This window comes from Rhinatrema bivittatum, chromosome 8 (assembly GCF_901001135.1).
Source record: "Rhinatrema bivittatum chromosome 8, aRhiBiv1.1, whole genome shotgun sequence".
In the NCBI taxonomy this organism is placed as follows: Eukaryota; Metazoa; Chordata; class Amphibia; order Gymnophiona; family Rhinatrematidae; genus Rhinatrema; species Rhinatrema bivittatum.
Genome location: NC_042622.1, coordinates 229,572,396 through 229,644,484, shown reverse-complemented (window position 1 = coordinate 229,644,484; position 72,089 = coordinate 229,572,396). Strand labels below are relative to the sequence as shown.

At 45.8% G+C, this 72,089-nt stretch overlaps 1 protein-coding gene across 1 annotated transcript; it reads left to right on the top strand.

Annotated features, from left to right (window-relative positions):
* The first annotated feature begins 12,308 nt into the window (after positions 1-12,308).
* LOC115097837 (nuclear receptor ROR-beta-like) lies at positions 12,309-68,122 on the top strand. The gene is made up of 10 exons (XM_029613942.1): positions 12,309-12,581; positions 54,164-54,249; positions 55,092-55,233; positions 55,789-56,196; positions 56,884-57,005; positions 59,042-59,174; positions 61,398-61,505; positions 64,597-64,707; positions 64,851-64,963; positions 65,965-68,122. Exons 1-10 carry the CDS (start codon positions 12,575-12,577, stop codon positions 66,124-66,126), a joined length of 1,392 nt encoding a protein of 463 aa, XP_029469802.1. The 5' UTR covers positions 12,309-12,574; the 3' UTR covers positions 66,127-68,122.
* The last annotated feature ends 3,967 nt before the right edge of the window (positions 68,123-72,089 follow it).

Sequence of the window (72,089 nt, the reverse complement as noted above, 5' to 3'; positions counted from 1 at the left end):
ACTTTCTTTCAATTACTTTCAATTGATTCCAGCTCAGAGGTGGGCCGGATAGGATGACAGTGTGCTTCTCCCACTATCTCCTTTTTTTATCTTTGTTTTTTCATAACATAATAGCCCTATGAAGCTAAGGCCACCTGAAGCTGTTAAACATAATTATTTCCAAGTAGGTTATTGGGCCAGGGTGCTAGGAGACAGGGTGCCTGCATCACTCGCTCCTGCTTTTCCTCTCCTTTGACTTGACAGGTGAAGGCAGGACATGCTGCTTTCCATCAGCTGCTGTCTTATAACACAAGTCATCAGGTTTCTTCCAACAAAGAGAGGAAATGTCTGCCTTTTTCCACAAAGATGAAATCCCTAATTCCACAGATGTTTCTTTTTTTGATGATATAGCATGATAGATTAAGCATACTGGAAGCTGAACTTTTCTCTTTTATTAACAGAACAGACTGTCATCAGTGCAAAAGCTCCACACATATTGTCCTCTGAGAAACAAGTTCAGTGTATTTGCCTGTTTAAAGGGTAATTTTCAAAGGGACTTCTATGAATAAAGCAATGCTTTACCGATATACACATGAAATTACATGCATATGCACTGTATGCGAGAACTTTTACATGTATTTATTTTTAATTTTTATATACCGACATTCTTGTATAATATACAAATCATACCGGTTTACATTAAAACAGGAGATGCAGGAAAAAAGTTACCTTTGTCAAAAACATTTAACATTAATAACAATGAAAATTGTTAACAAGGGATAACAACTATGAAAAAAGAGAAAGGTAAACAAAAGTGGAAGAAACATAGAAGTTAAAAAGAAAAAAAACGAAAAAAGGTAACACCAAGGATTGCACGAAGGGGTGCACAAAGGGGAGTGCCCCTTTGTCGCGCCCCTTCGGCGTGCGACGCCAGGTGGAATGGCGCCGTTTACCGGCTCGACGCTGGGCTGGATGACATCACAAGGGGCGGGTCTCATGCTCACTGTTTTTCTTCATAGCGATCTCCATTCACATTTTAAAGCTGATTTTTTTTTCTTTTTTTTTTAGCTATATAGACTATATACAGTTTGTTTTCTCCCACTACCGGCATAGACACACATAAGATACATGTCCTGGACCGTGTATCTTGTTTGTGTATAGTGGGCATCAAGAAATCTTTTTTTCAAAACCTTTTTATTTTTTAAGCTAAATCTGCTTTATTTGGTTCCTCCTACTTAGTATCGCTACAATACTATTAGGAGTAATCACAGAAAGCAGGACTTTTCTTTTTTTTTTTTCAATGCACCCTTGAGCGTGGTATACCTTTATGCCAGCCCTGGGCTGGTGTAAAATTTGCCGCATTGCAATGGGCGCATTGGCCACGCGGGAACTTTTTTTGCATCGCGGGGATTAGCTAATAGTCTCATCTACATGGAATGTACATCTGATGAGCGCTATTTGGACGTGCATTTTGGATGCACTAATCCCCGAAATGCATCGGGGGTTATGGACGTGCATCCAAAACACGTGTCCAATCGTGTGTTCAGCCGTGTGCTAGCCACTATGCATGGTATTACATCGGCCCCCAATGGCAGCTAGCAACTTCTCTTTTGGCTCACTGTAAAAGCAGACAGACTGAGATCACCAACTAATGTCAGTATGGCTAAAGAAAGCATGTCAGATATAGATATAGCATCAGCTAATTATCAGCCAGTCTGTATTTGAACCTTGGACTTGCTAACACAGAAGGCTGAATTGGGATTCTACTGTCCAGTACTTAAATATATAGAATGAAGAGCCTGCAGTTTGCACACTGTAGTGTGCTATCAAAGAAGCAGTTTAGCTTAGCTATTTCTGAATTTGGCAGTGTTAAAATGTTCTCTGAGGGCATATCATGCTAATGTGCAGCCTAGATGCTTTCCAAAGAAGAAAGCTACGTTTCTTTAAAGTTACTTCCTCGTGATTTGGGGCCTGGTGCAGTTCCTTAACAGTGCTGAAGTCTCTGCCGAACTTATCGGAATGGCTACCTTCCATGTTAGCTCTTTTATAGGGTCATTGGGAGATGTTGGTTGACCAGGGGAGGGCTGAGTGCACAGTCCCCATTACAGGGCAATAGCTTTTTATTTTAATTAAAAAAACAAAACAAAAAAACTTTCTCCTTTCAAGCATTTACAGCACTATCTTATGTAGCGGTATTTCAGTATCATGGAGTATTTATCCAATTGTTTTGTTTTTGGTTTTGTTTTAGTTTTTTCATTCCTATAGTTTTTGAAAGCTCCTCCTGCATAGCTGCCCACATCATTAAGAATCTAAGTAAATGGGGCAGGGAATTGCTGTGATGGCCCTTATCAGAATCTCATATAGGTGTCACATTGATGCATGAATAGCATGAACATAGCATAGACAAGTGAAAATGGACTCAAGGAAGTAGAACTTTCAAAAACAGGGCTCAAGGTCATAAGCAAAAGTGAACCCCTGCAACACAAACCCTATAATGAAAGGCTGGAGACGCTCAAAATGTGCTCACTAGAGGAAGGAAGGACAGGAAAGGAGAGCTACAATAGAAACCTTCAAATATTTGGCAGGCTTCAATAAATCACAGAAAAGGGACCTTTTCTATGAAGTTGGTGGGAGAAAGGTTAAGAACAGTGTTTCTCAATCTTTCCACGGCCAAGGCGCACCTGCATTATAAAAAATGGGTGGCATAACCAGCCTTCATGAAGCAGGCAGTGTGGACATGTAAAGACTCAATTTGCCAAAAGTAGAGCTATGGAAGGACTAAAAGTTCTACTAATTTCTCTTCCAAATTTTAAAATAAAGCGATGAAGACACTCATGGGACACTCTCCTTTCTACCTACAAGTGCAGGAGAAGAGAGACGTCAGTGAGATGAAGGCAGCCAGCTCATTTAGTTACCTTGACTGCCACATGCAGCTGCCAGAGATCCTTCACTGCTGCTGCTCCCAACACTCAAAGTGAGTCAATTCCAGTGCTCATTGCATGCTCTCCCTGTCTCATTCAGCATAGGGTTACAGCAGAGACTGGAACAGGGGCATAGCTACAGAGGGATCTGTGACCCCCATTCAGGCACCTTCCCCTAGCATCAAGATCTTGTCACATTTGAGTCAGCCCTTAATGGTGCAGAAGCTAGAGAGCCTGGAAGCACGTCAATCGCTGTGAGTCCATGATCCCCTGCACCTTTAGAAAGGCTAACTTGAACAGGGAAACAACATTGCCCTTGGATTATTCCTGTAAAGCTATGAGGCATCAAAGTCTTTCTGTTTACGTTTGGTAGATAATTATCCCCCCTTCTCTTAGCACTTTAAAAGTTCAGGAATGCCTAGTGATTAGAAACCTGTTTACATAATTGCTGGATAGCAGCCTGAGAGATTAATACTTGCATAAAGTAGTTGGGATAAGCAGAGAGAGAGAGAGAGAGAAATAGCCAGGGCAAGGAGAACGTGAAAAAACAGACAATACAAAGTGTTGCCAGATATTAAAGGGTTTTGTAGCCACTGCCATGAAGGACCCACATTGGATGGAATATGGGATAGGGGTGGGTTAGGGGTCTAGCATAGTGTCCCCACGCTCCATAACCTTGGGCCTCCCCCCAGAAAAAAAAGTCAGTTCTGGCTATGCCCCTGGACTCAAAGGATTGACAGGTAGGGGAGATGAGGAGGTGCTGTCTGTATTGTGTGTACTGCAAAAAGCAGGTCCCATCTATCTGTGCTCTGCTTGCTGCCTGTTAATGACTACACTCTGGGACTCACGCTCTAGCTAGAGAGAAGAGGCATGCATGATTGCACAAGCTCTCAGAAAGGAGTTTCTACACATTTAAGAAACACCACTGGTATCTCTTGTTTCTGTGAGGTGCTGAGAGCAGAGCAAAAGTGCTGGCCTGGATCTGAGCATTAGGCATTGGTGACTTTTCTGTGGTACACTTGATCTGATCTGAAGGCACCCTGGTTAAGAGGAAACATGAGAACATAATTCTTTACTGAGAGAGGGTCATAGGTACCTGGAATAACCTCCCAACAGAGGTGATGGAAACCAGCACTGTCAGACCATGCTTAGGACAGATATAATGAACAGTGGAAGGAAGAAGGTTGCAAGGTTGCACTATTGCATACAAGCCACCCTTCACTCCCTCTGAGAGTAGAGGCAAGGGGAGTGGTGATAAGTGGAAAAAGAGCAGATAAAGGAAGCCTGACCTAGTGGCCTTGAAGGCCAGCAGGCAACTGGATTAGAACCAGCAGACTTCGACTCCCCAGAAACCGGCCACAGCAGTGCCAACAGACTGATGATGGCAGGGTACTGTCCAGCAAGGTGATAAGGAGAACACAAAGGGCAGGTGAAGGGAACACGACATAGTGACACAGGAGAGCAGAGATGGTATCAGCAGGCTGTATCTCCCCAGAAACTGACTGGATTGGTACTGACAGGTTGATGGTAGCCAGACACCATCCAGCAAGGTCATAAGGTCCATAGAGGCCAGAAGTGCAGGCTACAGCCTCACTAGTTTTACTAGCTTTTTGGATTATTACAAAGCTTGGTGGTAAGACATGGTGGGGGAAGAGGCTAGGTGTTGGATTGAGGATGGATTCTTGCATGCACATCAACTCAGGATGGTAGAGAACCAATCAGGAAAAAAACAAAAACTGACTTGGATAAGGAATGATGTCCTATAAGCGATCACACTCTGTGGTTGGCGGCTCAGATATATCCTTGATAAAATAAACAGGAGTAACTGGGCAGACCGAATGGGGCAGATGTTGTTTTTTTCTGCCATCATCTATATTACTGGTATCTTGTTCTCCCTCCCCCCCCCCCCCCCCCCCGAATAAAAAAAAAGTGTGACAATATAAGACATAAAACACATTAGGGCAGAAAGGAGACTTAAGAATAAGACCAAAAGGGGCAAAATCCAAACAAGCAGCTGGGGACCATAGCTGGTACCACAGATTTGAGGGCATCCCAATTGCACTGAAATTTAGAACAAGCAACTATCTGCCAGCTCCTCTGCCAGGACTTGAATGAATGCTGTGAACACCTTACATTTCATCCGCTACGTAGCACATCCCTTCCAAGGGCACCTCCACCTCTTTACTTAATTGTTCAGCGCCTCATCAGCTTCTTTCACACTGTGTTCTATGGGGCAAGTGAAAGATACAAGCAGTACTGCCTATTATATTCATTGCTCCTTCAGCACTGCCCAAGATGAACCCTGTAGTTAAAATGTGCTGGTCCCAAAGAGCTTACAATCTAGGTTTGGAACATGCATAAAGTGCCTGGGTCTTTGGATTTCTTTGGGCAATTTACATTATGGAGTTAGATGCATCTTCTGTAATCAGGACCTGAGACAGGCTGAACTTTGCATTCAAGAGAGATGGCAGTGGTTCAGCCAGTGTGGAAGTGGCTTGCCAGCTTGGAATGGCTGAGCTGTCTTCTGCCCTTGCCCCCAGGTAGCCTCTGACTGTAGGAGTTGCTTCTGGAAAGTAAATAGCACCCATTTCAAAATCTTTCCTGTTTTTTTACTTTTATTTTCTTTTTTTCAAATTTTCTTGTGAAGGTAGTTCTGGGTAAAAATCTGTTCTGACTGAGGGAAAGCAAACAGTGAGCTGGATAGCATTAGTGGAGCTTAGCATTTAACAAAATACACTGCAAGATACTGTAGAATGGATAGAAAACAGAATGGAATAGTGGTAATTTTCTGTTTTTAAAAAGAGGTCCTGGGTTGAGTCCAGCGGCAGTCTCCACCTTCCACTTTTTCCCAGTCGGGGAAAATAACCAAGTTAAAAAAAAGTTCCAGGGGGGGTAACCTGGCATGACTTGGAAGAAAATCACCACTGGAAGGGATTCATGTTGACATATTTAGTAACTTTCATTTGCGTGCATGCATAATTTTGATGATTTTCAGTTTTGATATTTTTTTTTTTGATGGTTTTCAGTGACCCAATCATTTTGCTTCACACCCAATGCCTTCTGGCTTGCTTTTGGTGCTCACTAATACCGCCATGCCTTCCATAAACTCAGGGCTGCCTCCAAGAATCAGGTTAGATAACCTCCTAATCTTCCTGTTGTCAGTGGAGTGCTAAGAGGATTCCAGCTGATCTGAGGACTGCCAGGTGCACTTCAATTAGTCCTTCCCTCCCCTTGCATGGTAACTCGTATGGAGGGAGCCAGTGGAAGGTGTTGAAAAAATAAGGTGAGGGGTAGTCCTGCCCATCCAAAATCTGCGCCTTATTTTGTGTGCTATGAATGCTACTTAACTCTTTGGATCCTGAAGCCAGGATTTCCAGATTGGCAAAAAAGAATATCATTAGCATCAAAAGCTGTAGTTTAGAACCCACAAGGAAAACAACTATAGACATAAACCATTCTTCCAAGAGTAACCTGTGCACTAACCAGCAAGGAAATAAAATTGTGTAGGACTCTTTAGCACTTAGGATTCTAGTTAATAAAGATTTATAGTTAGTTTTTAAGAAATTGTGCTTTACAGAGGGATTAGATTGAATGAGCTACAATGGATATTTCTTTGTAATGAGTCTTAGGGCTGAGGGATTTATGGGTATAGGGTTGGTTGTGGAATTTTGGAAGTGTGTCTTTATTTATGGACTATGATATGGTTTATGTGGATCTTTATTATTTAAAATATGTAGATACTTTGTTTTATTATGTTTCAACTATATTCAGCTTCCTGTATTGTACATTGCTTAGAGTGTGTATTTTCATGTAATAAGTGGTTTAAGAACTTAAGAAATTGCCATACTGGGTCAGACCAAGGGTTCATCAAGCCCAGCATCCTGTTTCTTACAGTGGCCAATCCAAGTCACAAGTACCTGGCAAGTACCCAAACACCAAGAAGATCCCATGCTACTGATGCCAGTAAGAGCAGAGGCTATTCCCTAAGTAAACTTGAATAATAGCAGTTAATGGACTTCTCCTCCAAGAACTTATCCAAACCTACACTAACTACAATAACCACATCCTCTAGCAACAAATTCCAGAGCTTAATTGTGCGTTGAGTGAAACATAATTTTCTCCGATTAGTTTTAAATGTGCTACTTGCTAACTTCATGGAGTGCCCCCTAGTCCTTCTACAATCCGAAAGAGTAAATAACCGATTCACATTTACAAATTCTAGACCTCTTATGCTTTTAAAGACCTCTGTCATATCCCCCATCAGCCATCTCTTCTCCAAGATGAATAGCCCTAACCTCTTTAGCCTTTCCTCATAAGGGAGCTGTTCCATCCCCTTTTTCATTATGGTCGCCCTTCTCTGTACCTTCTCCATCACAACGATATCTTTTTAGAGATGTGGCGACCACTGTTACCTCTCTCACCAAATCCTGCATTCCACTAAGAATTAAATCTAAAATAGCTCCCTCTCTCATTGGTTCCTGAACCAATTGCTCCATGAAGCAGTCATTTATTACATCCAGGAATTTTATGTCTCTAGCATGTCTTGATGTTACAGGAGGTAATTGAAATCTTCCATTATTACTGCACTGCTAAATTGGTTCAGTTCCCTGATTTCTCTTAGCATTTCATCATCTGTCTGACCATTTTGTCCAGGTGGACGGTAGTATACTCCTATCACTATACTCTTACCCAACACGCATGGGATTTCTACCCATATAGGGATGGATTTTAAGATGTACGAGCGAGCATACATTTGTGCACGCATGTTATAAAATCCGGGTTGGGCACGCGCAAGGGGGTGCACACTAGGGGGGCCCCGATGGCTTTCCCTGTTCCCTCCGAGGCAGAGGGAACTTTCCTTCTGCCCCCCCCCCCAACCTTCCCCTCCCTAACCTGCCCCCAACCCTACCTAAACCCCCCCCCATACCTTTATTTTATAAGTTGCGCGCACCAAATGGCCGCTGTGCCTGGAGGCTCTGGCCCCGCCCATTCCCCGCCCCCTTTTTCAAGCTCCGGGACATACACACGTCCCGGGGCTTTATGCGCGCCACCGGATCTTTTGAAAATAGGCCCGGCCTGCGTAGGGCTTTGAAAATCTGCCCCATAGATTCTACTGAGCATTTAGTCGCTTGGACTCTATACCCTCACAGATATAAAGTGCTACACCCTCATCAAGTTGATCTTCCTATCATTGCGATATAATTTGTACCCTGATATAGCACTGTCCCATTGGTTATCCTCCTTCCACCAGGTCTCTGTTATGCCAGTTATGTCAATCTCATCATTTGCTATACGCTCTAACTCTCCCATCTTACTTCTTAGACTTCTGGCATTGGCATACAGACATTTCAAAGTGCGTTTTTTGTTTGTATTAACAACCTGCTTTTTAGTTGATATGCAAATAAATACATACTTTTTTCCCATGGAATAATGCCCTTTTTGAATAACCTAGAAGTGTGACACCATGGAGACTTGGGCCAATCCTGACTTTAAGCAGGTTATCAGTAAAGTCCCTGCTTAGCTCAAAACACAATTTGTGAAGAGTACTAAGTATGCTGGGCAAGTTGAATAAATATGGAGTATTGCCATCATACAGTATTAGAGTGGAGTTTCCTATGTCATTTCCTAGATTGTTCCTCTTCCTACAAATTCTCTCATTGGTGCAGAGCAGGGAAATCGTAAAGTACCTGCTGGATGGGGCCTGCCTCCTGACAGCACATCAAATCCATGGAATTACAGGAAAAGTCACATTGTTAGTCCCCAAGTTATTCCTGTTTTGGGAGCCACCTAAATGTTATGATCAAATCATACAAAATCACTCCAGAACCTGAGGGATTTTTAAAAAATGTTTATTTATGATTATAATGCTATTAGTGTGGCAAAATTAAAAGCTCTAAGTATTTACTGTACTTCTACCTGACACCACAGCTCTGAATAAAATAGCAGAGACCTGGTAGGTCCTAAAGTAGTAGTATTTCTAGCAAAATGTTCTGGACATGGCATGCCTTAATATGATAGTTTATAGGGATGTGTTGGGAAAAAAATGTTTTGGTTTTTTTAAAATTTTGCTATTGAGGTTTTTTGTCATGAATTTCATTTCATTTAATGTTTATTTCATTTTTTTTTAATTTACAAAAACAAAATAAATATTAAAAACAAAAAATCCCAAAAACAAATTGAAAAAAGAAATGGGGCCTCCTGTCCTCATCACCCAAATCTCCCACCTAGAAAAATGCCAGGGTCAGGATCTTCCCCAGCCTCCACTTACTCGGTCTGGGGGGGGGGAGGGGATCTGCTGACGAGGCTTAAACCCACAACCTCGGCCTAGGCCCTACACAAAGGCTAGGTTTTGAGGCCTGGTCCTAACGCCAAGGCCTCAGCCTAGGCCCAGCCCAGGGAAGAAGATGGTGGCAAACGAAGTCTGGGCTCCAGCCTCCAGGCCAAGGCCCAAGTGTTCACAGCAGACTCTTAAAATAGCAGTTCAGTGCACAGATAGTGCTTGTCTACAACTACATGCACATTAAAATCTTCCACTGGGCTATCATATGAATTTTACTAAAATGATGCTTTTTAATTTTCTCTCCAGTGAGATGGCAACTGAAGGCATAGAATCATCATTTCACTTATGTAAATAATCAAACGCTAATCTTGCTCACAACTTATCATGAGGTTTGGCCTCTGCCTCCATCCGATACTCCATTGTATATAGTAATTTATCGTATATATTATTGTATATAGTAATTTATCATATATAATAATTTATCTTTCATTCTCCCCCTCTTTTTTTCCTTCTCCCAGTTAAGGCAACCTTGTTATAATGTAACTTTTATGCTCCTTCTAAATGTCTCTTGTTGAATTGTTGGTTATAGTTCTGCTTAGTTCGATGTAAACCGAGTTGATTTGATCTGTATCAAGAAAGTCGGTATATAAAAGCCATAAATAAATAAATAAATAAATAAATAAATAAATAAATAAATAAAGGCAGATTTCTGGCCAGCTGCAAAAGCAGGGTTATCACTCGATAGACCAACCTTAATCTGATACCAGGAGGGACAATGGTTGTGAAAATAGGATTGTGCAGATAACAGTAGGATAGGTGTGTAGCCATAAGAAAACAGCCACACAGCATGTTTAAGCTCTTTATTATAAGATTTATTTTTTTTTTAATTTAAGGTGTCCCAGGATTCTTTTCCATTTTTTTTTAAATTATTCTTTGCCTGCACCTCACTGCAACTGATGCATTCAGAAACTGAATGTTCCCAGAAGCCAGTAATGAGGTACAGTGAAGGTGTGTATTATGGCTCTTTGTTGATGAGCAAGCTAAAGGCTGTTCTTCCCATTTTCTGAGTAAGGTCATGCATGACTTGAATGCCAGAGAGATCCCAAATCTCAAACAGTAGATCCCTGACACGCTTTTGTCTCATGCTGTACTCAATTTGGGAGACTGAAGTTACCTCTTCCACCCCCCTCCGACCCTCGAGTAAAATTTGGATGCAAAATGTGGGTGGGAAGTGCACCCTGCCGCCACCACATTGTAATTTCCTGATAAAGCCCAGGTCAAAGCAAGAGGGAAAGACATAACTTTTGACAGCAAAAGTACATTGGCTAATAAAGACCTACTTCATATTAGTTAGAATATTTTTAAGGCTCGTTTCTAGCTACCTAACTCACTTTTCTACCTCTCTCGGTTTTTCACTTTCTTTCATCATTCTCTTTACTTCTACTTTTTAGGCACCTTCCCCAATAAATGGGAGGGTCTCTGTGAACACTCAATCCATCTATCTCTCCATTTGTCTGTACGCATGTATCACGGGCATGGATCGACTGGGCTGACATTTGGTAAGTGAGTGAGGTACTGAGATGCCACCCTGCCAAATGTCAGCCACCTCCTTCCAATGGGAAGGCCCTTTGATGGGCCATCTGTCAGGTCAATGAATCCAAAGTGGAAGACACTGAAACAAGTTATACGCTAGAAGCGTACACTTCTGCTTTTTGTTGATCTTCCTCCCTCTTTCTTTCTCTCCCTCTTCCATTTTGCTACTTTTAAAACACCTCCCCCACCTAAGAAACCTTCCCAGGCTTCTCGCTTGCCTTCTTTCTCACCTTTCCATTCCTATCATCCCTTGTCCTTTGCCGACTTGGTGAGCCCCTGTTAGTGGTTGGTGCAATGACTTCTCCAACCAGAGGTATGCGCTCATGAAGGCACTGCACTTTGGTCAAGAGGCCTGGAAAATGTGGTGATTTATGACTTCAGTGCTCCCTGTTTAGACATACTCAAACGGTGATGGCGAACTCCAATCCGCGAGTGCCACAAACAGGCCGGGTTTTCAGGATATCCACAATGAATATGCATGAGAAAGATTTACTGAAGCACCTGCGCAGCGGCGGACTCACGATGTCGGACCGGCCCGGGTATTCGCCGCCCAGGCCGGCCCAGGACACTTCACGTGGTCTGCCGAGCGCGGCTCTGTCACGGCCACACACGGCAGACCACATGACTGGAGCGATCGGCCCACCGGGGGATGCCCGATCCCCCGATAGGCCAATCCGCCCCTGCACCTGCCACTGTAAAACCTGACAGGTGGTATATTTAAATCGTGAAATCTTCAAGCATCACATTTTAAGTGCAAATAATTATTTTGAGTCTGGTCATTCCTGGCAGTTTAGATTATCTTTTTGTTCGAGTTTCCTCCTTTTCAGGCTGGAAGCTCTGGCTCTGTTCCTTCCCCGAGGACCTAATGAAAGCCATGTGGCCTTCTAAATAGGAACATCGATCCAGAAAACCAACGAAAACACAGAATCAGTTACAAAAATGCCATTACGATTCGGGGAGGTGGGTGGGGATGTGCCTCCTTTCCCCAACACAAAGAGCATTTGGCGCTGAAAGACACAAGCGCCTCATATAAATGAACAACATGACTTACTAATAACGTCCATTACACCCAGGGTCCTACACGTGAGCCTGGAAGCCCCTGCCCCTCACTGTCTCTTTCACTTCTGCCTCTCTTGCCTACATGATCCTAGCCTCGGAGCGTAACGCTTCATGATCTGTTCCTTTTTAAAGCTCTTTCCAGCGCCTTCTTTAATGTAATTAGACTTGAATCCAGTACTAAACGCCGGCAACAGGCTCCGCGCCGCGGCCGCTCGCTCTCATAGGTGAGCGAGGCGCGCGCCCGGCGGCCAGGAACCACGCCGCAGACACTTGACTTGCAGCTGGAGATGCAAACGAGAAGGCGTGGCTTCCGGAAACGGGGCGCGCTTCAGCGCCGAGAAAGGGGAATGGGCGTGACTTGCAGCCGCAAAAGGGAAAGGGGGCGTGCGCAAGGAGGCGGGTCCGACCGAGGCGGGGCGGGGCCGCGGGGGGGCGGGGTCTTGTCATGCGAATTTCCACATGCTCCATCGGCAGCGTGCAGTAGGGTAGCAGACCCGCTCGAGCCGGGGATAGAGAGGTAAGGCGAGGAGATCAAGTGCCTTTTCCTCCGTCCGTCCGTGCGGGTGCCTGCTGGAGTCACTTGGATAAGCCAGATCGGGCGAGAATTGTACGACAAAAAGGAAGTCAAGGCGAAGGATTCGTTCTGGACATCGGGGCCGATCAGAGTCGGAAGTGCTGATCTGGATCGTCTCCCTAGCAAGTTTTCATGAGACGTTCGGATCCTTTATAAGAAAAGGCCAACATGCGAGGTAATTGTATACACACACACACACACATATATATAGAGTGAGAGAGTATGTTTGGCTATTCATCTTGTGTTTTCCAAAATACTCTGGAAGAAAACGTCTGTCGTTTTTCTTTAGTTTCAACGCAGCAGCACAGTGAAGAGTTAACTGCTTTAACACCTGTTTTAAGCTTTTCGATGTTGGACTTGAAACTCCAAAGTGGATTGAGATATACAGAAGGCATGAAAACTAAATTAAAAAGGGAAGGGGGGAAAGGCAATGATCTTGATAAATGGCATATTTTCAGCTGCGCAAGATGTATCAAGTCACAGCATCTTATGCGCGTTGTGATCATCTGTTTATTTTACTTTGTAGTCCTTCCTTGTTGTCATTCAGCGCTTTCATCTTGTGCAACTTTCTGCACTGTTTATCTCCTACGTAAGACCTTGGCAGCATTTGGAAAGAGAGATACACCCATTCCCTTCCAGTACTGGCACAACTAATAGCTTAGAAACTGCAAAAGCATTCATGATTTCAAAAGAGGAAGGCTGCCGGAACATATTTTCAGCTGCTGAAGTTTGTCTGTTGCTAGGGAGGGGTTTAAATTTGGCTCTCCTTCCATGTAGCTGAAATGTTTCTGCATACGTGTAATTAGGACTTGTTTCATATACACACTGCTTATTATACCCTCAGTGAGTCCTGTTTAATTTTGCATGGCAATAGGCAGATTAGAGTTGACTTAAGATATTACAGTAACAAAAGCCTTTAATCCCCCTTACAGCATGAGGCCATTACCATACCGTGTGATGAACTTTAAAAATGCTCCACATAAGTTGTGTGCTAGGATCTATAAATAAAATCTCTTCCATTAAAAAAACGAGTGTGACAGATTGCAGCTGTAGCACTGGGGGGTTGTTTTTGGGTCAAAAATCTCATTGTGTTTTAGTGGTATGGAATAGATCTACTTAGGGTTCATTCATGAAAGGGAAGGGAAAGATGGAGGGAGACAGAAGTGTCTGAAAGTCAGCTGGTTTCGCTTTTTGCGTAGTATGGCTCTGAGTTTTCAGAGGAAGGTGTATAGTCTGTGATTATACATACAGGCCGTTAGTGTTTCACCTTAGTTCATGGTCATTGCTGTACATTTGGTGAGAGAAAGATGTCTGTAGGTCTGCCTAGATTGACAGCCGGGGAGCAGAGACTTAAGACTTATTATTATAAGTCTTCCTGCTTTGCTTTTTTTTTTCTGTTTCAAAATATTCTCTTTCGGAGTTTCTTGTGTGGTATGTTGGTGACTTTTGTTAGCAAGGTCTCCTGGTTGATATTGCAAAGATCTTTTGTACAATGCATTTAAAGAGAACACCATTCACCATCTCTTTATTTCACTTTATTGTGGTGACATTGTTTGGAAATCCGTTCATCAGCATTAATTTTGTTTCTTCTCTTCACCCCTTCACTGAAGATGTTTTCTGCAGACGGTGGTGCATGGGGCTTTACATGTTATAATCCTGTTGGTTTTACGGACCTCCTGCTCCCTGGTCTCCAAAGGCAGCGTGGCTGAGTATGCTGCGGGCTGGCGAGCCTTAAAGGTTGTCCTAGTGACCTAGATCTGTCATTGGGAATGGGGAAGGAGGAGGAAGAGAGGAGGGAAGTGAAGTGGAGCTTTCACTTCTGTACAGCCTGTGGACTAGAGAAACAATCCGATCCAGTAAGGCTGGGTGCCAGAGGCATAGATACTGTTTGAAGATCTTAGAAGTAGGAGCTGAGCAGACTCTGCCCATTCTGGACTGGAAAGACAGCTGGAATGGAAATAGGGCATGAACAGCAACTGATAGAATATTAAAGGATGATCACTGTGCCCTTTTTGTTAAAACGGTAAACGAGCCCTGGAGTTGCAGACCATGATTTTGGAAACATCTTTTAAAAGTCAGTCCTCCCTTATTAACTGGGTGGTCCCCCCTGATTCTGGAGCTGGACTTCTGTTTCAATGCAGATCCTCATTTGAGTTATTTTCTGCTTTTCAAAGCAAATTATATTCAGATACTTCCCTATCCCCAGAGAGTTTATAATCCAAGCCTTGGTCTGAGGCAATGGAGGGTGAAGTGACTTACCCACACTTATAAGGAGTATTAGTGAGATTTGAACACTGGTTTTCCTGATTTATAGGCTGCAGCTCTAACCACTAGGCTGTTACTCCACTCTGAAGTATGAGTTTTAATTCATAAGAGGTACAAGCCCACTTCAGTTTACAAAAAAATATGTCTGAAATAAATGTTCCTGTCAGACTCTTTCTTTCTACCGGGTTTATCCCCAGAGAGTTACTTATCAAAATCCGACAGATAACACACCCCAAACACTAAGAATTCCTTGCTGAGTAGTGTCAGGACAGATAATGTGTAGTATACAAAGATTGAGTACAGTGGTTTGAAACTTATGCCCTAGTTCTAGAAATATAAGATTTTAGGTATATTATTTTCCTGTGCATGTACAATGTGAATGTGTGGGGCAGTAGAATTTGCAAGATATTCACATTAATTTGTCATGAGATACATTTGCATAAACTGGAGACTTGTATGTGCAAATTTATCTCATGCATATGCTGTGTGGATAACCTTGAAAACTTGACTGGCCCTGTGGGTCTTCCACCTGCTCTTTTTTTGCAGGTCGGCTGTGTGCTGGAAAATCTGTGTACATATCTGAAACTGAAATCTAGGTATATGTTCTCCCTCCCCATGACCCTTTTTCCTCTACCAGTAACTAATGCTGCCTAGTTCCACCCAGAGGAGGACAATTTTCAGCCCTACATGTGGGTCTAGCCAGCTAACCTTTAGTTTCCTGGCTCGATCCGTATGAAAACTAACCATGCCAAGATGCATGAAATGACGATGTGAAGTTGTAATTTGCTTATGTGACACATGCAGTGCTATGCATGCAGTATATGTTAATGTGGGCTCTGTAGCATCCAGTGAACAATATAGTAACAGTGCATAGCGTATATATCACATCCTCGGGAACGACGGACGGCCTGACAGCGCAGTATAGCATCTGCCCACTTCTCCAAGCCTATTTGTGCCTTAAGCTGCTGCAGGCTGGAAAGAGCGAGCGCCTGTCATTAGTAGCCCAAGCTCCTTCCACCTGCATTCTGACACCTTACTCCTGCTGGGATGGGAAACTTTTACATCCATTATTCATGCTCTGATGCCATCATAAATCAGACTGTGAGCATAGGGGTTGTCTTGGCTTCTTTCCCACTGAGACAGGGTACCCTCAGTGAAGGAATAGCAAACTAACCTCAGACTGGTCAGGCAGCCTAATAAATCAATATTACCTCCTCCTATCTTGGGATCTCTTCCTAGCTTCTTTTTCTGGCCCACCATGTGCAGGGGAAAGGTTCCCCTCCTCCTGCAGCTCAGGTGCTAACGATGTCAGAAAGGACTGCGGCATTTCTTAATAGGCCAGATTTTGGGGGGTAGGGGAAGGAAGGGAATAAAAAAAAAAAAAAAGAAGTCATCTAAAATGCAGAGAACGGTTGGCTCTGCGGAGGACTCGAGGAGTTAGGCGGCAGAATGCTATATCTCTGGTTTAATTTACAGGCAGTTGAAATGGAGAAAAAATGTACAAAAAAAATCCAAACAGTTCTACAAGTCTGAATTGGGACTGTATGCATATATCAAGGGTAGGCAGTTCCGGTCCTGGAGTGCCAGAATTGGGTCTGGTTTCAGGATGCCCATCATGAATATGCATGAGGTACATTTGCATGCACTGCCTCCATCATATGTAAATATATTTCATGCATATTCATTGTCGATAACCTCTTTGTGGTAGTCCGGGACTGGAGTTGCCTACCCCTAGATCTCATGGTCATCTGTCCGTGCTATTTACCCCTCATACAGTAACTGTAGTGCCCAGATACAGGACAAAGAAAAGAGAGCTTCATTACAGTTATTCCAGTTCTAAGGATCGGGTTCATCAAGGTTTTTTTCATGAACACTGACAGGAGAAAAAAAGCCTTTATAAACTGGCCTGTAAGTGTATCAGTACTAGGTTAGCCAAGTGGCTCCAGGTCATCAGGGATAGACTGAGTCAGTCCTGGTTTGGTTTTGTCTATTGCATCTAGGGCCTTGAAATCCTTACATGGTTTAGGGATATTTCTGAGCTGTATGTTTGTCTTGATCAGATTGTAAGCTCTACTGAGCAAAGATTGTCTCATGTGTTTTTTTTTGTTCAACGCTGCGTTTGTCAAATAGAGCCATAGAAGTGATAATAATTAATAGTAGTAGTAGTACATTGGAATTGGAGGCTAGTATACACAGTAAAAAAAAATAAAAAAAAGCGAGCCTGTCTCCAAAGACCTGGAGCTATCAGGTATTCTTGATCATGAATGACCATTTGGGATTTCTTAAGTCTCAGGGCTTCAAAGCCAAGTTCAACTAGACGTTGAGCAAACTCGGTGCAGTGTTGCCAGAGAGAAGAGCAAACATACTGTCCTGGGTTGGTTTTTTTTTTCTATTTTTTTTTCATAATCATTCCAAATCAGCTCATCAGCAGCCCACGGCATTAAGAAACTGTGTAGGTCTACTTATCTTCAGATCACCTGATGGTGTTTTAGGAAAATTTCTAATATTTTCCTTAACAGCACTCCAGCCTTTCAGGACATTTACCCCATCAGGAGGGAGGCGTCTTTCTGTTCAGCTGAGAAAAACCAACCTGGGCAGTCCTTTTATATAACTTTGGTTTTATTTTGAGGTGGCCAAGGGTTTGTCTTGCGATTGTCTTTAGAGTGCAAAACAGCTCCTTCGACTTCTTGTAGCCTCATGCCACCCTCTGCTACCCGCGTGAACATGTGGTGCTTTGGTTATTACTCCATGCCACTTTGGGCAGTTGTCATCCTGGAGTGTGTTGCACAAACTGCATCCCTTTGCTGACCAGCTCCAACGCGAGGTCAGATGAGGCAGAGTCATGCGCTGCCTCATCTGGAAGGAGCTCAGCCATTGGAAACGAGTACGGGTCTCCCTAGGGTCATCCTTCTGCAGTGGCCTCTTCCGTACCTTGGCCTGTCAGAAGGCGATCCAGTTTAAATGACAGCAGGGTCTCCTACCTGCCACAAAATTGAATTGCGAGGGCGGTCCTCCCTATCGGAAGAGTGCAGAACTATCCTAAGCAAGGTCCTGTCTTAGGAAAAGCAAATAGTTTTAGGGGAGCAGAGAAGATGACCTTTCTCTCCTCCTGATGCCCCTAGGCTCTGTTGGGCAGTGCCGTGTTACAGCCGTTTAGTCTCCGAGAGACACTGTGTCTGTACAACGTGTGCATAAGTGCATGACAATGCGTCTGTACAGCTTGTACATCAGTGTGTGAGCCACTGGCTTCTTTTAAACAGGGAGATGGCAATTACTGTACTAAAGATTACTTCTGATTTCTGTTCTCTGCATCAAGAGCCCACATCCAACTACACTATCACTTGAAGAAAGATAGATAGATGGATAGATATTTTTTTTTTGTTCACAGTTTTTTTTATTTCTTAACTTTTGAATTTCCAGATCTTCTTCTCTTTTTCGGCATTAGGTTAAGCGTGCCCACCTCTGCAGAGGTCATTACAAACAGATTTCAAATGAAAAACACAGCATTAAGAAACCTTGTGCAAGAAATAACAGTACAGTGCTTTCACACCGGGTCAAAATAAGATAAAACTCTGAATTTTGATGCTAGAGAGTTCTGCTGCTTTGGGAAAAGAACAAAGATATGTAAGAGATCCCTCCAGTGTATCGCCCCACCTGTAGGAACTTCATACGTCTTGTCAAGACAATCGGGTGCAGGACTTTAGACGAACCTGTTCCAGTGCTTCTCTTTGGCCATCCAGTATGCCTCACTGTTAGATCAATACTTAGATTTCCCTTCTTCCAGCAACTGTGGGTGCCACCTCAGCAACCCAAATGGAGCCTGAACTGGGAAGGAAATTCAAGTCTCCTGCTTTGCGAGAATGAGCACTAACTCATTGCACTAACTCCATTAAGTTTCTTGACCCAAAGGCGGGTCTGGCCTGATAGCTAAGAGTCAGTGCTTCGCTGTGCCATGTGGGAGATCAGCTCCTGCATCTGCTGCCTGGGCGGTTTAAGGTTGGGGATGTTGCAGGAGCAATGTTTGTAGCCTCCAAGACGGAAGGGAGTTACGGCCGTCCCTCACCTGGCCAGACCTGAGACATTCCCATGTTGGTTCGGGGAGGAGTTGCAGCCTGCTGTCTCTCGCTGTGATTGCTGGGTGAGATGTGAGGGGATTAAGAATGGCAGTAGTCGTGAATGAAGGCTCGTAGCCCCAGTACAGGCCACTTTTTGGATTGAGTAGGAAGCGCAAAGGAGCAGAAGAAAAACTGCCAGGCTCAACGAAATTGTCTTCTGTCAGCAGGGAAGGCAGCTAATTATAGATAAAGGTCCAGCTTCTTTTAGTGTCAGCTATAGAGCAGCATGTAGCAGGCAAAAAAACGAGGCGGAGGTCGGGAACTCAGTGTAACCTTTGTATATCTTTTACCTGCAAAAGCGAAAGACAGTGAATCCACGGTAGCACAGCAAGGCAGCAGGCCTTTTATAGCATTGCTCGATGCCTTTATTGTTTTCCTTTTTTCATATAATTAATATATATATACACTTATACAGACCAACAGTGACACTATGGCTAGATGCCATAGATGGGTAATCACATATACATGGATTCCAAGTAGGGAGGTGCTGTAACGGTACGAAGCAGAACCTCTAACCCACTCCTTCAGTTGCTCAGCAACTCCCCTGGGCCTCATGGGGAGGAGGGGGCATGTCCGATTGGGCCTGGGGAACGACAGAGAGCGGCATCAGCAAAGCAAGAGCTCCCATTATTATTCGGAAACACTCAGCCAGCATGGCCTTGATCCTGACTCTTCTGCGTAGAAGGTAGTTTCGTGTGTGTGTGTGTGTGTGTGTATCAGACTGTAGCCTGATATTGTATCGATAGTTGGATAAACATATACTAAGGAATAGATACTCTGGCATGACTAGGTAGTATTCATCTGCAACATCTATAAACTACTGATGTGTAGGTAAGAGAGGTTCAGTAAGGAATACAAATGTTGTACAATTAATTTGATAGTGTTTGGGGGGGGGGGGGGGGGGGGGAAGAAATACCCTCTGGAAGGTGTGGGGAAATGTCAGTGTCCTGGAAGGGATTTATGGCAGCACCTGGGAAGAGAAAAGTGCTTTGTTGGAGCTGGGCTAAGCTCTTAGGAGTTCAGAAGACACCAAGCCAGAGATGGAGAGGATGATGCTGTAGCATTTGGTAAACTTAGTGGCTTCTCACACCTCCATGGCTCTAGTAGGGGTTAAAGAACTTCAGGTGCCAATGGTTGAATGTAACCTAAGCGATTCAGTCACTTCTTATGCAAGAGGACCTTCTTCTACTGTTGTTCTTGCTGATGATCAAAAAGTGGTTGTTTCCCCACAAATTGGCACTGAAGATTGGCAAAACTGAAATGATATTTGTAAGTAAATTAGCACTGCGTGATGTTGCACCATCATTGGTTTTTGATGTTCACAGTGTTCCTGTTTCACAAAGCGTACGTGGTTTGGGAGTGATTCTCAGTCCCAGTCTTTCTATAACAACACATGTTAATACCATGATAAAAATCCTTCTTTTACAAACTGTGCATGCTGAGAAGGCTGTGCCCATTTTTAGAACTGAACGACTTCCATGTTGTATTGCAGATACTCATTCTGTCTGGCTTAGATCACTGCAATGCCCTATATATTTGGGGTGCCTAGGACTACGTTACAACCTCTTCAGTTGGTCCATGACCATATAACTCCCTGTTTGTCATTTTATATTGGTTGCCAATCAAATGGAGAATTGTCTTTAAACTTCCCTCCCCGAATCATCATAGGATGATTACATAATGACAGTACCTGTTGGGTCAATACTGTATTAAGAATATATAAAACTGTTATGTCAGGTAAAATTGAAAGGGAAATACTTGTTGGATATTCCAACTGTAAAGCTAGCATGAATTAATATTACCAGATCACGAGTGTTTTCAGTTGTAGGCCCTTCAAATTGGAACTTACTGCCAGACTCAATTCGGGAAAATTGACTGTCATGAAGAAAGCTCTAAAAACGTATTTATTTAAACAGGATTTTCATTAAAAGATTATAGGCTTTGTAGTATTTGCTGGACAGTGTCACCAGAAATGGAAGGATTAGACTGCTTGTTTATTATGATCAATGTGCAGAGTGATGTTCATTTTCCATTCCTGTGGTCCTCTTTTCATGCTTATATCATAATTTTTATGTATGTTTTTTGTTATCCACCATGATCTATCTTTTGTGATATGTGCAGAATATAAATTTTAATAAACTAAACTACTCCATTCCCAGGCAAAAGAGGGTCTTACCATTCATTCTCATCCCCATTGTCTTCTTCGTCACCTATCTCATTAAGGGGCCGATGCAATTCAGTGCGCTCAGCCGAGCGCACTGTTTAACCCGCAGTTGGACGCGCGTTGTATAGACGCTACCTAATCCCCTTAAGCAACTTGCATGTGATGAGCGCTATTAGTTATTCAGTCAGATTGCAAAAAAAAAAAAAAAGTGCGTCTAGACGCACATTTTTGCGCTCAGAAATTCAGGCGTTAATTGCTGAGCGCTCCCAAAAGTTGTACAGGAAAGCAGAAAAAAACTACTTTTCTGTACATCCTCCTGCTTAAGTAGGAGGAAAAAAATCTTTAAAAATCTTAAAAAAAAAAAAAAGTGCCATTGGTCAGGTTCAGGAAACAGATGCTCAGTTAACAGGCGTCCATTTCCTGAATCCCTGGCCGTGCGCTGATTAGGAAAATGGACACCGATAAATTTGGTGTCTGTTTCCTAATCGGCGGATGGCCGACCGCGTCGTGGGATCCCATTGTCAAGGAGGCGCTAGGGGGCGCGCAAGCAACCCAGGTGCCTCCTTGACAACATGACCCCCTAATTTAAATATTGCAATGGCGCATTAGGAAAGCGGGCACTGAGTTTTCAGTTTAATTGCATCAGCCCCTAAGATTGGCCACTGCCCGTAAGCTCATGCAGTCACTCACTGGCCCACATTGTTCTGTGCAGCCTGCAACCCCTAGTTGGGCCCTTCTGTGGAAAATAGTAGGGCAGTGGTTCTCAACCCAGTCCTCAGGACACATCCATCTAGTCTGGTTTTCAGGTCATCCACAATGAATATGCATGAGATAGATTTGCATGCGCTGCCGCCATTGTATGCAGTCCTATTCATTACGGATATCCTGAAACCCAGATTGGCTGGGTGTGTCCCGAGGACTGGGTTGAAAGCCCCTGCAATGGAAGAGAGCACAAATCGGCTTGTCCTGCAATGCAGTTACTGGGAGCCGCCCTTTGCTGCCTGGTGGTACACATAACTGGAGAAGGCGGAATGAACACTTTCTGAGTGGGACTGAGCAGAGAACTCGCTCGCCCTTCCCATCACTCCCTTCCCCACAGCTAGCAGCACTCTTGGCTCGCAACATAGAACACTGCTGACTTTTTTGAGGAAAGAGCAGCATGCATTGAAGAGAATCTGATTCCAAATCACTACCCATCTCCCCTCTTTCCTCCCCCCCCCCCCCCCCCCCCCCACAGCACTATTGCTGCTTATTTGCAGTCAGGTGGGGTACAGGTTAGTGAGAGGCAGAGAAGGGTAAACAGAGTTGTTCAGAAAAGTAGTAAGTTCAAACCTACAGAAAGAGAGAACCAAACCTGCTGCTTTTCAGCAGAGTGATGACCATCCGTGAAATTAAATATCATTCCAGAGAAAAGAAGTTCGTCTTCAGTAGATTCAGAAGATGGATGCACATAGCAGCCCCACAGAGTGATGAAAGATCTGAAAGTCCTGCTCAGCGATATAATGCAGAAACAGAACAAAATAGAGTAACGTAGAGTTGCAGAAATCCACTGCTTATCCCTGGGACTCTGTCTACCCCTTGGGATCCTGCAGGTACATGTGACCTGGATTGGCCACTGTTGGAGCAGATTACTGGGTCTGATGGACCTTTGATCTGGCCCAGTATGGCTAATCTTAGGTTCTTATGTCAAATAACTCTAGTGGTTTATATTATGCTGCAGTAAAGTAGATGCATCAAGCATTGTGTCCTGCAATGTGCTTCTGTTACAAGGGTGATTTTCTTTTGGCCCATAGACTGATTTGACTGCTGATTCATAAAATGATGGTTAAAAACACTCTTCAGTGGCAAAGTTTTTATTTAATAGGAAAAGATGTAAAAAGAGAGACAACAAGCTGGGAAAAGTAGGAGCAGAAGGTGTTGATGGTTTATTTATTTGGGAATTGGTTGTGCCCAAATTGCTGCGTGATTATCTAAGGATGGATATATTGATTTTTAAAAAGCAGAGCAGCGGGTTTTCTTTTTATTTTAACGAGTCTGATTAGGTTCACGGCTTGTAATTGGGTAGTATTTTGAGTTGGATCTGTGGTCACACAGTAGTCGGAGACAACTGGGCAGACTGGTTGGGCCAAACGATTCCTCTCTTCAGACAATTTATTGTTGTACTGCGACTCTGTGCTGGCGTTTGTCGCTGCTCCACTTTCGTTCCGGTGCTCCCTCCCACCCTGAGTCAGCAGCAGGGGCTGTAATGGCACTGGCAGTGCCCACACTCTTTTACGGCTCTGCGAGGTCTGCTGGTACCGTGGCTGAAATGAGCTGTGAAAGTAAGGGAAGCAGAAAAAGGGATAAAAGGAGGGAGGAAGGGAAATGAATGAGGCAGGCTCAGCGGGGGAGAGACAGCAGACAAGCAGAGAGATTTGGGAAGCCGGTAACCAGGAGTGTACCCCTCTCTTTTTTTTTTTTTTTTTTTTTTTCCCACTTCAGATTCTGATTAGCTTTGGTTTTTGTGCACTGGAATTTATTTATCTCTAACACTGAGATTGGTAAACCTGTTCTTGCCAAAAGTGCCCTGGGTCCTGCTGTTAGTGCAGGTTGTCTATCCTGAGTAATCCTACCCAACGCTCCTTGGATGTCTGCCATTCAAAAACAGACTAGGCCCAACCCCCTATTTATTGCAGCCCCCCCCCCCCCCCCAAATATCGCAAGCCCGGAGTCCAAAATGAAAGCACCTCTGGAAAAGAGGAAACCAGAGCCGTAGAAACAGGAAGGAGAGAAGGGACACAGAAAGGAAAGACTGAGGGAGGGAGGCTAATTTGTCAGAAAACTAGATCAGGGAGAGCAAAAAAAGTGACACCGTCCCCAGGATAAATAGAGAGAGATGGGAGGGGAGGGGATAGTGGAAGAAGATCCCACTCCTCCTTACTCCGCTGAGCTGATATTCCTGCTGCTATAAACAGTGTGCATTATGCAGTCTGTGGTGGAGAAACCTCCTGGCAGCGAATCACAGCTTGCCATTCCCTCTGCCATGGCAGAACTTGAGATGGGAGAACCGATTGGGCTCCACCAGTTTATGTAACAAGTTTTAACACCCATCCTCTCAGGGCAAGGTGTTGCCCTCTTGTAGAAACTGTTCTTGGGAATGGAACAGCTCAGTCTGTCCAAGCAAATCTAAACAACCAGGAGATCCTGGGCCCCTACTCACTAGCCAAACATGACCGTGCACATCCGTGCTCCAAGGCCTTTTGAGAGTTCCGCATTCGTTGCTACAAAGCTGGACATTTTCCCTTTTACTGCAGTCCCATGAATTCCACATCCCTTGGCCACTCCTCCTTCATGGGTTCCACACTTTCCCACCACGACCGAGTACGCCTTAAGCCGTTCTTGCCTCCTGGGCTTCACACCATCTGGTACAAAGATGAGGACCCATGAGCTACTGATGTCTCCTGGATTCGACGCGCCGTGCCAAGTTTATTTTAGTTTATTCAGTTCTCAGGATCTATATGCCGCCTTTCTACATCCAACCAAAGCAGTTCACAGAATAAAACAATATATAAAATATAAAACACCACGCAGCTAAACGAATGTGGCCGATTCCCGCCCCGTTTGACCTCCAGATGTCACTGTTCCTGGATAGGACCCCCATCCATGCCCTCAGTCCCTCGCACCTGGAGGGTCCGGATTGGAGGCTTGAATACTGTTTAGCCCAGCCATTTTAGGACCCTTTGGGATCGGTTTGAGGAAGGATGTTTGATTTTCACATTCTGGTGAGGCCTCCCAGCTTCACGCAAATGGAGTTTCTGTGGGAAGTGATACCTTATGGTGCACTCCCTGCCAGAAGGTCCTTCTGCTAATTTGCAGAGAGAGAGAGAGATTTTTACACCTGGTACCTTTTGGGGGTGAAAGGGCTCTCACCAGGAGACCAAAGACCTGTGAGCCTACTCTGAACCCGAGGTGGGCAAGCACCAATGATGGATCCTCTGCGAGAGACAGTGAGGGTTGACGATGGATTCTTTTTTTAACTTTTGAATTATTTTTTGGACTTGAACAGAGTGGGGGAGGCTTTTCGATTTCCCCCCCCCCCTTCCCCAGTGGGATTGCAGTGCCAAGAACTAGCCTGATGCCGCTTGACTTGTCCCCCTAGAAATAACCACCAAGGATAGAAAAACAAGATTGGGAGACCCCCATCCAGATCGCCACACTATGGGACCAGGACGGGCTGGGTGTCCAAGGAGAAAATGACCTAAGGTAGGATTTTTACTGTGAAGTTGGGGTCCCTTCCATTAGGTTTCCTGGATAGCCACCAGGTGAGCTTTGTGCATTAAATGTCATCATGGGGGCTCTATCCAGAAGCCTGAATATAAGGACACCTACCTACCTAGAACTACTCTTGTACCAGCATGTCGGATGTAACTTCAACATTATTGAGTAATGGACTTTAATTTATGATTACCAATCAGTAAACTTTTTATTTTTACATCCAGATCCAGGGCCCATCTGATTTATCACAGCCTCTCACCTCATGAGATGCACCTACGGTCCGCACACACACTGGGGGTCATTTTCAAAGGAGTTACGCATGTAAATGTGACATACTATCGTAGCAATTTTCAAAAGCTATTTACTCGAGTAAAGTGCACTTACTTGAGTAAATCCTATGGACAATTCAATGGCATATATTGTAGCAATTTTGAAAAGCCCACTTACTTGAGTAAAGTGTATTTACTCGAGCAAAAACCAGTTTTGCTCGAGTAAATGCTTTTTAAAATCTACCCCACTGGGAGCAGCATAACATCATCTGGGCCACAAGCAAGAGCTTACCTCCATAAAAAGAATTCCCCTTAGGAATTTAGAGTCAAACATGGGATGGAATTTGCTAGCCGGAGCAGCCCCGGAAGAGAAATAAATATGTTTGTGTCCCCTGAGATTAACAACCCCACTGAGGGTTACCCAAACATTCAACTACACATATCGCATGCAACAATTAATACACTCCCGCTCTCTCCTAAAATTCACATTAAAAAAAAAATAAATAAATTCAATACCCTTAACAACATAAAATCTTCAACCATAATAACACGAACCTACCAGGCAGTCCCAATCCAGCCCCCCACATAATAAGACTTTCAGTGATAAATCACCATACAAAAGTCATCAACTATCAATCTGTATCTTTATCTACTTTCCGAAATAGCCAGGCTTTGATTCATTTTCTGAATTTGCCATAATTAGATTCTGATCTAATATACAAAGGTAAAGAGTTCCACAGATAGGGAGCTTGGTATGGGAATGAAGTCTGCCTAGTGTTATCCAAACAAATCTCACCTAGTGGGGAAATTCTTAACAAAGCCTGATTACTGACAGTTGATAGGGGATTAATAGTCTAAAAAAGATAAGGCAGGTGGGGTCCTCATTAGAGTTTTGAACGCAGGCATAAGATTTTAAACTAAAGGAGCAGCCCTTCAGAAACTGAGCTGGTAGGAGGCCCCTCCCAATCTTAGCCTGCTTGCATATTTCCCCCTCCTCTTCACTTCACCAGAATTCCCGAAGCCGCTGGCTTGAATTAACAACAGCTTTCCCTTTCCTGGCTGCTGGAGAGCTCCCAGTTTTTTAGATCTGCAGAGCTCCTCAGCCGGCACCCTCGAGTCCAGTCCTGGAGAAGACTCGGGCCAGTTCTGTTGCTGTTGGACTTTTCTCCCCACTTGCACTCTTGGCTCTGAGAGAGTCCCAGCAGCTGGAGCCGCCAGTCGGTGAACCTTCTACATTGGTTCCTGCACCTTTGCAGCTGAAGGCCACAACCAGAAGCCTATTCTTCTTCTTCTCTCGGTGACTGCGGGATTGATCCGCTCCCTTTTGCTGGGGATGGACAAGGCATTCATTTATCAAGGAGTTTGTCAATATTCTCCAGTTTGTTAACGAGCCCATCTCATCCCAAGAGCCTTTGGGAAAACTAAGCAAACCTTTTTTTCAAATTTCCTTTCTGCATTTGAAAAGCTTGTGCCGCCAGGTTCCTCCTTGGCAAATAATGTTTTGGAGCTCGGCGAAACTTGCATGCTGCCTTTTCCAGGCAAGGGCCTTGCTTTTCCTCCCCCCCTAACTGGTAAAGAGTTGTCCAGCAGCCACAATGCTGCTGCGGTTTGCAATGCTGGGCCCTTGACTACAAATCCCTCCCCCCATCCCATTTTCAACAGGCTTCCTGATAATTTAGTAGCAGTTTGCACCAGACGCTCTGTGTCGGTATGAAGTGCAGTTGAAGGAATTGGCAGCACACACAATCGGAATCCTATTCTGTTTTGCCAGAAACAAGATGGAAATAACAAAGGCAACAAACAGAAGGACGAGGAAATCCTAAAGTGGGTCATGTTAAGGTGGTGGTTGCTGTACCAGTTGCTGCACGGCCCGCTCTTCTTCCCTGTGTGTTTTGGATGGCGTAATGCCTGCATTTTTTTTTTTTTTTGTTTCTTTTTTTAGCAATGCATGTAGTTATTAGGCCCCATTATCTCTTTCGTTTCTCACAGGTCCTTCTTACGACATCTACGGGCAATTCTTTCTCGTCTCTGTGTGTCTCTCTCTCTCTCCTTCTCCTCCTGCTTTCCAAGCACTTTCCTGCAGGTCTGTGGTGCTAGGACCATCCTTAGGCGGTTGCACCTCATGCTACCATGGTAGCCCATCCTCGGCACTACAAATTCCTGTCAGCTTTCTGGGGCCCAGTGCCCGCTAAGATTAGCTCTGGGTGATGCCCGTATGACCCGTGCCAGTTGTTTACTGCAGCCTTCATTGACACCTTGTACAGTGCTTTGTACACCATCAACACTATAAAAAAAAAAATCAAGAAGAATGAGACCTCTTCCTTCCTCCCACCATCTCATTTTATGTTTGGTGAAATTCATTCATAGCCCTGATACCACCACTGTTGGACTGAGCCTTATAACGCCATCGTTTCCAGTCCTGGTTCTGGCAGCTTCTTTCCAGATGCTTTCTGCTGCTAGGGCCTTCCAGGAGAGAACTGAAAACCCAATGATGACCCTGGATGGCTTCAACAGGACCCCGAGGTCCAGCGTGCATTAAGAAGGAGGTTACAAAAGAACACATCTAGGCCAAAGCCTTGATGTGGTGACCTGAACTTTTGGTTAGCAATACGAATGCGGGGCTGAGCCCCGACTAACTTCTTTTAAACTGGAAGTACTGCCCAGCCCACATAGATCTGCATTATGGAAGTTGTGAATGGAAGGAGTTTGTTTTCTGCAGAGCTTCTTTCAAAGCTTGGGGGCCTAGGATGCTTGCAGCCATCTTGCCTCCCCTCTTTCTGCCGGTGTCAGAGGGAAATCACAGTGCACCTCCCTCAGTGGTGCTGTTTCATTTGCAGCATTCATTGGAAAGCAGGGTTTCCAAACCGTAGCGTTGTAGAGAGTCTGAAGGAGGTGATCGTTTTAGTGACAACATCGAACCTTGAGTGTGACAGAGATAATATAGAAGTGGTAGTACTGGGTCCAGAATCTGAACACAATACTAGTGAATGCATCTGTGTGCAGGAGCTTGCCACAGGCACTGTGACGTTTTCCCCCCCAAACCCTTTGCAGCAGGAAACACAAAACAACTAAAATGGTTATTCACAGGGAAAGCAGGAAACAATTGCAAAAGCACTTTTGCTGCACATGGTCAGGAATTCAGAAATAGAATCTATAGTTCTGGACTCCCTAGGAGAAGCAGGAATGCAAGTCCATGCCTGCAATGGGGCAGAACCCAGACTGGATCAGCTTGACCAGCAGAAATGGAACCAAGTTGCAAACCCAAATATCTCCAAAGAAACTCTGTGGAGGTACTTTTCCTTTTTGGAGCTATAGTGTTCCCTATGTCCTTCAGAGCCCACTGAGATGGTCAATTTGGGTGGTTTATCCTGAATACTTCTAGAGAGAGAGAGCAAGAGAGTTGAAACGTGACGTGCAGGGAGCACTCTCATTCTGCTGTGGGAATGGCTGTTCTACTGGCAGCTCTGAGCATAGAGCAGGACACACAAGTTGGGTTCTACTGCACAGATGTCACTGCACTCACATAACCCCTCTTCTGAAGTCCCTACATTGACTCCCTATCCACTCCCGCATGCGATTCAAGCTCCTCTTCCTCACCTACAAACACCTTCGCCCTGCAGTACTTCACTACCTCTCCTCTCTTTTCTCTCTCTGCAGCCCTCCTCATGCACTCTGCTCAACAGACAAGTCACGCCTATCTAGGCCTTTCTCCTCTACCACCAATTTCAGACTCCCTGCTTTCCACCTGGCTGCACCGTGTGCTTGGAACAGGTCTTCCTGAACTGAGGCCTCATGCTCCCTCTCTTACCATGTTTAAATCCCAACTAAAGATCCACCTATTAGAGGCTGCTTCTAAATCTTAGGCCTGATTGTCTACCTTTAGCCTCATTGACTAACTTTGCTTTTTAACCATTGTCTTGCTTTATGAAATGCCCCAAGTCTCTTGTCCTGTAAGTTTGTCTTATTAGATTGTAAGCTCTATAGAGCAGGGACTGTCTTTTTGTGTTTGCACAGCGCTGCGTATGTCGTGTGGCGCTAGAGAAATGGTAAGTAGTAGTTATGAACTTTCTGGGGACTTCAGCTGTTGTGGATGTCTTTGCCTACCTTTTCTCCAGGTTGCACACTTATGCAGTGCCCCGCTATTTTGTGATGCCAGCCTCTTTCCTTCAAGTGCCAGAGAAGGCTGGTGCCAGCCACCTTAAAACAAGCCCCTAACCAGAGATGCAACCATTACTGCCTTCCCAGTATCGCGCGCTTCTCGTGTGCACTGTCTATTTCGTGGTGTTTGCCACTGTAGGTTTCGCCAAGGAATCATGATGGCAACACCCTGTTTGTTTTTCGAAATATGTAGGGAAACATAAGGATTTAGGTTGCGAAGTAATCAGGTGACTGGGGCACACCCTGACGCCCTCAGTAAATTGCAGGTTAAGAAAGAATGAAGCTGGGTAGCTGTGATTGGTGCCAAGCGGCGTTTGGGCCAAAGGGTGTTGTGTTTCAGCACTTAAAAGGAATCCAAGGCCCTGGATAATTAATGAGCCATTTTCTCCAGGAAGGGTGCTTGCAAGCCCTTGCCAGTTTCACTCCTGGCACGGGCAGTTGGTTGGCAGAGAATCAGAGCAAAGCGTGTTGGGAATTTTAGGGTCTTGTTTATCCAGGAAGCTCCATGGTTTTGCAGGACAGGACTGGGGTAGTGCAAACGAGACTTACTTTCTGTAACTCGTGTCTATCGCTGTAATCTTACTGGAATGTGAATAGATGTTGGTGGATAAATGTTCTCTCCTGTCTCCCAAGAACTGTTTTCCTTTTTTATATATAAAACGTATCAAGGCATTTATAGAGTTTGTTGTTTAGATCAGGGGTGCGCAAACGGGGGAGGGGGGAGGGGCATGAATGTTGTATTGCGGGGGAAGGTGCATGCGGCCTCCAGTGGACTCGATCCTACTGACGGCCAAAAAATAGAGAGAGAGAGGCCATGCAGCCACCAGTGGATCTCATGCCCCCGGTGGCTGAGTAGAGAAGGACACCTCGGTTTTAGAACTCGCGAGAATAGCACTCTTTCCATGCCAGTCTTGCAGTGCACGGGATCAGCATGGAGGAAGTGCTAGTCCCACCAATTTTTATTATTGTGGGGCCTGCACAGAGGAGGAGGCAGCAGAACGGGCTTCAGTGCCAGAAACAGCGACGAGCGATCAGCTCCTCCCCAACAGCCATGCGGTGACAGTGGCAGCAGGAATGAGAGAGGCTCCGAGGTTGCCGGCAAAACAAAGAAAGGGGACCTGTCTTCCGTGTCTGTATGTGTACGAATGGGAGCTTGTGTGTGTGTGTGTGTGTGTGCCTGCCTGGGGGTCTGTGTGGATGAGAGCCTGTGTGTGTAAGAGGGAATCTGGAGGAGTAAGAGCTTTTGTGTTCCTGGAGGTGAGAGGGACTTAGAGCCTATATATGAGAGTTGTGGTTATATATGAGAGCAAGTATGTATGTGTACGTGTGAGAGAGAAGGACCATGCGAGTGCATGTATGAGCGAGAGAGGATAAAGTTTGGGTGTTCCCCAAGCCCCCTAATCCTTGACAATCTCGGGATGACTGGAATCTAATTCCCAAGAATGAATAGCAGGGGCTTTTTTTTTATCCCCATTAGTTTTAATTATTGGGTGTTATTTGATATGTCTGCTGTTATGAAATATTTTATTGGTGCTTGGGAAATTAAACAAAAATGTTCATGACTTTAATAGATGTTATTCTATTTGTCAGTAGTTCTGAAATATTTATTCTTTTCTTAGTATGATTCTGCTATTATAATTGATGCTTATGTTTCTTGATTTTATTGTTTGTTTTATGAGGAATGGGGATTCTGTTTTTCCATTGTTACACTGTAGAAAGAGTCTGGCTTCTTGGGGTTTCCATTTCAGTTTTTGTCTGCATATTGCTGGTTCTAATTTGTGATCCTTTATTCTGTATTTGTGAGGGTTTATCTCTGTTCTGTGCATGTGACCAAGGTGAGAGATTCTGCTAGCAGGTAATGTCATGTAGGGATCTATAGCAGTCGGGTTTGTTTCGTTTCCTCAGCAGGTAGTGTATTGGTATTCTGGGATCCAGTGTAATATTTACAATGCTGCTTTTTCACAGGTAGGGTTCTTGGTGTTACTACTGTTATGTTATGATAAGTTTGCGGCATAGATTTTGAGTGTCTGTTTTACAAAGTGTCTGGCAGTGGAAGGAGTTAGTGCTGCTCTTCCTGTGAGGTGCCTGTCTGGATGTGGTGTGCTATCTGCCTCTCTTTGTGTTTGTGTGCATCTGATTGCTCCTTTCAGCAACCTGAAGAGAGTCAGAACTGGAATTTTGAGTTTCTGGCTGGCAGCGTGATTGCCTGCTATTCAGCAAGCAGTTCAACACATATAAATATATATTATATACGCCATGTAACCCGACTTTGGTGGGTGGGAGGCCGAGGCTGAGAAAGTTTGCTCACCCCTGGTTTAGCTGGTTCTGTTACTGTTTGCCAAGCTGTCCCAAGAAAAAATGCCATAATAAGGCCAGACCCTTCAGCCCACGCGCACCTCCTGGCTCTCGTTTATTTCAAGGCAGCGCCCCCTCGTCCGTGTGTCATTTTGCTTCAGAGGCCTTGATGGCATCTCCTTCTTATGAAGCAGGGGATGTGTTTTTAAATCGCTTACTCCCATCTGCAGACATGAATGCCTTAATAAAGAGGAAAGTCCGTTTGTTTGTAAACAATCATTCAAACAGGCGGCCCGAAGCTTTCAGAACCGAGCATTTACCGCGCCGTCAGGCCCCTCCCGACCACGGGCCGTGTTTCGCAGCGGCTGCATCGGTCGGGACAAAATAGGACCACGCGTGTCTTCAAAATGGTATTATAATCTTTAAACCAGCATCCACCGGGCTTACGTTTGCTGAAGAATATCTTCTTTGTTAAGACATAAATGTCTGCGGATGAGTGTAAGTGATTTAACACAGCCCCTGCTTCGTAACTATAGTGTTCTGGAGCGTTTACGTCCCTCCACCACTGTGTTGGTGTAGCTCCTGCTTATGAACATCAGCTCTTCTCCCTCCTCGCTACTGAAAGTCACAAAAATCCCACCTGTTAGCGGCAGTGCAGGTTGTCGGTCACGAACAGGGGGAACGGGAGAAGGAGGTGAAGAGCGAGCAAGGAGGGTCAGAGGAGAGGCGGTGGTAAGGGAGGATGCTGGTGCTGTGTACGTTTTTGTTTTTTTTGTTTTTTGTTTCTCTGCAGATTAGACATGCATCTTCAGGGGGAATGCACCGCTTAATGCTTGGCACGGCTCCTCAGCTGGCAGGGTCAGAGTTCACGGTGTCCTGTAGCTTCTGCTCTACAAGGACATGGTAGGGGAGTTGGGAAGTGTGTCAGTGGGACAGCAGCTCCTTCGGATGCCTGACGGATGGGCCGCTCCGCCAGCTGAGGCTCGCGGAGAAGCCGACAAGCAGCTCCCCTGCGCCAATGGGGGAATGAGCAGGGCGGTGCTGCCGGAGGGAGGGTGATGTCAGCCATGGCTAGTAGATGCCGGTTATATAACCCGTGCAGTCACAGCCAGACAGCACCAGAAGCTGCTGGAGTTAGGCAAGGAGGGAACGTTTTAATTAGAACGCTCCTCAGTTTAGCTTTTTTTTTTTTTTCCCATTTGTTTTCTTCTTCGCTAATTCGGCAACATTACGCCCCAAAGGTGGGCCTCCTGATGGCCACCCAAAGTTGCACTTTGCTGCTAAAAGTCACTTTTGTTAAACAAAATAATAAAATGAACTTTAAACAAAGTCCCTTCTTTGTCGCCCGCATATACAGCTGCTCTTTGGCTCTCCGCTCACATTTGCCCGATTTTTTTTTTTTACCGGTTAAATTCTCCCGTTTCCCGGTAGCTGCTGTCTTGGACTGTAGGCGGGTTCGTTCAGGAGCTGACGACGTCAGTGACACCGTACAATGGCCTCAGCCCTTCGACTAATTTTCCAGTGCTCTGTTCCACTGCCGTCCTGTATTCATTTATAGCTCGTACAGAACGATACCACCCACCCATCCCACACATGCATATGAGCATAAGAAATTGCCATGCTAGGTCAGACCAAGGGTCCATCAAGCCCAGCATCCTGTTTCCAACAGAGGCCAAACCAGGCCACAAGAACCTGGCAAGTACCCAAAAACTAAGAAGATCCCATGCTACTGATGCAATTAATAGCAGTGACTATTCCCTTGTTCATTGCTGCAGGGCCATTTTTAACGCGGCGGGGCAGATATTCCAAGACAGATGCCTATCATCAGGCTCATTTTCAGCCACATCCTAGTTGGTCAAAAAGCTGGTTGCAGCTGAAAGAGGATTAAATCTAGTTGAGTAAACGTAGCCGCCTACATTTTATGCCAGCTATGACTGTGCTTAGAGGTGGCTGGCTATGTTGTCCGTCCCCCCCCCCCCCCCCATCAAACTTCATTCCTCCCTCCTGGGGGCACCCGTGTTTTTGGTTTTTTTTTGTTTTTTTTTGAGCAGCTCAATCTTAGACCCTCATTGGGGAGGGAATTTGCAGTCCGCGGGGGGGGGGGGGGGTGTGTGTGTGTCTCGCTACATAACATCGGTCCCGCTGCGGTCTGTAACGGGGGTGCGGACAATGAGGTGCCACCTGGCGCATCTTTCAGAGGGGCGCGGCTGGTATTGGGGTGGGGACTGTTATCGCTGCCCTGCTTGGCGAAGGCGGGAGAGAAGAGCGGTGTGGGCCCCCCTTTCCCACCGTTTCCGCTCGGGGCGCTGCTAGGTTTTGGAAGCTGCAGCACTGGGTTGAATACAGGGTATAAGAAAGAGACACAGGGGGAGGGAAAGGGATGAGTCAGCTGCACTTAAATTGATTTCCTCCTCCCCTCTGCATGGTAGGAGGATGGGGGGGGGGGCGGGGGCTTCCATACACGGGACCACGTAAGATGTTTCGGTCTATAGTTCATGTAATTTTAAGTGCATTCAGTTATGGGCGATAAGCTTATTGCTTCATAATATTCTGATGTCCTGGTAAGTTCTATGCACAATAGTTTTTTTTTTTATTGGGGGGAGGTAGATGGGGGTTTATCATTCTTTTTAATAAGTATTATCTTAAATACATCTATAGCAGAGCATCACACCCAAATGAAAATAAATGATCACATTTAGATCCCCCCTTACCCCTCCCTTGTCTTCTTTCTGAGAGTCTCTCTACCAATATACTTTTGTCTAAGGGGCTTTATATTAAAAAAAAAAAAAAAAAGCTTTTTCGCATTCTGTGCCTATAGAAAAAAATCTTTATGGAATAAGGTTCCCCTCTTCCTGCTTTCATTTATCAAGTCCAGAAGTAGATTCCAGATGCATTCCAAGTCCTGTACACAATTAATGGGTCTTGTGTCTTCTTTATTTATATACAATTAAAGATACATTTTGATTTAAGCAAAAGAGGGAGGTGTTGGAAGGGATTATAAGGTACTATTGATTTTGCATTGGACTGCCAGGCAAATACTGGTTCAAGAGAAAAGGTGCTGAATCTTCATTCTGTTAATGGTTATTTACCCACATTTTGATGTTGATTTTCACAATTTTTAAAATGGCGCGCCAACGTAAGCTCTTAAAGCGAGAGAACGTTTTTGGATGCACGGTAGCGCCGGTATTTTTTGTCTGCTGAGTGGACCTGGTTCCGGGGCGTCATTTGAAAACTCAGACCTGGAGCTCCTCCCTGGCAGGGCAGGGGAGAGAGAGAGAGGCTCCGTACGCATCCAGTGAATCTAGACAGGAGAAGAAATTTGCTGAGCGCCTGCCAATCATTTAAATTCCGGCCTTGTTTTTGACAGCTGCCTTGCGTTTTCATCATCCAGTGGTTAGAACTCTGGAGCTTCACTTTCGGCCTCTTCTTTGCCACCTGCTCTCTGGGTGATCATCCACAAAGGTCAGGCTAGCAACCTGCACTCTAGCTTTTTAAGGCTGGCACCTAAAAAATGTCCTGCCCTCCTCATCCTCTTCACAGCTAACCTACAGGCCGTATGCCGCCGATGTGCACCTGGACCATCCACCCCAGAGGTGGCTGTGAGGGCCTGGAGAGTGCTGCATTGTAAAGCCGATTGGGATGCTTTTTAGAACTGATTGAGGTAGGAGTTGGATGAGCAAACAAAACTGGGTGGGGAGAAGGAATAAAGTCTAAATGGAAAGCAAATCTGAGAGTGTAGACCGTGAAGATGAAAAGCCAAGGGGTTTGCAAAGGAGCTTCTTGCAGGCTGTATGACTCAGCCTGAGCCCACAGAGAGGCATCGTGCATACATGTGTCAGGAGAGATATTAAGAGAACTAGCAGATGTGAGCTCCTCTGAGTCTCCAGCCAGCTTTACAGATGCTTCCAAAACCCAGCCTGCTTCCATAGCCACAATCAGTTCCAGCCTCCCTTACCATTAACTTGCCCATACTGTGATAAAACCCGCTGCCTGTGGTTACCTGTGTGCATCTGCTCCATGTCTTCCACTTCATATCTGCTTTATTTACTGCTGGCGTGACGCTCCTTCTTGCTGCTTTCTACATAAAAAAAATAAAAATGTCTCCATGAAACTCAAGCTGTGATGTCTCTACTCATGACATCATCAGGCCATTAGGCACAGATTGGTAGATGATGTCACAGGCAGGGAGAAAGCAGTTGGGTGTCCTCTTCCCTGAGGAGCATTTGAGCATGTAATGGATGCAAAGCTAATGCGGACGGCAGGATGTGGACGGAGACAGACGGAGACACATGCAGCACCAGCAAAGGCTGAACGTTCTCTGGGTCTAACTATGGTGGCACAATAACATGAAGTCCGAACCTGTGAGCGCAACCAGCCCTTTGGCACATCTGGATCAGGTGGAATGAGGCCATCTACCTTATAAATGGCCTGTGACCGACGGCCCGCAAATGCGCAGTAGAGCGCAGCTCTACTGCGCATGTGCGGGCAAGGATGTCGATCAGAAAAAAAAATGGCGGTGGGGCCGCAGGAGCGGGAGGAGAAGCAGCGGCGCCGCGCGCGCGCGCGGTGCCGCTGCTTCTCCTCCCCAGATCTGCCGGCAGATCTCGGGGGGGGGGGGTGTCACTCCCGCGCCCCCCCCCACCGAGATCTGCCGGCAGATCTCGGGGGGGGGGGGGTGTCACTCCCGCGCCCCCCCCCACCGAGATCTGCCGGCAGATCTCGGGGGGGGGGGTGTCACTCCCGCGCCCCCCCCACCGAGATCTGCCGGCAGATCTCGGGGGGGGGGGGGGTGTCACTCCCGCGCCCCCCCCACCGAGATCTGCCGGCAGATCTCGGGGGGGGGGGGGTGTCACTCCCGCGCCCCCCCCACCGAGATCTGCCGGCAGATCTCGGGGGGGGGGGGGTGTCACTCCCGCGCCCCCCCCACCGAGATCTGCCGGCAGATCTCGGGGGGGGGGGGGGTGTCACTCCCGCGCCCCCCCCACCGAGATCTGCCGGCAGATCTCGGGGGGGGGGGTGTCACTCCCGCGCCCCCCCCACCGAGATCTGCCGGCAGGAGCGGGAGGAGAAGTAGCGGCACCGCGCGCGCGCGGTGCCGCTACTTCTCCTCCCCAGATCTGCCGGCAGATCTCGGGGGGGTCACTGCCGCGCGCGCGGGAGTGACCCCCCCCGAGATCTGCCGGCAGGAGCGGGAGGAGTAAATGGAGCCGGGTGAGGGTTGCGGGAAGTCGCGCTTACGGCGCCGGGAGGAAATGGAGGTGGGTGAAGGGAGGGAGGGAGGGAGAGGGGGACTGAGTGAGTGGGAGGGAGGGAGAGGGGGGACTGAGTGGGAGGGAGTGAGGGAGAGGGGGGACTGAGTGAGAGGAGAGGGGAGGGTGGAGAGGAGTGGGTGGGGGAGGGGGGTGGTGAAGAGTGAGGGGAGAGAGAATGAGGGGGAGGTGAGAGACAGAGGGATGTAGCCCGTTTTAACGGGCTTTACGGCTTGTTCAGAAATAAAGGAGGCGGAGGTCAACTGTATTGGACACCACCTTTACTAAAATCCATCCTGGTCAGCAGAAAGGAAGGCAAAAACCTCCACGCACCTCCGCTCTGTTGGGCATTTTGAGAGCCTGGATGCTGCTGTGTAGCGTGAAGGAATAGCTCAGGGCTGAGAGCAGTGAGCTGACAGCCAGGGTTCAAATCCTGTTGATGCTCCTTGTGACCTTGGGGCGAGCCATCTCACCCTCCGTTGCCCTCAAATATAAACTTAGGGCCCTGTTTTTCCCCCATAGATTACAAAATGGGAGAACATCTTGAGCAAGTAGGGCCTCTAAGATGGTGAGTTCTCTGGGGTCAGGGAAAATACCTATAGCACCTCACTGTAACGCCTTGCGCTAGCACTGGAATGGTGTGAGCTAAATCCAGATGCATATGGAGTGCCTGGCCGTAGGTTCATTCATGCAGGCAGAGACTGGCGTGCTCGCGCAGGCGATTAAGGATGCACACGTCCTGCGTTCCCACCCTTGCTTTCCCGTCCATTCATCTCCACATGATCGCAGCATGCAGTCTTGTGACACCTCTCCCCCGCCTCCCCAAAGCATTGCAAGCTTATTTCATTTTGATGTTTCTGTTCTTGGGGGATCAAAGGACTTTAAAGTGGGTTTTTTTTAGCGTGGGAGCCTGTGGTGTTTTGTGTTCTGTTTTCCTTGCTGAGCCATTTTACGAGGTCCTGAATGGTTTCTTCTGTCCTTTCTTAAGACGCTTCCCTTCACACGTTCATAGATGTGTCTCTTCTGGTTAAGGGATAACACTTGAAGGTTGCTTGCTACAGTTTTCCTAGACTCGCACCTTGCTGTAGTTACACAACAGGTACCCCGCCCAGCGTTTTTTGGCTGCTCCAGAATTACAGTGCGATTACGCGGCACACAGGCTGTTCGGTACTTTGCTACTCTAGGAGTTACTCTGAATTTACACAGCAGATGATGCCAGTCTTTCAAAATGAATTAGTCACTCTCACGCTTCAAGCTTATGGCTCACCCACTGAGCCAAAGCAGCCCGTCCCCTGAGTTATGGCCTTCCCTTCTTAAACCACAGAAGCCCATTTTTCTGTTCGTTTTATAGAGCGTCACCCCCATCATCTCGGTTAAATATCCAATAAGCTCCACCGACGGACAAAGTACTTGCACATTTTTTTTGGACCAGACCAACCAACCTGATCTTCAAACGCACGTGTAGTGTGTGTTTGAAGATCAGATGGTTATGCAGATAAAAAGTAATACGCGTACTCTTAAGGACATATATGTCCTTTTTAGCCAGTGGAAAATCCATTTAGATGGATTCAGCCATTCTACTTGGGTAATCTCCGATTTTACCCTTGTAGTTACTGACTAAGCTTTTGCAAATTTACCTCATATGTATTAACTCTAAATTGTAGTACAGAGGTCCAAAGCTATTGCAGTAAATCAAAGACACCTTTTCAAAGCCAGCTCAGAAAACCACCAGTGTGCTCCGAGGAACTCTGGCCATCGCTTAAGATACCTGGGCATGGGTGGCGGCACTGTTAGGGCAGCTCTGATTACCATTTAAAAAAAATAGCACTGAAAAAGTGTGGATCCATGGAACAGTCTTGTTGGAGGGCGTGGAGACAGAGAGAGCCTGGGACAAGTACGGGGGATCTGTGTGTATTGGGAAAAGGATGGGAAATGCCAAGAATAGACTAGGGTCTGCGGTAAGATGGAAATGGGGCAGGCTGGATGGGCCTTATCTGCTGACATGTTCTGTGTTTAATGCAGGAATGTCAGGTGAGGAATGTTGGAGGAGGGATCTGCCTAATCCCTCACGCTCCCTTGTGGAACAGGAGGAGAATGTTGATCCTCAGGATGGCACAGGCTGGGTGCGGATCAGGCTGGGTGACGCATCCGCCCTTTGGGCAGGAGGGGAGGCAGTCAGGGAACAGGTTGACCCTGGCTTGGGAATGCAGCTTCCCAGCTTGGCATACTCTCAAGAGGAAGAGAGGGGAGGGAAAAAGAAAAGAGAGAAGAAGAGGGGAGAGAAGGACGAGGAAAGGGAAAAAAAGGAAGGCTGTAGATAAATAGATGAGGATAAAGGGAATGAAAAAGTGAGCTAGACTAGAAACAGAGATGCTGCCCAGATGATTAGACTGGGATCTACTGCGACCTGTGGCAGGCTGAATGGTCAGGAAGCTTTTACCCTCAAAAGTCTTGCAGATAGAATGTTTGACCTTCTGTCATGGGGTAATGCCTCCAAATGGCTTATTTTAACCGGAATGAACCTCCCTTGTAAGCCAGTGTATGGTGAATATGTGCTGCCAGCCTCGCTGTAATGATGATGTGGAATACAAGCTTTATTTAAATAAATAAGATACAACTAAGATCTCAATCTCTCACATTCACTGCTAATGTCCTTCCTAATGCTTGCATTGTGCTCTTGACCTTCTGTCCTCTCCTTACTTGCTGTACATTTACATTCCATGTTGAAAATCAGCTTCTGGCATTACCAGGTCCCCTGTTCCCTCTCTTCCCCCCCCCCACCCCCCCCACCTTGGAAATATTTTCCTAAACTAGCCTCAAGAAATGACAAAACAAGATCACCGAAGGGGAGGTAAGAGAGCAAAGTGTCCTGGTGTTGAAGAGAGACAGTAAGTGAGCTGGTGTTAGAGCGGTGGGGCAGGAAAGGTATGAGAATGGAGGCACCCTTGGGAGCAGGAGGCCTGCACTGACCCTAGAGAGTCAGCGAGGACCCGCTGCTCCCCAGCATGTGAACGTGCACAGATCCTGTAGGCTGTCGGCCACAGGTAACATGGCTGCCACATTGCAGCTGGGATCATCATTTACACGTTGGGCTGAATACTGAGCAAGATCCGTCTACCACTGAGCTCCCAACAGAGCTAGCGAGGCACAGACCGTGGGCAAGCCAGGGCATTTCTGGAAAGTGGGCGAGGGAGTGTGAGAGAGAGAGAGACTACATGTGCTTACAGCTTACTTCTAAGAGAACGCAAAAGCTGACTTTTGAAAGGCAGCCAACATGCCCCCAGATGTAGCTGCTACACGAATCCAAAGTACAGTACGTGACAGAGCAGGTAGGGCGGCATCAGCAGTGGCTGCTGGTCAAGGCAAAGATGAGTATGGAGTTCCTTAACTAGCACTAATGTACAAAGTGAATTGGGAAAGGAATACATCATCAGGACGGTAACCTGGCAAGTTGAAAACCCCCTGATGGTGATTTGCAGCCGTGGGACAGTAGCAAAACTATGCAAATTGCTGATGCTGCCGAGATGATATCCGATGTCTCTGTTGCTTCCTTCTGCAGCTCTTTGTTGCTGCACCCTCTGTGGTTGTGAGAAAACATCCTCCATCACAGTTAAAAAGCCAACAGCTGAAGGAAAAGGAAGGCGCATCTAAATCAGTGACACCAAGGATGGGAAACTCTGTCCTTTGCTAAACTCTGTCCTTTGCTAATCTCCTTTGTTAAAGGAACACCAGCTCTGCTGGTGTTCCTTTAACAAACTCGAGGCTCAGCTCCGGTCTTCCCGTTTTTCCGGCATCTCATGGTCTTGGTGTTGAACTGTTCCAGGCAGCGTCTAAGTCTGCATTTGATGCTTCCCAAAAGGCTGGGGGGAAGGGGAGAAGAAGAATCTGGGCCCTAGAAGTGGCACCTGCTGTGAGACACTGAACCTGATTTAAGGAAAGCATTTTTTCCCGTCTGTGTTGCTTGGTGCAAACTTTGACTACAGCAGGTCCTTGGTCATTTTACTTCTCTGAAACAGGCAAATCAGATTTTCTGTTTTAGCCTAATACATTCTGGTACTTAAGTGCTGAGTTTCTCTTGAGAAGAGCAGGGTTAGAAATAGCAAACTGATTTAGGAAAATGAGGTCTGGGATGCCCTGGTGTGTGGATCTTAAGGTCCACATAAGTTCTACTTGTCCACTGGCTGATTCTGTTATAAAGCAACTGAGCAATAGCACTAAAAACTGAACAGAAGTTAAGCCACAACAGCTGTATTCTTAGCCGGGCCAAAAAGGCTACTATTTTGCTTCCTGACTCTCAGATTTTGATTGTCTTGACACAGTCCAGTTGACCGATTTTTCTGGGGCACTTTCCATTCAAAGAAGATTTTGTGTGGAAGATCTGTTTTGAAACAGTTTAATGTAATGGATCTCCTGCTGACAGGTATTGCTTTGTTTCGTTTGCTGTTGATGCTGAATTGATAGACAGGGAAACTGAAATCCTCCCTTTATCCGTAAATTTGCTTGAGCCAAGCCAATGGCAACACAAATTCTTCCTTTCTGCGCTGCCCCCAAGCCCATGACCAGAATCCAGAATCCCCCATGACCCTGCTCTGACGTGGTGCTGTTGTAATGCTCTGGTCCCCTGCAGTATCTGCTGGAACCTGGGCCCACAGATTCGGCTATCACATGGGAACAGAACAGCTTCCAGTCATTGCCACCGCGGGCTGCAATCAAACAAGTTGGTCTGCTGATAAATTCAGCCAATTAAAAACACGTATAAAAATGTTTAAAATATTACCAAACACTAATAAAATATTTCAAAACAGCAGATACAGCACATCCAACAAGGATAAAAAAAAGCTATCACCCAAACTCTATACCTGGGAACTTGTCATAAATTGGAGGAGGGTGCACAAACTTCAACCTCTCACACACACATATATACAGGTACTCTCACATACGCACACACATGTGTGCAGACACTCTCCCTCATAGACACACACACACATATATACACACACCCTTCTCATATATATACACACACACAGACATCCTCATATTTAGACACACAAATATTCCTTCTCATATACACACACACAAAAACATCCTTCTCATATATACACATACACACACAAACACCCTTTCGTATATACACATACACACACACACAAACACCCTTTTCATATATACACATACACACACACACACACAAACAACCTTCTCGTATATACACATACACACACACACACAAACACCCTTCTCATATATACACCTCCCATCCCCACTAAACTCTCATACATACAGACACCCCCACCCTCTCATATGCATGCACACAAAGTCTGCCTCACACATAGGCACACTCTCACGGGGCAATTCTCTTTCACACACACATTTTGGACCTTTTCTCTGGCTGCACAACAAGGCCTCTTCTGTCATTGGCTGCAGGGAAAATGCTGGTGGCACCGCAGTGACTCTTCTTTGGCAGCTGGATTGTCCTTTTGCTGGCAGGGAGTGGGAACCCTGCCAGCATGTTGCTCCTCGCCACCAGCACTGCAGGTTTTCCTACTGACAGAGTTTGCCTGAATGAAAGGTGAGGCGGCCAATGGTGTACCTAAAGTATTTGGCACCTGGGGTAGATACTTTTTTTTGGCACCCCCCAAGATTTACTTCTTCATCCCCCCATCCCCCCCAAAATTCACTTCTCCGTCTCCACCCCGGGGTCACTTCTCCACCCCTCCTCCGCCCCAAAGATCTCTGGTTCCCCTCTCCTTCACACAGGCTCCCTCTCTCACACACAAACATGCACCCTCTCTCACTCCCATACATACACACAGACTGTCCCAGACACACAGACATTCTCACACACAAACACACTCTCTCTCTCACTATCCCACTCCCCTTTAGCCCCCGTGACAGATGGGATCTCTTCATTTTTCTTAAGGCCATGCGGGGGCCGGTGCGACTCTGCTTCCTGTGCTTGCGGTGGGGAGGGGGGGGGGGCAGTGCTGTTGCTGCTCCACGTGCAAACACTAACTCTGCCTCTTCCTGCGACCAGGGACACGCGCTGATCTTCCTTCTGCTTTGGGACGGGTCTGAGTAACCTTTCCTTTTTTTTCCTGCCCGCACCGACCCGCCACTTCCTCTTCCGGGCCGCGTGGGTGGAGGGAAGAAAAGGCTAAAAGGCTGCGCAGTTGCCCGGTTCCAGACCCGTAGCACTCTAGGCAGCCGCCCAGTGCTTACACCGCCCTGCTTCGACCACTCACAGCCCGGAGGCTTCCCTCTTCTTCTGCCACGAACAGGATGGGCTCTGCTCGTGGCCGCCGACTCCTGGCTGTCACCCGGGGTGGACCACACCCCCCCGTACCCCTCCCCCCCCTTAGTACACCACTGGAGGCGGCTGTAGCAGGAAGGTTTCAGGGGGCAATTTTGCCACCTCAAAATCTTGCCACCTGTAGCGGCCGCCCCACCCTGCCTCATTATAGAACCACCCCTGTGGTTAAGGAGCTGTCAGTGTCATCCACAGGGGCGGATTGGCCTATCGGGGATCGGGCACCCACCCCCCCCCCCCCCCCCCGGTGGGCCGATCGCTCCCATCACGTGGTCTGCCGTGACAGAGCCGTGTGCGGTCCGACATCATGAGCCCGCCGCTGGTCATCCAAAAAAAAAAAAATGTTAGCCAGATAACTTGTCCACTAAACAGCCTACTGATTGGCGCCATTGTATCCTGGTGCCCATCCTCTGAGCCCTCCAGTTCTAGAGGTGACAGACTGTGTTTACCTAAGGACATCTAGCCCCCTTGGATCAGTCGGGCATCAGAAGAACCTCAGAGGAATAACATTTAGAATAAGTAGGATGAAGTTTATTTCACTGAGGGAATTTTAAAAAACCCTGTAAAGACTAGAAGTGGGTGTTTGTAAAGAGAGAGCCTGAATGACAGCAGTCTGCCCTGCCGTCTGTTTACCCCACAGAGACCTGTCCCTCTGAGCAAATGCAGCCTATGACCCATTCCACTCTAATTAAACCCCTGCTCATTATGCAGCTTTTAATCAGGTTTAGAAGAAGCCATCTGTGTCCCTCCCGCCCTCATGCCTACTTATCCATCCTGCTAGCGCTCCGGACTAATTGAAGATAACACTCTATTTTATTTTTTCTTATTGGTGGGTGGGTGGAAAAGATGATGAGGGGAAGGGTTAGGTAGGTTTTGAAGCAACTGCTACCTGAAATGGAGACGTGTAGGAAGGCCCAAAGATTGTCTGAACTGAGTGTTTTTTTGTTCTGTACCATGAATTGGTTTTTTTGTGAGATCAGATTGATAAGCACTTGTTGAAACCGTGTATACAAATGAATTCTTCTAATCCTTGTCTTATCTAAAACTAAATACTTTCAGTGTGGAACAGAATCTTTAGCCCAAGTTAGACAACTCCATAGCCCTGGCTCTTTGACTTCTTCTCCATAGCTAAGCAAAATACCTGAAGGAGAGAGAGGTCCTAATGCCCAGGATAGAAATGTAAAAGGGGAGTGAGAGTTGTAAGGGGAAAAAGGGGTGAGGTCAGCTTCAGGAACCACGGGGAGCGCTTGGCCAGCCCATAACTTTAAATCTACCAGATGCAGCATTGAAAAGCCTTTCAACTCTTTGCTGAAAGTGGGGTCGGTCACTGGCATGGACTAGTAGGGATGCGTATTCATTCTTTTAGTATTTGTTTTAATGTGCCCTATATCAAGTTAGTACGCACCAATGCAATTTTAGTGCACACTAAAATGAAACAAACCAGAAAAAAAAAATGAACAAAATAAGAAAAAGAAACAAAATACAAATGAATGTTTTCTGGCTGCACATCCCTAACATGGACTACAACCCCCAGAATGCTTTGGGATAGTAAAAGTGTGGTCAGCTGTTCTTTGGGAGAGGCAGAGAGCAGTTAGTCAGTGTAGTTAAAAACAGCAAAGCCAAGAGGGTGGAAGAATGATTGTTACCCAGGAGAAGTAAAGACAGCGGAAATCCCTTTGTCCCATTTCTGGCAGAACTACAAATGATGGTGATGTGTTTGGCCCGATGGGCCATGTGCTCTCACTGAAAAGCAATGTCACAGCTGGGCTGGAAAAGCTGGCATTATGGAGAGAGAGAGGTGAGTGCTGAAGATTTACTTACAGGCCGATACAGTACAGTGCGCTCCGGCGCACTGTTAACCGGCATTTGGACGTGCGTTTTCGACGCGCTAGCTTTACCCCTTATTCAGTAAGGGGTAATAGCGTGTCGAAAATGCGCGTCCAACCCCCCCCCCCCCCCGAGACTAATAGCGCCCGCAACATGCAAATGCATGTTGCAGGCGCTATTAGTCATTCCCGTGCGATACAGTAAGTAAAATGTGCAGCCAAGCCGCACATTTTACTTTAAGAAATTAGCGCCTACCCAAAGGTAGGCACTAATTTCTGCCGGCACCAGGAAAGTGTACAGAGAAGCAGTAAAAACTGCTTTTCTGTGCACCCTCTGTCTTAATATCATGGCAATATTAAGTCAGAGGTCCTGAAAGTTTTAAAAAAAAAAAATTTTTAAATGGGCCCGTGGCTTACAGGTTGAAAACCGGACGCTCAATTTTGCCGGCGTACAGTTTCCGAACCCGTGGCTGTCAGCGGGCTTGAGAACAGACGTCGGCAAAATTGAGCGTCGGCTGTCAAACCCGCTGACAACTGCCGCTCCTGTCCAAAAAGAGGCGCTAGGGACGCGCTAGTGTCCCTAGCGCCTCTTTTTACCGCGGACCCTAATTTAAATAAATTAACTTACTGTATCGCACGCACAGGAGTGTTCTGTGCGCGCGCCAGGAGAGCAGGCACTCGCCCGCTCTCCCGCAATTTTTACTGTATCGGCCCATTAATTGGCGAAAGGACCGTCCTCTGCACAGAACTCTTTACTCATGCGTTCTCCACTGTGCCATTTGATGTGAGGCTGCTGCCACTGAACCTGCTCTGCTAGATGCAAGGCTGCTGCAAGGGCCAATCTTACAGCCTTGCCACTCCACCCCCCCTCCCTCCCCCCCAAGACCTTCCACACACAATTACAAATTATTCATGTATAATAACAGATTTTAATGAAAAAGGACATTCTGAAGTAAAAAAATAGCTATTACATCATGTATATTCTATTTGCATGCAATACTGTGGCACAAAGAGGATACTTGGAGCCAATGTGGGATTAGGCCTATTTTAGCACATGTTGGGTGGGGCTTGCTCTCACAAAGCCATGAGTAACCTTCCATACCAAAATAACACTAAGTGCCGTCACTCAAACAGTAACCTATGAAAAGGCAATATTGCAAATATTACACACCAATACCCCTAAAAGACCAGTATGCCTCCTATTAGGAAAAGAGAAGAAACCAAGCTGCTATAGATCCCTACGCAGAAAGCATTGCGCTAGCAGAATATTTTACCTGGGTCACACACGCAAAACAGACCCTCACCAAATACAGAATAAAGAGACCATAAAGTAACATAAACAAAAGTGTGCAGACAAAAACTAGACTCAGCATGCAGGGCAACAATGGAAAAATAGAACTGTTTGCCATTCCTCCTGAAACATCAAACAATAAAATCAGGAAATATAAAACATCATTCATAATAGTGAAACCATACTAATAAAAATAAATATTTCAGAACTGATGAATAGAACATTCAATAATTAAAAACTCAGATACAAATGATTTCAACTTTTCTAAACAGCAATAAAATGCTTTAAAAAGCAAACACATCAGATAACACCCAGCAATGAAAACTAATGATAAAAGATCCCCCACTTTCCATACCTGGGAAATTTTGATTTCCACTCACCCTGCAATTGTCATGGATTAGTGGGGGAAAGCAGGGGGGCCATAAACGCTCTCCTCTCTCTCATACACACCTACTTCCTGACACTCATGCACACGAACGTGCACATTTAGAGGCAGCACAGCACCTATTTGGTTGGAGGTGGCCAAATAAACCAAGCGCCTCCCCTGCCTTCCTAATTGCCCTACTTGCAAGTGGGCTAAAAGGTTGGTGGGGCCATGGCCTCAGTGGACCACCCCATTCATCTGCCTATTCATACACAAACGTCCAGATACAGAAATGCTCATTCACTCACACTCACACACATGCCCATAGACACACACATATTCATTCACTCACACTCACTCACACTCACACACATGCCCATAGACACACATATATTCATTCACTCATACTCACACACATGCCCATAGACTCACATATATTCATTCACTCACACTCACACACATACCCATAGACACACATATATTCATTCACTCACACTCACACACATGCCCATAGACTCACATATATTCATTCACTCACACTCACTCACACTCACACACATGCCCATAGACACATATATTCATACACTCACACACATGCCCATAGACACACACATATTCATTCACTCACACTCACTCACACACATGCCCATAGACACACACATATTCATTCACTCACACTCACTCACACACATGCCCATAGACTCACATATATTCATTCACTCATACTCACACACATGCCCATAGACTCACATATATTCATTCACTCACACTCACACACATGCCCATAGACACACATATATTCATTCACTCACACTCACACACATGCCCATAGACACATATATTCATTCACTCACACTCACACACATGCCCATAGACACACACATATTCATTCACTCACACTCACTCACACACATGCCCATAGACTCACATATATTCACTCACACTCACACACATGCCCATAGACACACACATATTCATTCACTCACACTCACTCACACTCACACACATGCCCATAGACACACATATATTCATTCACTCATACTCACACACATGCCCATAGACTCACATATATTCATTCACTCACACTCACACACATGCCCATAGACACACATATATTCATTCACTCACACTCACACACATGCCTATAGACTCACATATATTCATTCACTCACACTCACTCACACTCACACACATGCCCATAGACACATATATTCATTCACTCACACTCACACGCATGCCCATAGACACACACATATTCATTCACTCACACTCACTCACACACATGCCCATAGACACACACATATTCATTCACTCACACTCACTCACACACATGCCCATAGACACACACATATTCATTCACACACACTCACTCACACACATGCCCATAGACACACACATATTCATTCACTCACACTCACTCACACACATGCCCATAGACACACACATATTCATTCACTCACACTCACTCACACACATGCCCATAGACACACACATATTCATTCACTCACACTCACACACATGCCCATAGACTCACATATATTCATTCACTCACACTCACACACGTGCCCATAGACACACATATATTCATTCACTCACACTCACACACGTGCCCATGGACACACATATATTCATTCACACACACTCACACACATGCCCATAGACACACATATATTCATTCACACACACTCACTCACACACATGCCCATGGACACACACACACTCATTCACACACACATGCTCATAAACAGATGCTATTCACACACATGCCCACACACAGATGCTCATTTACACACACACACATGCTTTACTGTTTTCACCCTCTAGAACAAGCAGCAGTAGCCTCCTCCTTGGGCATCCTCTGCCACCAGGACACCTCTGTCTCTCCTGTGGGGGTGACACATCTCCTGCCTTCAGCTGCGCGGCTTGGCTTATATTGTTGCCACTTCTGATCTTTCAGGCCGCGTGGCCCAGCCAACACCATTCTGCTTCCTGAGGCCTATCTTCTTCGGGCCACGCAAGCCCAGCCAATGCTGCTGTTGCTTCTTCTGTGTGCTAGCTGGGCCTCGCGGATGCTAGTCTGCCGTACTGCTTCCTTCCTCTTTCCAGCCCCTGTGGGCCCAGCCGATGTTCCTGCTGCTTCTCGGACCGTGCGATCGTCAGTGATGCTCCGCCTCCTTTTTTTTTTTTTTCCGTGGGCCCAGCTGACAATCCTGCTGCTGCTTCAGGCCACGAAGCCATCCGTGCTGCTCTGCCTCCATCCTCCAGACTTTGCGGCTTCTTTCTTCGGATGCGAGGCCTGCTGACGCTGCTGCTGTTTGGTGCTTTTGCTCCCTTCGGGCATCATCAGTCGGGCCTTCTTCTTTCTTTGGAGTCAGAGCAGCGGCCCGAAGGAGTAGAAGCAGTACGACCGATCAGGGGCTGGTGGAGGCACTAGGAGACCACCCCCCACATCGGTGGTGGTCCAGGTGGCTGCCTAGTGTTTCCATCGGCCCTGGGTGGATGGACTAGTCGGGGATTTTCCAGGGATCGGCGCAGCACATTCTCTACTTGCACGTAACACCGGGCGAGAATATGACTGGCAGCACAAAGGGATTACATTCCAGCTCCCTGAACAGGCAGTCCTTTGAGCCTGGTAGCTAGGTGTGATTCACCCACACCTGGTGACAGCATTCCTGGGAATAGGCTCAGTGTGAGCCGGTTGGACCTCAGAACTTCTCTGACTGCAGGTACAGACATGACCAGAGCTCTCCTCCATAGGGGATCCCATAGAATTGCAGCTCTGTTTCCTAGAATATTACCTCCGTTTAGATCAGGGATGGGCAATTCCAGTCCTGGAGGGCCACAAACCTGTCGAGGTTCTAGGATATCCTAATGAATATGCATGACATAGATTTGCATACAACTGAGGCAGAGTGCATGCAAATCTCTCTCATGCATATTCATTAGGGATATCCTGAAAACCAGACTGGTTTGTGGCCCTCGAGGCCCGGAACTGCCCACCCCTGGTTTGGATGTACCTCTTTGGAATCTTGACTGTTTCCGTGTCCCATCTTTAGAACTCTACCCCAAGTCCTCGCCTTCAGAATTCTGTATTCAGCTCTTTCAACATCTCCCAGGGCTCACCACTTGTATAGATGAAGCTCTTCCACCCCATAGGACTTGTTTGTTTTTTTTTTTTCCCTGAGGACATTACATGGAGCTGATTGGGTGGGGATCTGCAGTCTCAAAGAATTTTCAATCAGAATTCTCTCCCTATCTCTTGACCAGGAGTGACGCCTGCTTGACGCCAAGGGCCTCCGGTAGGAGATTTTCACCCGAGTCCTTTCCGCAAGCCTGAAGATCCTTTGCATTAATCAGGCTCAATCTGTTCAACCAGCTTCCAAGCATCAGCTCCATACGTTGCTTGCATGATCCTCTCCTACCATTCAACTTCTCCCCCCTGCAGCAGCGTTTTGCCCCACTCACCTGTACCTCACCCCCCCCCCCCCCAAGGACATATAAAATTATGCATTGGAAAATGCCCCCCCCCATCCCCATCCCCCCCACACACACCACAGCTGTCCTCCTGCTTTTAGTTGCTCATTTTGCTGGAGATTTAAATAACAAGCCAGATGAAAATGGCAGACGGTTGCTACGATAGCTCTGCTGGGTGGTTTTCACTTGGACTCCTCCTTTCTTGTGAATGCCACCGGTCTGGGGTAAAACTAACTTTCGCAAACCCCATTTCAAGTGATAAAGTCATTTGAAAGTGTCGATTTATACCGATCAGAGTCCAAATAACTAGTGCGCAAAAAAACAAAAGTGCACACACAATTCATCAAAGCCGCAGGGAGCGAGGTGTGCAGTGGCCTGCTAAGTAACTCAGCCAGTGCTTTCACTCCCAGGTTCTTCGCAATTCATGCAAAAATGCTCGTGCAAACACAATTTTTGAGCACCCATTCTAAATGGGCAGAGTCCTTCTCAGGCTTTTTTTTTTTATCTGTAGCTGCGCCTCTCCTCCTGCATTGTAGGATATGAGTTTAACCGGCTGAACAGCAGGGATGAAGGGAGAGGTCTGGAGAGGTAAAGGAAGAGAACCAGGGAAAGAAGTGGGAGTCAGGACAGCCCTGATGGGCCAGGAAAGAAAACGTCTCTATAGAGTTAAACCAGACCGTTGTCGATACTCAAGAGGGCTTGGAATACCCTGGCCACTTACCTGGATTCATTAGAGGCATTCTGGGGCCGTTGCGAGGTAAAGGTCAAGTAACTTATCCAGCTAACTCCGCTGTTCAGAGTTAACTGAAAAAGTTACTCAGCCGAATGCTTCCAAGACCAGGGTTGAAGTCATCCGGGAATGTGTTCTCAGATACTTAACCATTAAATTCAAATAATATAGCTGGCTAAGTAGCAATCCAGTCCTGCTGGCCTCATCCCCCACCCCAGTGAAACGTATGTTGTCCATTGTGGCTGATCTCCCTTCCCCTACAAGTCCTTCAAAACAGACTAAACATAGCAGGGCCAACAGCCTCTCCCCCCAAATTTGCTAAATAATATTGAAGGAAGGTCACCTCCCTCCCGTCCCACCTGGAGCCCCCTCCCCCACCACTAAGAGCTCGATACATCTAACATTGCTTTGACAGCAACGCCGGAGGCGCAGCGATTTTACCAAACTCCTGGCAGTAGTAAGGGGCTTGGGGGCTTTTGAATGGGGCGGGAAGGCTCAGGTTGGGTTTATTTGAGAGGGGGGGTCCTTCCTTTAAATTCTATTTAGCGAGGAGAGGCTTTATGGGCCTATAGACCTGCTAGGTTTTTGGTATATTTTGGGAGGCTTGGAGGAGAGGGAGGCTCAGCCACAATGGCCAGCATTCACTGAGGGGATTGGGATAGCAGGCCCACTAAGTTAGTTTTAAATTATGGATCGCTACTTAGCCAACTATTTTATTTGAATACAGCAGGTTAAGATTTAATTTATCTGGGCACACTTTCCTGGATAACTCTCAAACCTAACTAATTTTGGTATGTCTTATTTAATGATTATTATATGTGTTTTTTATGTCATTTTATTGATGTTTATTATTGAAGAATTGTGACTGTTATTTTGAAACTCACTGTAGATATACTTAAATGATTTTAAATAGATGAATAATAATCAACCATAGGGTGTCATTTACTAAGCATTTTTCCCATAGACACAAAATGGGGGAGAACTTTTAGTAAATGACCCCCATAGCTGGTTAGATTTCAAAGTTATCCGGCTACATACAGCTAGATAACGTTTATCCCAATGAATATTCTTGATAACTTATCTGGCTAAGGTTTTTTCCAGTTTTTTTTTTTTAAATATCGGCCTCACAGTGGGCAATAATCAAAAGTGGAATAGAACAGATAAATATTTACTCTTTCAAAAAATACAAAGACTAAGGAATACTCTATGAAGTTAGTAAGTAGCACATTTAAAACAAATTGGAGTAAATTCTTTAACACACAGTTAAGCTCTGAAATTCATTGTCAGAAAATGTAATAAAAGCAGTTAACATAGCTGGGTTTAAAAAATGTTTGGACAAGATCCTGGAAGAGAAGTCCATAAATTGTTGTTAACTAGGTAGACTTGGGGAAAGCCACAACTTATCTCTGGATGTTAGGAACATGGGATCTATCTACTGTTTGGGATCCTCCCTGGTACTTGTGCCCAAATTAGCCACTGTTGGAAACAGGAAACTGGGCTTGATGGACCCTCGTTCTGAGCCAGTAAGGCAATTCTTATGTTCTTATTCTTATTAGTGCAAATTTCTCAGGTTTTTTTCACCCATGGGGCTTGCACCATGAATCAAAGTAAAACTACCTGAGTAGATTTGCATCTCCTTTCTCTGTGGGTAATATTTTGGAGCAAGCAACATGCATAGGGCCTCATTTTCTAAGGAGTTACCGCGTGTGATAATTCCGCAAACAGCAGTTAACGCGATTTGCGAATGCAAATTTTTAATTTCATATTCAGGGGGTGGAATAAATGTAAAGTAGGGAGGATTTATCATGTGCCGTGGTTCATGATGTCTCCTGACAGGCCTGTTTAGGCTCAGGGAGGGGGAGGGAGAGGGAGAGGGAGAGAGTGTGAGTGCCTTACCATAGTGCCACCTCCCTAGACAGGTATTTGTATCCCTATGGGAGGCCCACCTAGTAACTCAAGGTGAGGGTTAAGTATTAGTGTAGGGGGTTAGGGGCCACTTTCACATTCAATGTGAGACGTACGAACAGAACAGTGGTCTCTTGTGAAGATTTGATGACCTACGGAGTGAGGAAACTCACTGAAAGATGAGATTTGTGCAATGTTCTCTCCACCTAGCTTGTTGTTACCCAGGTAGAGAGTCCATCAAGCTAGGTTGAGAGAACATTGCACAAATCTCATCTTGGAGTGAGTTTCCTCACTCTCTCTCTCTCTCTCTCTGTGTCTCTCATTAGCATAAGGTACACCCCTTTTTGGTATCGCATGCGATATTGGAAAATGAGGCCCATAGTCTTGTGTGTTATTCATTCTGCACCGGGCCTAGGACCGCCTCTGCAGTGTGTGGGTAATCATCATAGGGACTTCTGCAGTGGCTGTTTACAAAACTTGGCCATCCAATATGCATGTATGTCACATTTGTGCGTGTTTATCCAGACTGATTGGAGGCATTCCTGGGTGCGGGATTAGGGGCTGCGTTTGCATTTACAGGCATACTTTGTAAAATGCAACATTATGCAAGTACATTTGCAGGAAACCTTTGTGCACCCCCGATAGCAAGGTGTAACTTGTGTGGGTAGATTTACTGGGATAATTTTCAAAGTTGACTTTATGCACACATTTATGGCAGAAGTTCTGTGTGGGGTGTTTGAAAATAACCCCACCCCTGTGGATAAATTTATGTGTGGTGTTGAAAAATGTGCAACTTTTACCTGCACACAGAGTGGACAAGAATAAAAAAGCCCATTTCATTTGCTTATGGCTCTCAGAAAAGAAAGGCAGGCAACTGTTTGGGAAAGAAGGAAGACATTTCAGAAACTTTCTGGGGGTCGCAGCTGCTTTCAGAGTGGTAGACAAGACTGCAGTGATGAGTGCCTTGTCCTCCAGTTCTGAAGTTTTCTGTTCAGGGTGGAATAGCCTTGGAGGTCCATCTAGTGGAAGAATCGAAAGTGACAGACTCTTTCTGGGAATGTGCTAAAAAGGCCTTCTTTCTCTTCTCACAGCACAAATTGAAGTGATTCCATGTAAGATATGTGGAGACAAGTCCTCGGGGATTCATTATGGAGTCATCACGTGCGAGGGATGTAAGGTAAGGGACATGGACATCTCTTTGGGATCCACTGCACATCTACGCCTAGCTTTTTCTTTTAACTCTCATTGCAAAGCTTTCTGGATCTTGTAGTCTAGCTTTTATCCATTAGGGGAGAGAAGGCTTCAGTTCCCAGAGTGCTTTGCGCTGGAAGTTAAAGAGAGGGGATGGAGGACCCATGTGGTGCTGTGCTCTGCCTGCTAGGTGGTGGGATTGGGAGGCGAGGTTTCTGCTTCTTCCATTTTATTGTTGGACTTCAGCATTACATGTGGTGATAATATATGGACTTACTAATTGCCCAAGAATTATTTGAGTCATTGTGGTTGATGGTCCATGCTGGGAAGCCAGCATTCTTGTTTTATCCTTCTGGAGTCTTCTTGAAATTTCCAGACTGCTTCACAGTTTCTGTGTGACTAGCAACAGTAGCATGGGATAGACTTAGTTTTTGGGTACTTGCCAGGTTCTTATGGCCTGGTTTGGCCTCTGTTGGAAACAGGATGCTGGGCTTGATGGACCCTTGGTCTGACCCAGTATGGCAAGTTCTTATGTCCAATTTGAAAACTTTTGGTAATCTGACCAGATCCCTAAAGAGTGAGGGCATTCGTGTTAAATGTAAAATTGAGGACCTTAAAAATGAATGTTATAAAACTTGAATAAATATGTTCCATGAGTTTGGGGCCCTGCCAGGCAGGTGCATCCAAATATATTGCAAAATTGTATTTCTTTTTTGGGAGCAGGAGTGAGAAAGGAGCTGTTTGCAAAAAAAATGCGTTCCCTACTTTGTAGTAACTTGCTGTTGGGTTCTGCGGTTTGTTCTGTAATCCATCGTCTTTTCACCCCAGGGCTTCTTTCGACGGAGTCAGCAGAATAATGCCAGCTATTCCTGCTCTCGCCAGAGGAACTGTCTGATTGACCGGACCAACCGCAACAGATGCCAGCACTGCCGTCTGCAGAAGTGTCTGGCCTTGGGCATGTCACGCGACGGTAAGCCACAAAATATTACCCGGGATGTTGCTTTTATCTCCCTAGTGTGTGGCTTATATTTTGTAACCCTTGTAAATTCAGCTAAAGCATGGGCACAGGGCTACAAAGTTAATCATCTGTAGGACTAGAGGGAATGGGAACAGGGATACAGACCTGTCACCTCTAGGACTGGAGGGCTCAGGGAAGGATCACAGGGATACAGAGCCTGTTACCTATAGGACTGGAAGGGGATGGGCACAGATATACAGGACCTGTCACTTGTAGAACTGGAGGGCTCAGGGGATGGAACCTGTCACCCCTAGGATTAGGAAGCTTAGAGAACCAGCTCAGAGATACAGAGCCTGTCGCCTCTAGAGAACTGAGAGAACCAACACAGAGATACAGAGCCTGTCACGTTGAGGAATAATAGAGAGCTCGTAGAATGAGCACAGAGATACAGAGCCCCTCTCACTTTTAGGATTTGATGAAACCAAAGCTCCATTAATTAATTATATAATGTCATCCTTTTTGTTTTAATATTTATCAATTCTTAATCATGTTTTTTTCATTCTGTAGCTGTGAAATTTGGACGGATGTCCAAGAAGCAGCGTGACAGCCTGTACGCAGAAGTTCAGAAGCACCAGCAGAATCAGGAGCAGAGCTCCGTCAAAGACAGTCCTGAGGCCCTGACCCGCGTCTATACCACCAGTGTCAGCAGTGGCCTCTCTGACCTCGATGACATCAGTACCCTCTCTGACGGACTCCTCTTCGACCTCCCACTCACCCCCGAAGGAGGGAACTCCTATTATCACCTCGACCTGCTGACCTCCGCTCAACCATCCCCTGACCAGTCCAGCATTGACATGACTGATGCCAAAATGATCAAACAGGAGTCCCTGTATGATATGATGCTGGAGCCAGGACTGTTCACACATAGTCTTGGGGGTGCACAACTGTCTTCAGACATCTCGATGGTCGATATCGGTAGGTACAGATCAAAGAGCTTGAGTTGTTAGGATAGAAGGGTCAGGCATGGTCTGGTTCTTTAAATCCATCCCCCTAAGCATGCTGGGATTGATGGTTCTGTATTCTGTGTTGACAGAAGGCTGCAGTTTAAAAACCTGGACTAGCACCCAGTATTCCAGATGGATTGGAGTTAATTCATCCATGTCAGTACAGCTAAATTCTTGGATATTTAATGTTTCTTTCTTCCCTCCCCTCCCCCATTATAAGTTTTCTCTCCATTTCCCTTAGAAGAAAAGGAATTTGGGGGCATTATGAAGCATGATCTGTTATGTGGAGTCGCCTCCTGGATGCAGTACTGTGGTTTTCTGCCAAACTGGCTCCATTTCTTCGAGTCAGGTCTGATCCAGTCCTGGATTTACCTCATTGCACGCATGGACTTGTAGTTCTGATGTCCCCAAGAAAAACTGGAACTACAGTTCTGTGTGCAGTAGGGTAAAACGTGGACTGGATCAACCTGTCCTGAAAACTAGTGGAGCCATTTGGTAGCCCTTACAAGAATAAATAAACAGCACATGCAAAACATGTTGTTAAGAACTCATTTTTTTTTTTAAAAGGAATGATTTGAATTTTCTTCTGTCCACGCGGGGGATGTTTCATAGTGCTGTGCCCTCTAACGTTACGCTGCTTCTCTTTGGCCTCTTCCAGACCGCGTGGCTCAGAACGTCATCAAGTCCCACATGGAGACGTGTCAGTACACAACAGAGGAGCTGAAGAGGCTAGCCTGGACCCTCCACTCTCAGGAAGAAGTCCGAAATTTACAAAACAAGGTAACCCTGAGCCCCTCTGCCCACCACGTCCACCAGAAGAAGCCATCTTAACCCCATATCACCATGGCATGACAATCCACCAGGCCGCATTGGGATGGGAGTGAGGAAAACCAGGTCTGGAACTAAGCTCACGGTGATATGAAATGAGTTTGGTGACTCTGTTTTATTACATAGAAACATAGAAATGACGGCAGAAGAAGACCAAACGGCCCATCAAGTCTGCCCAGCAAGCTACGCACTTTATCCATTTTTTTTTCCCTTTTTCTCTCTCCCACCTGTTACTATTGGCTTCCAGTACCCTCCAGCCCTAATCCCCCTCCACTCAATCTAGAGAGCAGCTCTGTATCTGCATCCAAGTGACATCCAGCTCAATTGGGGGTAGCAACCGCTGCAACAAGCAGGCCACCCCCCTGCCCCATACTCTTACCCACCCCTGTTTTTATTTTTTTGTTTTGTTTTATTTATTTATTTATTTTTTGGAGATAGCAGCCCTCCATCCTTCCGCTCCGTGAAGGTGGAACACCAACTACTGGCCACTGGCATCCCGCTCCGTGAATGCCTCTGTGGCTACTGCCGCTCCGTGCAGTAGCCACAGAGGCATTCATAACTATACTCTATATTTTCATCCGTAAATGTAGAGTATAGTTATGAAGGTCAGATTTCCTTTTACTTGGCTTATTTCCCATTATCAACCATTGCATTAATTTCCCAATCTACAAAATCCTACACCATTTTTGTATGGCTTTGAGGTAGACAGTGTTGGTCTGCACAGGAAGGTGATGGAAATGTGTGTGTGTTGAGGGGGGAGGAGTGATCAGATTTGCAGGCCAATGCAATATCATCGTGTAAAAAATTGTGCACCGAAAATGGGCACTAATTGTTTGAATGCATGCACATCAGCCTCTCCTGAGCGCTCTATGCAGGGACGGGCAGTGGAGAATTTGTGCGTCACTAGCGCTCTGCCTCGGGCGCCCAGGAGAGTGGCTGTGCATCCACCACAGCCTGGCCAGAGCGCCCTTCCCACCCCCCACCCCCCCGGCAGGGCTGTACCCGATTGGTCCTTTTCACTGACATGTGACAGTGAATGAACCAATCGGCGGTACGAGAAGGCGTGAATAAATGAAGTGCCCGTCACTCAATATTAATTTATTCACTCCTTCAATCGGCCCAGAACTTGGAGATGCTGCTTTCTCTGCTTCCTCTTACTTAGTATCGCAACGTTACTAACAGGAGAAATCACAGAAAGCAGGATTTTTTTTTTTTTTTTTTTCGTGAGCCCTTGAGAGCAGCGTGCTTTAGCAGGTGTTAAATTTGCCACGTTAAAATGGGCACCTTGGCCACGCGGCAATTTTTGACATTGCAGGGTAATAGCTACTAAGCCTCATCTACATGGAATTTGCATGTGACGAGCGCTTTTAGCCACACGCACGATTGGACGTGCGTTTTGGATGCGCTGTTCCCGGTATTGCATCAGGCATTAGTCTAGCAGGGCCAAAACGCACATCCAGCCACGTGTTAAGTGGCGCGCTGACCTGAGCACCCGGTATTGTGTTGGCCTGATAGAGAGGAAAAATGGAACTGGGAGAAGGGTGGGGTGGTGGAGGCAGAGGGAGGAGGGAGGGTTACATACCTGTAGAGGGAGGGTAGCAGTGGTGGGGATAGGGGATTGTAGATATGGGGAGGGAAGGGGTTCAGAGCTGCCAGGTTCCAGGAGGGAGAATTTTTGGCCAGTCCTGATTTTGAACTTACATCCCAAAGGGAGTTTAGTCTACCCATTGAAATCAGCCCTGCAGGTTCCATAATGCATGGGTGGGGTTATTAGAAATCCAGGGCAGGTCTAAAAGCTTCCTCCCAGAAGTGGGTAACTTTGGCAGCTCTGGGAATTTGAATCGCTATGGGATGGTGGAAGTGGAGAGCGTTATGGATCTGGAAATGGAGGGGTGGGAGCAGCGTGGAGTGTCACAGATTTGGAGAAGGAGAGGGGGTGCCGTTCTTGATCTCGCTGATGAAGCGCTCTCTCTCCCTTCCCTCCTCAGTCCTGCGAGCTCCTCTGGCAGCAGTGTGCACAGCACATCTCCAGTGCCATCCAGTACGTGGTGGAGTTTGCCAAGCGCATTGACGGCTTCATGGACCTGTGTCAAAACGACCAAATCATCCTCCTGAAAGCAGGTGCGTGTCTCACGGTAACACAGTGATGACGGCAGAAAAAGACCCAATGGCCCATCCATCTGCCCAGCAAGTTTCCTATCTTAGTAACTGCCGCTCCATGCAGGCTGCCCCCAAGCCTTATGTGAAGGGTGGTATATAGTAACACTAAAGGGTGTCAAAGCCATAATAAACGTTATTGCTAGCAACATTTTTACAGGGTGAGCAGCCTTCCTGATAATTCAGACAGTGCTGCTGCTTGAACGTGCTTTGCTTTTGGACTTGGCCATAGAAGCAGGCCTGTCTGCGTATCAGTACCCCAGACCATAAAAGTCAGGGGCAAGCATTGGCTGTCACCTGAATCCAGTTCCCCTTTCCCCCTCTCCCGCCCATCCTTCTGAAAAGGCAAATCCCCGCCCCCCCCTTTCCACCAATACCAGAAGCCCAGCAACAACCAGCACCGTCTAAACAGAGAGTGCAGTTTGAACCAGGGCAGTAATTCCCAATTCCCGACTATGTAACTTTCTCATTCGTATAGCACACTTTTGCACTATATTATAAATTATCCTTCACATGCTTACAAGCGTTTTATAATCTCAGCTTTGAGAACAGGGAGATTAAGCGCTTGTGGATGGTTGGAGTCAGGGAAGGGAGAGAGTGGATGGAGCTCCAGGGGTGCCACTCTCTGTCCTGACCCCCACCCCGGGGCCCCCATCTCTACCAGCGCCTCGAGGTTTAGGATATTCCAAATACATTTTAGCCGACTGCAGCAGTAATTCTGCGTGGGCAGGGTATTGTTTTCTGTTGTGCCATAGGGATCATTGCTTGAGTGTTCCTCCCTTCCTTGTGGCTCCCTACCCAGGGCAGATTTGTCCTCGGAGAGCTGAAGTTATTTTCTCCATGGTTTGGGGCGTGGGGTGCAGTAGGAGAAGCTTCCTGCAAGCCCCTCTGTGGCGCTCCGCATGCTTCCAGGGCCGCTCCCTGATCGCTTTCGTGGCAGGTGAAGGGGGGGGGGGGGGGGGGCCATACAAGCTGCCGCTTTCATGGAGATGACAGCCCTGCTTAGGGTCCTCCACCCGGCGCCAGATTAGCTGAGTGGTTCAGAGCTGCATGCCAAGCCTCTTCCTGTTGGCTTTATGTGCCGGCTGCTGGGCTTGCCGTTCCTTTGCGTTTGCTTCCCCCAGAACTCTCCCGGCATTCACGTATTAGAACGGTCGGTCCAAATGAGCCAGCACCGTTGGCATCTCGCAGTCCGGCGGATTTTAAAAGCCCCCACATGCACCAAAGCCGAGAGTTACGCGCGCGCGACTCCGGCGCGCCGCGCAGATTAAAAAAAAACCGCACGAGTGTGCGTACATATCAGAAAGTTCGGAAAAGGGGCGCGGCGTGGGCAGGCTGAGCCTGTGACACGAATTCTGTATTTATGCGCACAGACGCGCTCCGTGGTCCCCTGCTGCATAACTTTACTTCTGCTGTGGGTGGCGTGAAAGTAATAAAACAAAAAAAAACTGAGGCTAGTCAGAGGGGTTTTAAGGCTCGGGGCAAATAGGGGAAAAGGGTGACAAGCTAGCTAGGGGGTTTAGGAAGTCCTCTCCTTTTACTGGGGTGAACTGGGAACGAACTGGGGAAACGGGTAAGTGCGTCGGCGCACGCATCTACTAAAATCCCCTCCCCACTCACGCGATCGAGGCGGCATTTGCCTGCACATGCACGCATCAGTATAAAGTCGTACGGCCAGTTTTGTGACAGGCGCGCGTGTGTGTGTGTTATAAAATCGCCGCGTCCATGTGTGCGAGCTGGCACACGCGCGCAGGCCTTAAAATTCACCCACAGCCCTCCTGCTCTCTCTCATTGATCAGGTGAGGTCAGGACAAACAAATTCTGCTGGAAAGGATTCTCTCATTGTTCTCACCTGAATGTCCTTTTCTTCCTTGTAGTTTGTTTTTTTTTTTCCCCTTGTTTCTCCTGTGCAATAATTTAACATTTTAGATTCTTAGTTGGGTTTCGGTACGCTTTGCCCATTTTTTTTCTTTTCTTGAAATATTGCTTGCTCGCCACTCAATGCACAAACTGAGGATATTTTGCTGTTTCTTGGGAAGGGCGGAAGTTTGCTGTGGGATATTTTTTTTTTTTTTTATTAACTTCTATTATTCAGAATGTAAACGCTAGCTGCCCTTGTCCTGGGACATGACATTCATGCCTTTCACCTCCTTCCCCTCTCCTCTGCTACGATCTAATCTGTATTAGGTTGCCTGGAGGTGCTGCTGATTCGAATGAGTCGGGCCTTCAACCCCTTAAACAACACAGTCTTCTTTGAAGGGAAGTTTGGCAGTATCCAGATGTTCAAATCACTCGGTAAGAGCTGTTCGTTCTTCTCTGTTGGATCAAGCTGTCCTGAACACAACACGCTGTGAACAAATTTTAAGCTCAGTTAAGGAGGGATTCATGTAGTTGCTTGCATGATGTTCTGGTATAGGGATTCACGGGGATGTCACTAAAATAAAAAAAAAATAAAAAAAAAAAGAGCCATTAGCTGAGGGCAGAGTTGGAAGGGTTGAGTGCAAGGGAGGGTCATTGTGTAAGGTGTGGTCCTCATACCCTCCCTCTGAGACTGAACCACTTCACACTCGCTCCTGAGCCCTCCGGTCACAGAGAATCTTCTCTTGGGCTTCCTCTGCCAGGAAGCCCTGAGACAAGTCTTAAGAATTACACCACAGCATTTATTTATTTATTTATTTATTTAATGTTTTTATATACCGGCATTCATGATAAAATCACATCATGCTGGTTTACATTAAAACAGTGGTGCATAGAAAGAAAAAACAAACTGGAACTGTAGTGCGGAAGAAAGCAGTTACAAAAAACAGGGATGCTTAAACTGGGAGAGGAAGGAAAAAGAAAAGGTTAATAGCATTTTAAATATTTACAACGAACAGTTAAATGAGCTGGTTGTATTATAGAACTTGAAGTTGAAGGACATTAGTTGGAGTCCGGGAAAGCTTGTTTGAAGAGCCAAGTCTTAAGTCTCTTCCTGAAGGTTGGGAGGCAGGGTTCCTGTCTTAGGTCTGGGGGGATGGAATTCCATAAAGGGGGACCGGCGGTAGAGAGGGCCCGATCTCTCAAGGTAATATGTCTAGTGGCTTTGGTTGGAGGAACCTGGAGTGAACCTCTATATGCATCTCTGGTAGGTCTTGAAGAATTGTGTAAGAGGAGAGGAATTTGCAGGTCGATAGAAGTATGTTGATGAATGATTTTGTAGATAACGGAGATGGATTTGTAGAGAATTCTGAAGTGCACTGGCAGCCAATGAAGGCTTTTTAGGATAGGGGAGATGTGATCTCTTCTTCTGGTGTTTGTTAATATTCGTGCTGCCGCATTTTGTACCATCTAAAGCGGTTTGGTATAGGAGGAAGGGAGACCTAATAGGATAGAATTGCAATAGTCTAACTTTGAGAAAACTAATGCCTGAAGGATTGTTCTAAAGTCCTGCAAGTGAAAGAGAGGTCTTATCCTTTTCAGGACTTGGAGTTTGTGAAAACAGTCTTTGGTAGTTTTGTTGATAGAAGCTTTCAAATTCATCCGATTGTCAATTAAAACTCCAAGGTCTCTCAGTTGCGTGGATTGTGGGATGCCAGGGGTGCGTGGAAGTGATGTTACTGTTCTCGGGAGAGATGAGCAGGAGTTCGGTTTTGGAGGAATTTAATACTAAGTTTAGACTAGTGAGGAGGAGTTTGATTTGTTGGTGGCAGTTTTCCCAGTGATCTAGTGTTTTCAAGTATGTGTCTTTAACAGGGATTATTATCTGAATATCGTCCGCATATAGAAAATGTTTTATATTGAGGCTGGAGAGGAGCTGGCATAGCGGTAAGAGATAGATGTTAAAGAGCGTAGGGGACAGAGAGGAACCCTGTGGGACTCCTACGGTTGAATTGTAACGTGATGATTCTTTGTTTTGGATTTTAACCTTGTAGCCTCTGTTGTTGAGAAGTTTTGAACCAATTAAGTGCGGCGCCAGTAATTCCTATTGCCGCCAACTGATTTATGAGGATGGAGTGATTGACAGTGTCAAACGCTGCCGAGAGGTCCAGTAGAATCAGTAGAAATGATTGTCCTTTGTCGAGGCCCATGATGAAGTAGTCTGTCAGGGAAATGAGGAGTGATTCTGTGCTAAAGGCTTTGCGGAACCCATGTTGGGAGGGGAACAGGAGATTATTATCTTCTAAGTAGTCTGAAAGTTGAGTGTTCACTAATTTTTCCATGAGTTTTGCTATGAAGGGCAGGTTGGCGATCGGGCGGAAGTTATTTGGGTCTTTAGGATCCAGATTGGGTTTTTTTTAGGAGTGGTTTGAGAGAAGCCAATTTAAGGTCCTCTGGATAGAGTCCTTCGGAGAGAGAACAATTAATGATGTCCGCCAGAATTTTGGAAATGGAGTCTGGAATTGTCAAGAGGAGTTTCGTAGGAATGTGATCCGTAGGATGAGAGGAAGGTTTCATTCTCCTTAATGCTACTTGTATCTCAGTGGAGGAGATGGGATCGAAAGCTTCAAGACGGGTGCTTTTGAAGTAGAGATTAAAAGAAGTCTAGTATGAGGTGGTATTGGAGGGCAGCTGTGTTAGAAGGCTGGCAATTTTGTTTTGGAAAAATAGAGCTAGTTCTTCCGCTTTAGCTTGTGCTAGGTTGCTAGGAACTTCCAGGGGGTTGATTTGGGTAAGGCTAGATACATAGGCAAAGAGTGCTTTGGCATCGAAGACCAGGTTATGGATCTTGGAGGCGTAAAAGTCCCTTTTTGATTTTAGAGTAGAGGACTTGTATTGGTGTAGTGTAGATTTGTAGGCGGAGAGTGTGTTGGCACATGGGGCTTTGCGCCATTTGCTCTCTTTCTGCCTTAAGCATGAACAAAAACCCTGTAGCTGGAAGTTTACCTGGGCTTTGGTCGGGTCTTGCCAGCTGAGCACTTGCCCAGTGGTTCAGTTAAAGTATCGAAGACCAGAAAGCACCAGGTCATACCAGCATGTTATGCAGAATTAGATCAAGAGAACAAAAATGCCAAAAAAAAAAAAGATTTCATCTGTTGTGAGTCTGGTTTGGTGCTTTATAAAATACAAACCCGCCCCCAAAAAAACAGGTTCGTCAGGTTTTCTGCCCCTCCTAATGCAGCCTTACGGTGAAAAGAGGTGTCGAGGGACTCCTTTTTGGTACACTGCTGCTCGTTTATTGGAGTCAGTCCAGCTATTATTAAAAGAGTTTTGAATGACGCTGTATTCATTTGGACTGATCTTATGAAGCACTTACACACATCCCTTGTTTTTTGTGTGTGATTGTTTTTGCCTTCCTTTTGGGCCTTATAAAAATTACCTCCATCCCTCCCCCTGAGGACTTGCGTGAAGCTTGCTCCTGCTAGTTCCTGGGCCTCTAATACTGAGCTCTCCATCCTGTCTTCCCCAGGCTGCGATGATTTGGTCAGTGCTATCTTCGAGCTGGGAAGGACTCTGTGTCGTCTCCAACTCTCGGACGAGGAGCTTGCACTCTTCACGGCTGCCGTCCTGCTGTCTCCAGGTACTGTTAGGCTGGGGATGGATGAGGCGGGGTGATCCAGGGGTTAGAAAGCCCACCTTCTGGCTGGCGTCTGCTCTGTCCTGTTCACGAAACCTCAAGGAATGATCTTTGCTGGAATGACTGGGCCTCTCTGTGATTTGCAGATCGCCCCTGGCTGACAGAATCCAGGAAAGTGCAGAAGCTGCAGGAGCAGGTTTATCTGGCGTTGCAGCATGAGCTCCAAAAGAAACACGCTAATGATGACCTTCTGGCCAAGGTAAGTCCTCCAGGGACGTTGCAAAAAAAAACCAACCCAATGCATTACATTTGGGGAGGGAGGGTTAACATTTCACCTTCTTTCCTGGCCTTTCCCCCTCGTTAAGGGCACATAGTCTGCAGCATCTCATGTGTGGAGAAGATTCATTGTGGACTTCCAAGGGGGTGATTTTGAGCAGTCCATGTTTTGCATTTACAATGGGTGCTTTATAGCAAATGCCCACCGCTGCCGCAGAACCTAACGGGAGGGGCGGAGCATGGGGATGCAAAGTAGTGCTGGTAACCTTTCAAAGCGAATGCACTTGTGCCGTTGTGCTACCCTGACCCCACAGGAGCGCCTCTTTAAGACAGACAAAAGTGCATAGGTCGTACAAGCTGATGCACGCTTCCAGCCACACAGAGGAGCACAGTTTTTTGGGCAGGGCAGTTTGCACAGGTACATGGCTTTGAAGCTTGCCCTCTGCATGACTGTGAAACGCATTAACAAATAATCTAGGTGATGCAGTCGTATCTCTTTCTCTTCCTTCTGACAAGAAGACAATTTGTACATGCATAGTAAACTAGAAGAGGGGCAGAAGGTGGAGCCTTCTGTCTACAATAACCCATTCAGAAGCCCTGACATTCCCATGGCAGTAATTGGTCATCAGCATGAAGGCACCTTTAGATTTGTTTTAGGAAACGTATTATTCTTTAGGCCTTGGCTTAGGGTGGCTCTAGCTCTGAGATGACACTTATGGTGTGGCAAATGCTTTGACTTAAGGTAATAATTTGGACCCTTAACTCCTCCCACCCATGCATTATCGGCCTGTTAGTGGCTTGTACCTTCAATTGCCTGCTACACTTCCCTACCCCCAAAAGCAAATTATTGGTCCTTACCTAGAAAAATGAGGTTCCTTTCCAGCTGGGAACCAAGACTCTGCAGCCTCCCTCCTTCTTGATACATATTTGATCTGTCACACAAAAAATAACTTGTTTTGTGGTGTTTCTGTCTTCATCCTTCAGATGATTTCCAAGCTGCCCTTGATGAAAACTATATGCAGTCTGCACATGGATAAGTTGGAATTCTTCCGGCTCCTGCATCCTGACACTGCCAAGGACTTCCCTCCGCTGTACAAGGAGGTCTTCAACTACGAGCTTCAGTACTCGGACCTGAGAGAGAGCTAGAGCTGCTGACAGAGAGTAAAGACTGTAACCTTTTCTTTCTCTGTCCCCTTGCTCCCTCTCCTTTCCCCCCAAACCCAACAATTAGGGGAATGCAGTAGGGGAGGGCGGCCTAAGAGGCCTGAACCCAGCAGCTATGGACCCCTCAGAGACCGGCTACGGTAGCGTTTGAATGTGCTACGCCTTAGAAACAGCGAGGTGACCTTCACCAGCGAATGTCAACTCTCCACCCGGTGGTGGAGCTGGGGATTCTGGGAGGAGTGCGGGTCTCCTCCTTTCCTGCCGCATTTTGGAAGGCAGGAGGGTGATGCTTGGAAAGCACGTTTCGCAGACTGGAATTCACTCGTTTTGTTGGGCGCCCGAGGCCTGGTCCAATACTGGCTAACTCAAACCGGAAGCCAGCAGCTGTGGGTGAGGGTGCCAGGGAATAGAGGTCTGGAGACTCAGACTGCTTCAGGAGGATGATGGGGGGATTCTTGTGCTCAGTAGGAGGGATGTCACCGTTCTCCCCTTCCTCGGAGTTTCTCTTTCTCCTCCTCCCCGCCTACTGACCCAGCATTTACACATCTTATGCACTACTTTGGTACCAGCTCTGTGTGGAGCTCTTTGGGGAAGGGGCTCTGGATTTTGTGGAAGAGTATTGAATTTGTCATCAGTTCAAACTTTTCTTAATCTGGAGCCCCACTGTAAATTCAGAGGGGTTCTCATTGCTGGAGATTTCTTAATCAGATGTTAATTAACCGGGGCATTCCCGGAAGACTAGTGATGTGCGTATATAGATGATGTTAGAGGCTTCAGATCAATGGTTTTTATTTATAATAATGATCCGGATCCTCTAGCTTCATTGTGCCCTTTAGCAGAAGACTGGCTTTGGCGATTCCTTAGTTTTATCAGCCAAGGGTAGGAATTACGTTCTTGATTTGAGCCCATAAGTGTGACTGTCTCAGAAAAGGAGGAGCACACAATCCCACAAGAACAGGGGATACCAGCAACCCCTTCCGGCTGGCTTTTTTTTTTCCACTGTAAAGCTGCTATCCTCACTGTTTAGCCCACTTCACTCCATTATAAAGCACTACAGTACCTTCAACCTGTGAGATCAGTTATCTGGCTAAATCACTGCTTTTAAGTGGAATGTTGCTCCCATAGAGTGGCTGGATTCAAACAACAAAGACTGACCCATAGCACCTATTGATGGAGAAGGGGTTTACTCTGTACTATTACTCTACAAAATAAGGGGCTGAGGTGCCCTAGGCACAGAGCTTGACTTGGACTGTCAAAATCACCAACTCTTCTCAGTGAGCGTGGCAGTTGTCTGGCCCTTGTGACCTTCCACTTGTCCTGGAACTGTACCTGCACTGACCGCTCCAGTCCTGTGACCGAACCCACACCGATCTCCCCAGTCCAGTGACCATAACCACACTGACTTCCCCAGTCTTGTGACCAAAGCCATCCTGACCTTCCAGCTGTCCTATAACTATACCTGAATTGGCTCCCACTCCCATCAGTGAAATAAAAAATCAATTCTGTGTCCTTGCCAAAGGATTGTGCCTTTTGTGGCCATTCGTAAGAACAGCGACTGTGCAGTGTCTGGCATTGTGAAAGGACTAGAAAGAGTATGAGAAAAAAAAAATTCAGTCTAAGGGGACAATTTTGAAAACCCTGTGGAGGGGCACTCTTAACTGGCCATGACGTAGGTGGTAGATTGTCCCTGTGACCAAGGATAGTGCTGACATTTCAGGGCTACTTGGCTAAGTCCTCCTCTCAGCCCAGGAATGCCTCTGCAGTTGCCCACTTTTAGTGCAGCTGAATCAAGCCACCTAGTGGCTAGATTTACCCATTCTCTGAGGCGAGATTTGCACTCCTTGGTTAACTGACTAGAGTAGACCCCATTGAAAATTGTCCTCTACGAGTTAGAGCCAGAAGGAGGAGGAAATGAACATAAGAAATTGCCATGCTGGGTCAGACCAAGGGTCCATCAAGCCCAGTATCCAGTTTCCAACAGAGGCCAAACCAGATCACAAGAACCTGGCAATTACCCAAACACTAAGAAGATCCCATGCTACTGATGCAATTAATAGCAGTGGCTATTCCCCAAGTAAACTTGATTAATAGCACTTAATGGACTTCTCCTCCAAGAACTTATCCAAACCTTTTTTGAACCCAGCTACACTAACTGCACTAACCACATCCTCTGGCAACAAATTCCAGAGCTTTATTGTGCATGAGTGAAAAAGAATTTTCTCTGATTAGTCTTAAATGTGTTACTTGCTAACTTCATGGCGTGCCCCCTAGTCCTTCTATTATTCGAAAGTGTAAATAACCGATTCACATCGACTCATTCAAGACCTCTCATGATCTTAATGACCTCTATCATATCCCCCCTCAGCCGTCTTAGAGGCAGTAATTATTATTCCTCAGATGCGTATAGACAGTCTCCATGTTTTATGTTTCTCTGGCCTCCCAACAAGACGTGTGGTATTGTACGTTACCAGCTCGGAGGTCAGAATCATCCTGCAAAAAAAAGTGGGAGAGAAGAAATGTAGGGGTTAGATGAAAAGGGGAAACAGAAAATGGAAGCTGGCATTTGATGGTAAAACATTAATGGGAGGAGGAATAGCCTAGTGGTTAGAGCAGTGGATTATAAACCAGGAGACCAGGGTTCAAGTCCTGCTGTCGCTCCTTGTGACCCTGGGCAAGTCACTTTACCCTCCATTGCCTCAGGTACAAAACTTAGATTGTTAGCCCTCTGGGGATAGAGAAATACCTACAGTACCTGAGTGTAAACTGGTGTGATATCTCAATTGAGATCAAATGTCGGTATATATAAATAAATAAAAAATAATGCTATGAACATAGTAACAAAATAATGACGGAAGAAATGGTCCGTCCAGTCTGCCCAGCAAGCTTCTTGTGGCAGTATCTGCCACACAGTGCAGGTTACCCCCAAGTTTCTCTTTTCTTGGGTGAGGAGCCTGCTTGAAAATTCAGAGCGTGCTGCTTGACGTGCTTTGCTTATGGACTTGGGCCATAGAAGCAGTCCTGCGGTGTTTTTCCTTGTGTCTGCATATTCGTACCCCAAACCATAAAAGTCAGGGCCTGTGTTTGGTTGTTGTGTGAATCCAATACCTCTTCTCCCTCCCCCCCCCCCCCCCCCCCCCCCCCCATCCCCCCCCCCCCCCCCCCCCCCCACCCGCTGCAAAAAGTGGGAGAGTGATGCCCCATGCTTATCAGTTCCCCAGACCATAAAAGGCAGGGCCCTCATTGGGTGTTGTCTGAATCCAAATCCCTGTTTTGCCCCTGTTGAAGCGGAGAGCAATGTTGCACTTGTATCAAAGCATCAAGGCTTATTGGTTAAGGGTAGTGAACCCTATACCTTCTGAAGCGAGACACCAGGCCCCACCTCCATCCTAGGCCTGCTGTGATTCTTTTGTGACTTGCAGCCCATGTCTTCTGACATTATCAGCTGAAATCCTGTTCATTTCTTGCACCATGGAGAGAGGAATGTGTTCTGTCTATAGCTGCCATCACAAGCCAGCTACATTTTCATCCTTTTGTCTGGTGATGTAAGCTTGTTCAAGAGAACGACACCCACGCCCCCCACTCCACTGTCTCCTCCGTCCACTGCCTCCAGTACCTGAAGGTTTAGAAGGTAGACACAGTCCAAACAAACAACAGAAGACCCACGTACAGATAACTGGAAGGCCTCAGAATGGCTTGAAAAAACAACTTCCCAAACACCAAATATATTCTCCCTGGCTCCAAGACCCCCCTCCTTTAATTTTATTCCCGTTTCTGTATTTCCTTTGAAAAATAAGGAACTGAAGCTGATTTTCTTTCTGTGGAGGATTTGTGTTGTATTTACAGAGATGAAAACTCTGTGATTCACACACATCTTCATGCATACACTACAATAAAGAGAAACCTTAGCACTGTGTATACAAAAAAATATATTTGGTATATAAAAAATAATATATTTGTATGTGTGTGTCTGTGGTATATATATATATATATTATATATATATATGCATTTATATACACAGTATACACACACAGAAATATATTCTTGTGAATGATGGTGCAAAGCAATGCATCGTCATTTTTTGTTTTTATGAGTGTGAGAAATAAATGAAATAATAATTGATGCACTCTTCACACCTACTGATCAGTGACAGGGTTTGCCAACAGTGAGAATTACTGACAGTGGGGAAAAAAAAAAGGGACATGTCTGTGTAAAAATAATTTCATGTCCGTATGCAGAGCCGAGGCCCTATCTATGTCTTTGGGTTCCGTGGGCTCAGGCTTTGCAAGGCTGCAGTACTCACGAGTTGAGAACTTGCTCAGTGCATAGAGGGGCAAGTCCAGCTGTGCACAGAATGGTTGACAGTAAAACACGTGTCATTAAAAAAAGGAAAAAGTCGTTTGTCAGTAAAACCTGGGAACATGTCATGAGTGGCAACCCTGCCCAGTGGCAGCAGGAAAAAAAATTATTGATAACTTTTATTTTTCTTTCCTAGAGTAGAGTTTTCTTTCTAGAGAAGCAAACAGCTTCTCATTGAATGTCTTGTCTTGTAAGATTGCCATTTCTATTTTTTTTAAGAAAATGAAGAAAACCAAAAACAAAACTGAAGATAAAGCAAGATTATTATTAATATTATTATTGTTCATATTATAGCCAACTGGTGATGTGCACAGTGGGGAAAAACTGTTTATTTAAAACAAAATGTATAGCAATGGCCTTTTTCTGAATGTTTTTTGTAAAAAAAAAAATGTAAAAAACCTAAAAAAAAAAAGAATTATATTGTATAAAAAAGCAGTTTTAATGAGGTGTATTCTATAGCACTATAGATTGTGGGTGTGTGTGTTATATAGAGATATATATACATATATTGCACAAGCTTTCCTAGAAGAAAATAAAAGTCTTTTATGGAATTAAAGTGTGCTGAACAAAAATTGTATTTTTTTAAACTATTTATTTATAGAATTTTAACAAAAATACAACAAAATATTGCAGTTCATGCAAGTTTTCTTATGAGAAGCAAAACAAGCAAGCAAGAAAACCAATAAGAAGAAATAATGTCATTAAAAAAAACCAAAAGTTCATAACTGGAGAAACAAATGATAACAAATTGCAAGTATATCCTGTAAACTCGGCTAATCATTCACAATTAACAAACAAAACTTAGATTTCTACACCGCATTACCTTTATCCTCAAGGAACCTTTTTAATTCTACAGAATCATAAAAAAAAAATAAACTTAGTCCCTTGATATACTATTACACACTTCAGGGAAATTTAAGAAAATAAGAAGCCCCCAAGTCTAAAACGTGGGATTTTAATTGTAAAAAGGATTTTCTCCGCAACTGCATATATTTAGATAGGTCAAGAAAGACATTCACTTTTCCTCCTGAAAAGTAGGATAATCTATGTCTAAAAAGTAATTTCCACACCAGGTCTCGATCCATGTCCAGCGCAAAAGTTACTATCAGGGTTTCCCTAACAACAATATCATCTTGAGAATTTTCTAATAAAGCAGAAATGTCTAACCTAGCAAATGAAACCAATATGTCAATGTCTCTTTGAGCGACAGGCAATCTTTTTTGAGAAGAAACATAATATACTTTAGGTACAGCAGGCATATTTTGAGGCAGTATCTTCAAAATCCCAGTAAAATATTTTTTAACCATCACATGAGGTGATTCATATCGCCTTCTGGGAAAATGAACAAAACATAGATTTTTATATCTAACAGATTTTCCAAGGATTTCAAGTCTAGTGCGAAGAAACATATCTTTAAACAACGCTCCGTGAATAGATAAAACTTCAGAAACCTGATTAGAAAGGGATCCTAAGAGGGAAGAATGACTGTCCAACAGAGATTTATAGGACTCAATTGGCAAGGAAGCATCAACTGAAAATTTACAAGGTTTAGCCACGCATGCCTCCAGTATACCTTCAACACGCTGCA

Bases quoted from the DNA above. Each gene is read 5' to 3' on its own strand.
- LOC115097837 (XM_029613942.1), top strand. The intron at 54,250-55,091 runs GTAAGGGACATG...TTTTCACCCCAG, and splicing joins TCACGTGCGAGGGATGTAAG to GGCTTCTTTCGACGGAGTCA. The intron at 59,175-61,397 runs GTGCGTGTCTCA...AATCTGTATTAG, and splicing joins AATCATCCTCCTGAAAGCAG to GTTGCCTGGAGGTGCTGCTG.